Source organism: Eschscholzia californica, unplaced genomic scaffold, assembly GCF_041429995.1.
Source record: "Eschscholzia californica isolate CP2 unplaced genomic scaffold, dmEscCali1.0.p SCAF_1, whole genome shotgun sequence".
Classification (NCBI taxonomy): Eukaryota; Viridiplantae; Streptophyta; class Magnoliopsida; order Ranunculales; family Papaveraceae; genus Eschscholzia; species Eschscholzia californica.
In genome coordinates this window covers 41,641,708-41,692,357 of record NW_028238198.1, presented here as the reverse complement: position 1 = coordinate 41,692,357, position 50,650 = coordinate 41,641,708, and the positions used below count along the sequence as shown (strand labels likewise).

The following is a 50,650-nucleotide window of genomic DNA, read 5'->3' as shown; positions in this document are numbered from 1 at the left end:
CCAAGCAATAATTCAGGGCTCCACGTTTCCATCCTGTTCCTTTTAATGTTTTTAGTGGTTTAGGATATCCACACCAGGTCAGTAAGGAAAACATAAGACTCAACGAACAGAAACTTGGAAGGAAAAAGAGAGACTTACAAGAAGATAATCCATAACGATTACTAATGAATCATTACCTTCCCATTCTTTAGGGATGCTGAAGTACTTTCTGTAACAGCCAGTGGGGTTGTCCTCAGGAACATTTGGTGGATCAAGTGGAAATGGGTAAGTAACATTTGTGTAAATTGGCCGATCAAATCCATGCATTTGCCAATTTGAAGGAACTGTTTCAATAACAAAGAAAGAACCAAATACATGAGTAGCTTCTAGAAAGTATACATGCAACTATAAGAATTTGATACACCAGAACTTAAGCAAAAACGAGAATAAAGGAAAAGAGTACCCAAACCTAAAAATGAGTAAACCCCAAATCTCTGAGGGTCATTGAAAACTTAGGGCTTAGTTATATATGACTACAGACTAAACAAACAACATTTCATGCACACGAGGATGAAGATTTGATATAGATTTTCCAGCAAAAAAAGAGAGATTAAGGGAAGGAACCTGTTAAACCTGTCTCTCTTGATTCACTTTCTTGACTCATTGAGTCATTTCTTTATTACCAAAATTTATGTTAAAAACTATAATGTTAGTTGTGTGTGCCCCCACGTAACTTCCAAATTGAGATATTACATTCTGTACTAAAAGTCTGAAAAAGACTTCAAGGCAGTAACACGATATATGTTAACAGTTTTGCTTAAATTATTAAACAAATGTCCACATGACATCTTAGAAAATATATTTAAACAGAACAGCATTGAGAGGAGAACCCAATTTATGAGTGAACCATCACTACTGTTCTTCTTAAAGGAACACAAATGAACTTATAGCTTCTCATATTTCAAGAATCAATCCACTTCAGAGAGTTCAGGGTGATTATGATTCAGTAGACTGTGGGAGTGCAGATTGCATTCTTAACATCACAACAAAGATTTGTATTCGGTTCAAGTAACCAAATAGCTTCAAAGCACAAAAACATTCCCAAAAGTCTTAACTTCACGAATACAAGCTGGTTATTTTTAAAACGTCAATGCCCCATATGTTTGCCTCTGAACTCAACAGTTTCTCCTTGATGTGATTATTTTTAAAACGGTGAATAAATGATGTTATTGAGAAAGCCAAAAGGTACGAATGATACAAAGTGGTACAGGAGAGCTAAGTTAAAACAGTTTCAAATTGCGAATATAGCCTCCAAACTGTAGATAAAGTTTTTATAAGAAGTATTTACAGCCCAATAGCTCCAGTTGTACAATGTTTTCTTGACTGAGAGTATGATGAAGGAAGAGTCTTCTGTTTCATCCTTAATGTGAAACTTAGGTAACAAAATATTCTAAAACGGCTGCCTCTAGATGTGCAGTTTTCACTTTTCAGGGCCACATATATCAACTACCTCCAAGGCTTAGGGCCTTACTCAAATATATAAATGACAAAGAGACCAACTTTTTCACCAACAGATAGAATTGCCATGCATCATTTTAAGCTCTTAATGTTTCTTGTTTTAGGGGTCTAAGCCCTAACCAACATATTACTTAGAGACTTTGGTCTTTTGATGAGGATCCAAGTTGTAAATCAAATTACAGATAATATTTTCTTCTAAACCGAGCTACCTCAATTCTGTGAAAGTACTTTAAACTCCTATGTAGTTCTAAAACAACTTTCTTAATTTGAGGCTTTCATCGTATCATACACATCAGTAGAAATGTAGAATTGTATCTATTCCAGTCATTACCTTGATTGCTATATTGTACTAAAGCAAGTTTTTTTTCTAGAAGTGAGGACATTTATCTATAAAAAGCTCTTTTTCTTTCATCAGAAAGATTTTGAGTGCATGCTATGGAAACTTGAATACTATCTTCACATGCTAGTCAAAAGTAAATCTTAAAAAGTCTTTGAAATTATAGAACAAAATAAGAGAGCGGGATGTATAAATATTTTTGTCTTTGTTGCTTTCAAATGGCGTCAATTCTGTGATGGAAATGCCAACAACTGGTAGGTAGTTGGTTAGTGCATCTATTCTGCAATGCGGAGGTCTCAGGTTCGATCTAATGCAAGTGCAAATCCAGGAATATTGGACTTGGGTATAAAGAAAGTAGTTTCTGTAGGCTTTAGGCCATTTAATTTCGTCGGGCTTTAGGCCAATAGTAATTCGGCAGTTATCGTGCTTACCACATCGTATCGATGTATTAATGCCTTCGTAATGACCATTGTAGTCAATATTCAAAAAAATAATAATCTGTGATGGAAATTTTACCTGGCAAAGCTTCCCAAGAAGAATCCTTGAAATCACTATCATGAAAGTTCGTAGGAACCTTTGTGGGACTTGAGGCAAGGAAAAACTTCCAATAGCCAGACAAGGACTTAACAAAAGGCAAGCCCCTCACCCAAAAGTTGGCACAATCTAGGGCTTCAGAAACAGCATCATCATTCCAAACAGCTGAATTAGCTACCAGGAAGTTTACTTTGTTGCGATCATACCAATATTTGAGGGATCCTGCCCATATAACAAAGCTTTAGTTCTTAATGGTCCGGTCAACAGAAATTGCAACTAAGAAAGAGTATAAGCACCTGTGGGAATTGATAAAGCATCATAGCTCACCTATAATTAAGCTCCTAGGTAACTTACTATAGGAATAGTTCATAAAATTAACAATAAGCGCGACGGCAAAAGTTTTCAACTCCTTCACGATCTACAAATTTGAATAGTAACAAAATCCCAACTAGCCAGATAATGCCGTCACAATTAATTATGTTTTCTTACAAGAAAATAAGCACGCAAAAGAGGCGCGGCAAAAAGACCAAAATGAATGTCTGATGCCTCAAAGGCGATGACAGAAAAATGCTACAAAGTACAAACAGATCTTCCTGTAACTTTTCAAGTGCACTAAGCACATAACTTAGTGCACTTGCATTTGTTTGATGTGATTTGAGCAGTAAAAATGGCCAAAGCACACCCTGGACTCACTTAGAAGCGAAATGAAACTGAGGGCATTCGCCTTGTGTCGAACACTTCTCTCCATTGAAACAGTATCCGTTCACGTGTTTTGAGGAGAGTCGGTCCGGGAAGATCCTATGACAAGCCACATTAGACCAGGGCTAACATGTCTGTTTTACAATTGTCACCACGATCTCCTCATCATTTCACTCTAACATGAAACATGTTCCCATGTCAATTGGTCCACATATCACATTGCGACAGTTTTTTTAGAAGAATCTCTTACATGTACCGAGTACCAAGTAGGGGCCTTCCCCAAAGGAAAGATCGTATTCATTTACTAAGATACGCTCCGAAACAATACAAGTAAGGAAATAGATTAAATAGTCCACCCAGCTAGCACTAACAGAAGCCAAAACAGTTAAACTAGAGAACAACAACTAAAAACACACATCTATTGCACAAGAGAGATAATAAAGATACAATAAAAATGGGACTAAAAAGGAAGAGTGTTGGGGGATTAGGGTTCACCTTCAACTGTATCATGGCAATGCAATGGAACATGAGCATCTCTCTTTCTCCATTTAATGAAAGATGGATCAGCCCACACTTTATGAGTAGGATCTATTGAACAAACAATTTGCCCAACCAAAGAAGCCATACTTAAAGATGTTAATTTTAAACTTCAGACCTGATTGATCAAGAAGACAAATAAAATTCATGAACATCAATCAAGTAAATGAGAATTTAGTTTGCACAGTTAAAATAAGTCTTGATTAATTGAACTAAATTTTTACATTACTTGATTATGATGATGATTACTATCTTAAGGTGGATAAGGGGTTTTATGTCCTGAATTTGGATGGGAATTTAAGATTGGGTCTGCGAGTGAGATTGGAATTGGATCTGAAACTAGGGTTTGGACGAATGAAGGAAGATAGTGTCTGATTCCTTCAACAGCATACCTGTAAGCGCGCCTGGATAATCTCGGAGTGGAGCAGAGAGTTATTAGTTTCCTCTGCATCAACGTTCTTTTTTTAGTAGAGTTGGACACCTGTATTCTCGGGCCTCATTTTGCCAAATGTAGTGGCAGGGAACAACAAACTTTGGGCAGAAATCCTATCTCGTTTCCTTTCACTGGAGCTATAGTGATATATGAATTTGGCGGAATTTGGCAACCAGTGCGTGGACAACCAATTCTTTTATGTGGACAACTATTTTATGCGGACAACTAAGAAAATTAAAAATTTATACGTACAACAATTTTTAAGAGGATAACAATTTATTATTTTTCACTTAAGTCTTTCAAGAATTAGAACTTTTAATTTAACTTCTCTCTTTTTTTCCCATAAACCCTAAACATTAATCTTCTACTACTTCTTCATCACCAACAAATTTCTAGAGAGAGAAAAAATTTAGAGAGACATTGTTGATGAATCTATTGAGGGTTTTGATAATTGGTTTTTCTAACACCCTAAATTTGATAACGAAGTAATTACCAATAATCTGAAAAAGTTTTTCATGGATATTTTAACTGAAGTTTTTTAGAGAGAGAGGGTGATTTTTTTTCTAGAGAGAGAAAGTTGAAGAAAAAAAGGATGTGTGCAATCTTCTAAGCCTTACAAATAGACGAAACCAAAGAAATTTAATCATGTTGATTTAAGGATATGTTAGAATCTTCAAAGCCTTACAAATAGATGAAACCAAAGAAGTTTAATCACTTTTTTCTCTTTTTCTCCTGTCATCTTTTTTAGGGCTTTGGTTTTCTGGCTTTGGTTTTATTGGAGACAGAGTCAAGGAAGAAGACTTGGTGTTTTAGTATAACCTAGACTCAATCAAGCATGCAAAAGAAGAGATGGGGAAGAACTATTTTTATAGGTCTTTAGACTTTAATGGCTTTTCAAGGGATTCTTTGTTTTTGGGTTTTTCTTCTAGAGAGAGAAAAAGAAAAGGATGAAGAACGAAGTTGATAAGCTTCGGCAAGCTTCCTTGTTCGGATATATATATATAGAGAGAAAGTTGGTGAAGGAGACACTCTTTGTTTATCTCTCTTCATTTTTTCTAGGGTTTCTAATTTTAACTAGTCCTCAGATTAAGTTGTGTTAGTATTGAGTTCTTATTGGAGTTGTCCCCCTATTAAGTTAAAGTCAATTAAGTCAAACATAATTGACTCGCGATGGACCCAAAAATAGTTGTCCGTATAAGAAAATTGGTTGTCCGCGTATTGACCACCATGAATTTTTTTGGCCAGCGCTTTGTGGAAAGCAAAATAGTTTTCGGGGTGTCAAGACTTGGTCAAAAATTGGTCAATATTGTTTGACAATTTTATTTTGTAAGTTGTTAGAAGGAAAAATAAAAAAAACCCCACCTCACCTCCCTCTCTTTCCACCTCATCTTCTCTCTCCCTTCTCCGATTAGGTCGCCGACTGAAAAAAAATTCCGGCCGGCAACCATGAAAAAAAAAAATTCACTCACTCTCTCTCTCTGGAAACTCCGGCGAAGGGAACCCTTCGCCGGAGTTTCTAGAGAGAGGGACCGAGTGATTTTTTTTTCATGGTCGCCGGCGGGCGACCTAGTCGGAGAAGAAAGAGGTGAGGTGGAGAGAGAGAGAGGTGAGGTGGAGGGAGGTGAGGTGAGGTGGAGGGTTTTTTTTATTTTGAACCATATTTCCCATAAAATATGTTTCCCCGGAAACTTTTCAAAATTTTGCATATTCCTTTCAAAACACCCCGGAAACTATTTAGCTTTCCCCAAAGCGCTGACCATTTTCTTTTTTTTTGGAAGTTAACTTCATTAATAGGCCAAAACGGCTAATGAAAGTACAAGGAAGTTAAGGACTAAACGAACAACTCCGTTAAAACCCGGAGTAAACACAAAACCAACATCAAGAGGATAGGTAAGAGGCAGCCACGTCATGCGCAAGCCTGTTAGCTTCTCTCGGGATATAGTTGACTGTCCAGGATTGGAATATCGCCAGCTGTTGAAGAACTTCATGACCGTTGATCTGATCCGCCACAGAATGTTATCCCCATCGTCCATCACTGCTTTAACAACTAGGGTCGAGTCTCCTTCTATATATACTTTAGAAAACCCTAGAGTTGCCGCTCTATTACATGAAAACATGAGAGCTTCTGCCTCACTTTGTAGAGCAGACCTAGGGTTTACTTTGGCTCCATCTTGATGAAGAACCTCACATTGTTCATTTCTAATCACCATACCCACCGAAGCCTATTGTTGTGCGTAAGCTCCATCAAACGTTACTTTAACCATATCTTCAGGTGGTTGGATCCACAGATCTGTGCTCCTATCTGTTGACTCTTGAGTGATCTCCAGTTGCATGACTTTCTTTCGAGCTTGGAGGATGATATTACTGATTCTCGGTCTGGTCTGATTGAATCTGTTATTATTTATCTCTTTCCAAAAAAACCAAAGTAAGTATGTAAAGTAAACCACAAGTTCCTGATTAGTTTTTCTTTGAGTAATTAGTTTCTTTACTAACTCTTCTGGATCTGTTTCTTTTCTACATATGTGAAACTCCTGAGCCTTCTTTCACAGTTCTTTGAATATCACACAGTCACTGAATAAATGCCTTGTCGTTTCTGCTTCCTGAAGACACAGTCCACACAATGTGAAAATATGGATTTTCCCCTTAGCTATGTTTGATAACACAAGTAAGCCATCATTCAATAATTTCCATATGAATAGAAGTACATTAGGCTCAATATAACTCATGATCCAGAATTTTGACCAAGAAAAGTCCATGGATACCCTAGGGTTTCTGTGTGAGGGAGGAATCTCTTTAACATAAGATTTTGCCTTAAAATCACCATTGACTGTTGGAAGCCACATAAGTCTATCTAAAATTATAGTATTAGATAATGGTATTGTTGTATAGCTTGAACAGTACCTGAGCTAAAGTATTGATTATGATATCCATTTTCCAGCCTCTATTCTCCTGATTTATTAGTTCTGAGACCCAAATCATGTTTGCAGGTAACTGAGTAATACAATGAGGTCTGAATCCTTGAAGATTTGGGATCCATGGGTCTTTAGTGATTTTGAGAGACGAGCCATCCCCAACTTGCCAACAACATTGATTTTGCATGATTTCTTTTACCTCCATAAGCGAGTTCCACAGTGGTGTGGCTTTACTTTTTTTATTTGGTTCCAGAAGGAGTCTGTACTGTAATACTCCCCTTTGATGATTCTAGACCAAGTAGCATTAGGATGGATAAGTAGTCTCCAGGCTAGTTTAGCCACAAGAGACTCATTAACTCTACCAAGAGACCTGACACCCAACCCTCCTAGCTCTTTAGGCTTTTGAATTAAGTCTCATTGGAGGAAATGCATTTTATTCTCACCTTCCTCATGATCCCACCTGAAGTTTCTCTCCAGTCTCTCTAGTCGCTTACTGGTACCTTGAGGCAGGAGAGCAAGACCCATAAAATAGGTACATACGGGGCTAAGAGCAGCCTTGATCAATGTAGTACGACCAGCCTGAGAGATAAGTTTTCTCTTCCACCCTACTAGTGTGGAGTTGAATTTATGTATAAGAAAATCATGCGACTGTATTCTTGATGTTGGTTTGAGTATCAGTGCCCCTAGATATTTCTCTGAGTCTTCCATCAAAGGGGTCTGAAATGTGTTGATAAAGCTGTTTTTTTATGTCTGAATCAACCCCTGAACTGAAGTAGAGTGAAGACTTGGAGAAATTCACATTTGGCTCGAAAAACCAGTGTATATCTCCATGATCATACTAACAGCATGTATGTTTTTCGAAGTAGCCTCCCTCATAATAATAAGATCGTCTGCAAACAAAAGTTGAGAGACCCGAGGGGCTCTTCGGTTAACACGATAGCCATCAAGCAGAGCCTCTCTTTCAAACCGAGAGATAAGTATCGACAGTGCCTGAGAGACAAATATGAACTTGTATGGTGTTAGAGGGCATCCTTGTCGCAGTCCCCTAGTAGAAGAAAAATACCCATATTTTTTTCCCATTAATCAGAACACTGAACTTCGGGGAGGTGACACAACTCATTATAAGATTGAGGAAAACCCCTGATAAGCCCACTGCATAGAACCTGTTTAAGAAAACCCCAATCGACTCGGTCGAAGCCTTGGCCATATCACATTTGAGTATAAAGGCTCCCGATCTGGCCTTAGATAATTTCATAGAGTGAATAGATTCTTGGACTATGACTATATTGTCAACAATTTATCTGTTCGGAATAAAAGCATTTTGATGCCAGCTAATAGTTTCGTCCAAAAAGGGTCTCAGTCTATTCGCTATGATCTTGGTGATGGACTTGTAAATGGTGTTGCAGAGAGCTATCGGTCTATAATCGGTTGCTTTCGATGGGTTCTAGATTTTGGGGATCAGGACAAGATTGGTGTTGTTGCATTCTTGGAGAAAATGGCCAAGTCTGAAAGCATCTTGAATAAACTTAATGATGTCTTATCCTGCGACCTCCCACCCAGACTGGTGAATAAAACAGGGAGGTCGTCCGGGCGTGGACTTTTAAGAGGTCCCATATTGAATATACCTATCTTGATCTCTTCATCCGTTGGTATCCCGAAATGGCTAGTAGATTGTCTGGTGAGGATTGGTTATACTCTGATCTCCCTGGAACAAGTTCTGGAAGTGATTGACCAAGGCTTCTGCAATGGCTGACTCATCTGTAATTCTGTCTCCATGATCTGACTGTATAAACTGAATTTTATTTTTTCTCCTTCTGGTAGAGATAGCTACATGGAACGCCTTAGTGTTTCTGTCTCCATTTAAAGCCCAAAAAAGTTTGGTTCTTTGTTCCAGTCTCGTCCAATGGAATTCTTCGAGGTGTGTCAAATCCTCCTGAATTTTTTATTCCATCTGAATAGACATTTCTGTGATTGGCTGCTTTTGAGTCTCACTAAGTCGAATTCTTAAATTGGATATTCTCCTGTCCAGATCACCAAAACATTTGCGTCCCCACTGCCTTAATTTACCTTTGACAGATTATAGTTTAGAAGAGATGTGACTCTCTGTCTCCTACCAATGATGCTGAAGTTGAGTGTCATAATCTAGATGCTTCGTCCAATACGCCTCAAACTTATCGAAAGGCTCGGGGGTAGTTCCCAACACTTCTGTCTTTGGTAAAATAGGACAATGGTCACTGTTATATCTTGGTAAATGAAAGGCCCTTGCATTTGGGTTGCCAATGCTCTGTCCAATCTCTCTCGAGTTAGGTTTGTACTTCCCCTGTTATTAGACCACGTATAAGCCGACCCATTGAACCCTAGATAATAAGATTGGAGTTCACAATGAACTCATTGAAGTGTTGAGTGAAAGGGATGTAAGAACTACCACCAAACTTTTCAGACCTAGAGGTAATCGCGTTAAGGTCACCACGACAGCAATAAGAAGTACTCAAAGAGATCACAGTATCATCTACTTGAGACCAAAAGGAAAGCCTGTCTGTTACTCTGGGTGGACCGTATATACAAAATAGGTCCCAATGGTGCTGACCCTCATCGTTGCATATAACCATATGAATCAAATTTTGATTTTGAGTGACCATATGAGCATGGACATCTGGGGACCAGAACAAGGCCAAGCCCCGACCCAATTCTTCCTATAGCCGACACAATGAATTTATGTGGTAAATTAAAATGATCCAAATTAAATTTAGGAGCATTGGATTGTAGATGGGTTTAAGATAAAAATAACATACTCGGTCTCATTGACCAGAGGAACTGATGAAGAGTGTGGCTAGTCGAGGGGTTTCTCAACCCTCCGCGATAACACTAACATCGACCTTGCGGCTCTTTGGGAGCAGCCGCCACGTCCCTTTCTGTATACTTAGAAACATTGGATAGACCACGAGATAGTTTTGTAATCTGGGATTCCATACTGCTTTGTAATCTGGGATTCCATACTGCTTGTGTTCTAGCAATTCTTTGATCGTTCTGAGAAGATTCACTTTGAGGGGGATTGGTTGATGATTCCTGTTGATGTCAAAAATTGGCCTTCCGTTAGATCAGCATGAAAAAGGGGGTTGATGCATGAAAGCCTCCGTTGTGTATGATTCCTCCGTTATGTTGGGGGGTGTTCAGCTTAGTGTTCCTACTTCCAGCTTTGCTTCTTGTTCTGCTTCCTTCTCTGCTTCTCTTTATTCCAGCTCCTTGCTCTTAATTCTTGCTCCTGCTCCAACTCCTTATTCTTGCTATTGTTCGCCTATTCCCGAGGGGGAAAACCTGCAAAGGGTTCGAAAACCGCTTCGACGCTCAAGCTAGTCACGATGTTGTTTGCAGTACAAGAATGAATATTGATTGATCCTTTTGAGGGGCGAGTTATGAGAACTCTGAGTTTCTTGTGATCTTTTTGGGGTAAAGAGATCGTGTCCTATGAAGGACGATGTGGGGGGCCTTTTATAGGCGATGTTAGACCGATTGTGATTAGTGGCGGTGGTGAGGCGGTTGCCGTCAAGCCGAAGGGGAAGTTTCTTCTCTTGAGTATCTAGGATTTCTCTCAGAGTCTATCCCGGATCTTTGATAAGTGGAAGTTCCCAAGTTCAAGGATTCTCCGTAGATATCTTGCCGGTGTGATAGACTCTAAAGGAGAAGTTTCCTCCTTTAGATACGGGGAGTCCAAACTGGCTTAAACACTTCGAGATGTGTAGCCGACTGAGATCTTTCTAGAAGTTTCGGGATTAAGTCGGTAGGTCGCTTGGCGTTGCTGCCTCCACAGTTCTGGGCGTAAGACACTGGCCGAACCTATGCGGACCCCCCTTTACTCCTTTGAAGATCCCAGGGCTGATCTGTCCATGCCAAGGGCGTTTTGCAGGGCTGGTTTCTTCTGGCCAACCTCCCAGTTAGGGGAATATTCGGTGTAGACCATCAGGGGCTCAGTTGTCCTGCTACCTTAAGCCGGGTTGACCCAGTAGACTTCAGGTTTGATCTTGACTCTTCAAACTTTAGTCAACGTCTGGACATTTTATGCATCATCAATTCCAATATAACTTCTTCCACCTGGTTCTTAGAAGAGTCTACCGCAACTTTAAATTGACGCACTTTAGTTGGTATAACCCGTTGGCTAGATTCATCAGTCCTCTTTTCTGTTGTATGTATGTCCGGTTGTAGTCGTAGTCAGCAAAATCAAAGAGTTGGTTAACCTTTTCGAAACTATTAGCCTGGTTCCCTTCCTGACCTCCTTGAGCAGTTCGTATATCTGACGTATTGCCTTCGTTATACACCGATTTTGGGTTTTCTTTGGTAGTTGAGTCCTCCAGATTAATGAATTCAGACACACCTTGACGAAGTTTGGCTAATTTTTGTTCCCAAACCCGAAGAACTTTGAAATCATCAGGATACTTAGGTTGTGCTTTAGTAAGTACTTGATTTTTTTGCTCCATGGAGGTACACCTTTCTAATAAGTCCAGTAGTTTGAGACGTTTTGGGCAGAAATCCATTGAAAGGCCTAGAAAGCCACAATAGAAGCAGAATCTCCCTATTTTTTCAAACTTGAGTTCAATTTGTTTCACCCCTATCCCTAGAATATTGAGATTAACACATCTTGGCAGGGGTTCTGTAAGAGATATCTCAACGTTGGTACGACCATAGTTTGTCCACTTAGTCGCATCTTCAGTGGTGGCCGGAACAAACTCACTGAGACCCTTGGCGCCCAAAAGATTAACCGTTTTAGCATTGAGAAGGTTGTAAGGGAGATGATGAAACTGGACATGAAACCAAACTTTAGAGAAAGTATGGTCCAATGGGGCTTTGTCCGAACAAAATTTCTCAACAAGGAATATATCATCTCTGATAATCCAAGGGGTCTTTAAAACCACCATGTCTACTTCTCCAATTGTGCCCATCTTCGCAAGAAAGACATTACTAGTTACATCGCTTAGACTATATGGATATGGAAGATTCCACACTCCTTTCAACTTCCTGTTTAGTAATTCAAGTGAGTATGATTTGTACGATAATACCTTGATAACACAATGGTGTTTGTAGTCGAATGTTTCGACTTTCTCCGTCGTTCCAAGTACAGCCTGAATAGTCAGGTCTTCCGATGATAAGGTTGCAAGTTGGGCTATAAATTCTTCGTCACTTGCATTGATAGGTTTTTTTTCTTCAACCATGATTCAAATGTGTGTAGTGCTTAAGATAACTTGTTAAACAGATAACCAGATCCTAAAGATCAAATAGAGAGGCCTTAAAGGCCAACAGAGAGGTCCAGACAGGGCCGGCCCTGGCCCAAAGCGAGCAAAGCCTCGCTTTGGGCCACAAAAATCTAGGGGCCACATTTCTGAAAGAGTGCTTGTAGAGATGTTACCAAACAAAACTCAAAATACAGGCCCAACAGATTATAGAGGAATGAGAGGTGGGCCAAAGCTTAAACTAAACAACGAAACAACTTTTACGTTTCTACTTGCAAGTAGGCCCACTAAATTTTTTATTTTATTTTATTTTGAGTGACTAAATTAAAAGCCTCCATATCCACTTTTTATATTTCTCTCTCTAATCTGTCCGACTCACGTGACACGTGACTCATCCCTCTATTTTTTTTTTGGCGGAAAGCATCTCTCTCCAGCTTCAATCATCTCTTTAATTTCTCAGTTCAACAAAAAAAAAATCTCTTTAATTTCTCAAAAAAACATTAGTTTTTTTATAAATCTCAGAAAACATTAGTAGCATCTCTCTAATTATTAAATCTTGAAAAATATTATTTTTTTGTTGAAAAAAATCTCAGAAAACATTAGTAGCATGTATATAGTATTCATTTGTATGTTTAAAGTGTTCAAATCGTCCACCACTCTTTGGTGTAGCGGTTGAGCACTCCTTTTAACCCCATGATCGATCGTGAGATCGAGTCTCCGTGGTAGAAGTTTGTCATCAAAATTTATCCTATGTAATTTAGGCAATACATAAAATCTGTTATATAAAACAGAAGGGAAAACGATGACTGGGACAAACATCCTTTTTTAATAAAGGATATTGTCTAGAAGCCCTTCTCAAAATTTAAAATATAGTCCTCCGTAGAAATAAAGTTACCTATTTAAAAAACAATAATCATTTCCTTCTTAGAAATAAAGTAACCAATTTACGAAAAAAAAAGAACAAAATAAATTTCAAGGGTTAAAAAAAGAAATTAAAATCTCTATCTCAATATATTAATAACTAATTTAAGAGAAAAGAAACAAAAAAACAATACAAAAAAGTAATAACTAATAAAAATCTCTCTCTCTTACTCTCAATAAAATATGATAATAAATTTTGTAACATTTGATTGATACAAGTGTCCGTGTCCTAGGTCACGGGATATACCCTAGTAAATAATATAATAAATTGCGATTACGGTGTTCATCACATATTTATGATGTATCAATACCTTATAAATCGTAGTCGATTTCTTAAAAAAAAAGTGTCCAAATCAAACCAAAGGTATACCGAGAACTATTGTTCAGTGTATACAGTATATGTAGTACTTTTGTCACATACATTAGGAAGTTTGACGAAACGTATTCACGCTCCAAAAATTTTACTTTTTTCTATTTCTACTATCATCGTTGTTTGACTTGAATTACTCTTTAAAACTTTTCCTCCTCGTTTCTTTCACACTCTTCAACTTCATCTCCCTCTTTCTTCTACCTCATATCTTCTTTTTTATTTGTCCACCGATAGAGGGTCGGCGACCTTCACTAAATTTTTTTAAAATCTCTTCTTCTCCCTTTTTCTTTCACTACCACCACCACTACCACCACCATCACGACCACGATCATCTCTTCTCTTTCTTTTAACACAATGAGAATGATAATTGGTCACAAATTGGGAATCAAACACGACACTAACTCTTTGGTAAACAACATGAACATATACGAAGAATACACCTTAACTCTTACTTTCGCAAAATAAATTATTATTCGTAATTATATTTTGAGTAAAAGATAAAAAAGGTGGCTAGTCAATTTCACAATTTTTGATGTCTTACAAGATTCATTATGAGGTGACATATGAAAAGATAATTTAAGTGTCTATTTTTTTTTGGAAGACGACTACGAGCTACGTACGTCGTGATATTTGGCATCACCAGGAAACCGCATTTTTCTTTTCATAAATTGATAGTTTTATATGTTGTATGAATATCACGAAAAATGTATAAGGGCCACATTATAACCACTCGCTTCGGGCCACCAAATCGTCAGGGCCGACCCTAGGTCCAGATGACCAAAAAAGGTGAAACACCACCGTACTTCTGGTGGTTTCCGGCTAGGAACTGCCAATGGTTTAGAAATAACCGCCTATAACTGAAATAGCCACCCGGGAAGTTATATCGTAGATACGAATTATTAGAATCTTCGATCGTAAGAGCAAGTCCAACTTTATCTGCCACCCTTTGGTGTAACCATTAGATACTCCTCTAAAGTCCATGAGGTCGTGGGATCGAATCTCGGTGGAAGCAGTTTGCTATCAAAATTTATCCTATGTAATTTAGGCTATAAATAATGTAATAATTTGTCGGGCTTTAGGCCTCTTTCATTATGGTTTAAATTAGGCGTTTATGGTGTTCATCACATCTTCATAATGTATCAATGCCTTGTAACGACTAACGTAGATCATAGTCGATTTCTAAAAAAAAACAAAAAACAACTCCAACTTTGGAGGGACTTACGCCCAAAATTCACTCTTTTTTTATTATAATTAAATGTAAGGGTTTTACTTCAAAAATTAACTCCAACCTTAAAGGAGTTTCGGCTAAACAATTGTGTATGTTAATGTGCCGTGAAAATGCCACATTTGGATCACTTAACTTCGATGAGTTAGTTCCGTTCGGGTTTTATTTCTAACTATTTATGTGTTTTTCTTGGTAGGTACCTTATTTGGAGTTTGATGTTTGATTCGGAATAAAACAAAACGATTCATCACATTTTCATCTCATGCGGACGAAGTCGGAAGAAAATAGCACCAGGAGTATTTTAGTCAAATTAGAGGTTTAATGGAAAGTGGAGTCAATGGTGAGTCCGGCGGCGAAGACGGAAGTCAAATTGGAGTTCGGACGGAAAAGTTATGATAGAAAGAAATTGAGGGGTATTTTGGTCTTTTCGGAAAATTAGGTTTCTAAATCAAGGCCTAGGCCCAAATCCCACAAGTCTAAGGAAGAAGGACAAGTAAAGATAAGTTTTATGAGCACCCCTCCTTAATGTCTAAGTCAAAATAAGTCAGGGTTGACTAGGACTTTAGTTGTGAAATAACAAAAGGGGATCATCTTCTACATTGGGAAAACTAGGGTTTGAAGGTTGGAAGTTTGGGAGCTACAGAAGGAAAGAGAGATGAAGAAGCCGGCCAAAGCTTGGTCGGGCAACACACTAGGCCGACCATATGTCAAAATACGTGTGTGGGTTTTTTTGTGAGTGTACGAAAACGTGTATGATCTTGTGAATGTGCCAAACACGTGTGAACTTTTTTCAATTTTTCTTTTAATTCGAGTTTTTATTACATCTACCTAACCACTTTCATCACAAGTTTCATCGAATCATAAGCATCATCACAAGTTTCATCGAATCATAAGCATCATCACAAGTTTCATCGTGAGTTTCAAACATGTGTGGTGATGTTTGGTCGGTATCATCATTCTCTAATGAAACATAGGGGAAATTAGGAGACATCATATCCAAAAATCTTTCGGCGAACATTTGTCGAACATCTTGAGGATCCATTATATAAAGAAAATGAGAGAATGAAAAAATTATGTAAGAGATCGAAACAAAATGAGGGATTAATTATGAGAGAAAATAAGAAAGAAAATGAGTGTGGGAGTTGTGTATGGGTTAAATGAGCCCCAACGGTCCAAATCTGCTACATCTAGCCTTAGGGCTCATCCCCTCCATATGACCGTTGGGGCCCCAACGGTCATTGGACACCGACCCGAAATGGGCCCAGTAGTCGACTCTACAAGTAGAGTCGATTGAGCTCCTCTTTGGGTCGGAGTCGGGTGAACCTGGGGGTTGAGGCTGGAATTTTGAATTTTCAGCCTAAACCACTATAGATTGGAGTTTATCTAAGAAACTACATCAACTTTTTGCTCAGAATCAATTCGAATTTTTTTGTAAAAACTCGAAATAATTATTTAAATATCATTTTCAGATGAGTAGTTTTGTATTTAATATGGACTGGACATTTAAATCCTCAAGAGAAATCTCAATTATTAAATTATTTTTTTAAGTGATCTTATAATTAAATGTGATCACATCATCAAGATCCAAGATAAGTTTTGCAATGAAGAGAATTTTTCTTTGTAAAAAACTCAAAACATCTTAAATGACACTTAAATTTTTTTTCAACTAAAACCTTGCATTAGAGATTGTTGATTTCGAAATAGAGAGTAAAACAATCCATCAGACTTGACTCGAAATAGAGATTGTTGATTTCGTGCAAATCTGAATAAGGGTGGGAAACAAGCCCGAGAGCCATCTACTTGGCCTGGAACACCAGAGTCTGATGGGCTAATGAACTAGCCCGAAGCGTAACATATGCACTACCCGTCCGACATATTATATTTTTATAGGCGGGCTTGGGCACCCTTTAAAATCTGCTTAACCAAGCAATAGGCTCGAGCACTGAGTCGATGTACTGGGCTCGATACATTAGACCCATAGTTCTAGGGTTTCCTTTAATTGTAAATACAATCTATCCTCCTCACCTTATTCGTTTCATCCAACATGAACCCTAGATTTTGTTTCAAGGTTGGGATACAAGAAAATGGAGAAAAGTAAAAGGAGATGGTACATGGATCTCCCAAAATATGTTCATCTTCTCTCTCATTAATTCTACATTTTTTTTTTATTGTTTTGTGATGTATCTTCATTTAGATTTGAAGAACAAGCCAAATCCTTTAATATGTATAGTTCGTTGGATCTCTATCATATGTATAGTCGTCCTCCCTCGCGGTCATCCAAAATCAATATAATATATTAGATTTGCCTTAAAAGGAATTAAAGGTCATATTCTACAAACTCTCTGGATTATTTCTTCAAAACTGCAAAAACATCCCACTGATTTGGGAGTCAGAGCGTTTTCCTCGAATTTTTTGAAGTTCTCTTCCACTTAAGTTAGACCTACAGAAAAAATTAACTCATTAGTGAGGTAGAGAAGATCAACTTCCACAAAAGCATTTTCTGGCATCGGCAAATTGACTTTTGCTTTTATGCCTGATTCCCTATAAGCATAATCTGTAATTGCTTAATCTTGGATAATGGTTGTGGTGGATGCATTTTCTAGCCTCTTTTTGTGATTGTTTGGTCTTCAATCAACGCAAAATTATTTTCATGCTCCATTGAATATGTGAGTGAAAGTTACAAATATGAGTAGTGTTTTCGTCGTGTAACTTCAATAACCAAACTATTGAGCTTATTTTTTTTTCATAAATCTCATATTTGATAAAAATGTTGGAACCAGAGTCGATTCCGGATGGATTCAAATTGTCAAACTCGGAAACAGAATATGTCATTGTGTTCGTCTTGTCGAGCTCTTAAGTTTAGAGCCAGGAATCAGTCAAATCCGATTCCGCTTGAATGAGATATTCAAGTCTTAAGTTTAGACGAGAAATGGTTAAGTTAGGGACCAAATGAAAATAAGGAAAAGTTGGTATGTGGACCATTTACGCAAAGCAAACATGTCCAGATCGGACGGCTCGCGTTCTGTTAGTGCAAAAGGCCAGATCCAGCGGATAAGCCCGCGTTGGGCCCGAAGCGGGATCGTCCCGAAACTCCATCTAACAACCATCGAGCTTCATCTATTAGGCTACTCTCAGGCATGATCAGTTTCATCCAAGAGAGGCCGTTTCCTCCGCCTGTTTGAGTGCAATCAAACGATCCAACACAACCGACAATGATCTGTTGCTAAATGAGTGAACCATCACTTTTCCTTTCTCAAACAGATGTGTGCCTAACCCAACAGACACGTCCCTAGCGAATGTGTTTATCGAAACCTATTTATAGGACCCAAATGAACTCCAAATCCGAATCCGTTTTTTCAGAGCATCAAGCATTGTTAGAAGATCATATTAGAGTGTCTAAGAGGAAAATTTATTAGAGTTTTCAAAGAGTTTCATAAGAAAGAAGTTTAGTTCATTTGCATTAAGTCAGAGGTTAGTATAATTTCAAGTTCAACTGCTTTCTGATTCGAAGTACCATTGAATCAAAAGGTTAATTGTTGTATCTTGGGAGACAAACGCCAATAACTGTGTGGTACCATACAGGGCGTCAATTGTCTTAAGGAAATAGAATACATCGCCTCGATTAAAAATATTCTTCTTCTTATCCTCCAATTTTTCTTTTCTTTATAGTTTATCTGATTTCTTAATCAAAGACATTCTGATTTTTCAAATTAGAAGTGTGTCGATTTTAAACTAATAAATCAGAAAGCGCAGAAGGGATACAATTTCTCTTTCTGATCTTAAATCGATAGTGAGATTCGACTACGAATCATCTGTTCTGGATAACAGACATTATCGGTCAGAAATACGAAAGATATTGAGTTGTTCTCTTCCTTAGTCTTTCTCCATTAATTTAGAAAGAGTGGTTTTGATTGATTTACAAATAAAATCAAAGTAGTAACCAATTTCACCAGTGACTCGGTTAAGAGACTCGTTAAATCGATACACGAAAACCAACAGAAAAAGTGTGTGATTATATAAGGTGATTCTTTACGGATCTCAACCTCAAGATAATTACCCACAGATTATTATTTGGTGGTTTAGATTTTTGTATAGGCTAAGGCTTTTTCAAAGAGCCCATGGGTATAGGCCCCATAATGTTCAAAAAAGGTTTATGGTCAAATCTTTCCACAAAATGGGTTTTTAGTCCTTTTGCACTTGGGACATAATAACCTTTACTACATAAAAGAAAATACTGTCCATGTCCCCTTCAGAATTCAACAAATTTTTTAATTGGAGCCGGACAAAATTTGAAACGACCTGTCTATAGCGTGATTTAGGGTATTAATAAGGAAAAATAAATATTTTCTCAAATCAGATTTTCTCTCTCATCATTTCTTATTTGGAAACCAAATCAAAACAACCTGTTACCGAATTAGATCAAGGACCGAATTTTTCTGGCATCAATTGAAGGTGATTTGGGGGTTAATATACAAAACTTATATATCATTTTCGCTCACTTAACTTTCAGATTTGGAAAGAGTATATTTTTCTAGAATCAATTTAGCGTGATTTGGGGGTTAATATACATAACGTATATATCACTTTCTCTCATTTAATTTTCGTTTTTACTTATACATAACCAAACATCCCTTACAAATTATGAAACATGCTCATAAATTATGTACAATTTACGAACATTACAACAACATTTGTTTTCGTTCTACTCGTACATAACCACACATCAAAATACAAATTATGAAACAAGTTCGTAAATTATGTGTTACTTATGACGATGAACCCATCATTTGTCATGTATACAACGTAACTTATCGAATGGTTCACATTATTTATACCAGAACTTAATGTTTTTTGCACAGGTACACTGCAGTATCTTCTCAACTATCTGAGTCATTCAACAAACAGCAGTTACACGCTTTAAATCATTCTTGACAAACTTGAAATCATTTCATGTGTTTAAACTATACTGTTGAAGGGCGAATCGAAATTCTTTAGTTTTATCTTCTTCCCTACGTTGGATGATTCTGTAGGAATTTTCCTCAATAACAGCTAAACTACAAAATAAAAATGTAAATAATTGCCAACAATACGTATCATTTATGAAAAACTATAATGTAAAATGTTATAAAGTATATGTATTGTTAATAAATTTCACAGTACTGTTTAATAAAGTATATATACTGTTTACATTCTGTTACAATAAAATTGTACGGAATCTTCACTGGTTCAAATATGTAAAGCGCAATAAAATACATATAATTATTTGAACAATACACATTGTTTACATTCTGTTACAATAACATTGTACGGAATCTCCTCTAGTTCAAATATGTCATGTTCAATAAATTACACATAATTTCTTTTAAATTAATCATACTTTCATGTAAATTACACATCGTTTACATTCTGTTACAAAAAAACGTACGGAATCTTCTCTGGTTCAGGAATGGTACGGTTACCGGATCTGATATGAAGAAGTGTTCTAAAAATCAACACCTGTAACCTAAATCCAATGAAAAATAAATTAATACATGGAGACAAACATAACATAATTGAAGATAATGAATTAGTAAACAACGATTTAACATTAATATCATAAATTGATTATGAAGATCTTAGAGAGAGAAAATCATGAATAATGATGAATATTTGAAAAGAGGATACAGAGATGAAACAAATTATAATGAAAATCATAAATATTTTTAAAGATGATGATGAAAAACATTATAAAGAAATATTAAACTTGTTACTTTAACCTCAAAAGAAGCTTTTGGTGGTTACAATGGTACGAACTGAGTCTTTGATGATTGAAATCCAAATAAACGATGGAGGTTTCAGCTGGTGTAATGAAGATGAAGCAGATTTCGAGACTCCAAAATGGAGGTTGAACAGAGGTTTCAGTTTTAGAGAGAGAGAAGTAATTGTTTCCGTTTTGAAGAAGAATAAAGATAATGGTTTCTGTTAATAGGATCGTGATTGGAGAGAGAATGTGAGAGATAAAAATAAAAATCTGATATTTGGAGATTTCGAAAGAAATCGAATTTTTGTTTATATAGAAGGTTAGTTTAGGTATTATGATTTAATATGAAATCTAGGGATTTGTGTTTTGTCTTGAGATGGATACAAATCGACTAGATCTCTATTTATGTTAATATTTTGGTTTATAAACTCATCTTAAGATTAGAAAGGATTAAAAGTGTTTAAGGGTCATTTTTTTGGACTATAAGCCCTAAAATTATTTTTCAAATTTCTTTTTATTTTTGTGGCATTTGATGACGGTGTGATAAATGTGTTTAAGCTCGAGTTGATTTATAGGTTGTAAGTTTGGTTGTTGTTTAATGGTTGTTCATTGGTCTATCTCAAGATTTATAATTTATGTAGTTGCAGCAACACAATCCTATGGCGGTAATTATAAGGCCCAAAATGAGGAAGTTAAAGAGAATCAGGCCCAATCCTAAATAATAATGAGGAAAAAACCCAGTAGATAAAAATACAATTATATCCTCCAAAATGAAATTTTCTGCCCAAATCAACGTCAAAAACAATTTTGAACATTTCTTAACAATTCTTGGTTTGCTCTCAACAATTTTGTAAATTTCTGACCAAATCTTAGTTTGTCTCAACAATTTGTAAGTTTCTAAAAAAATTCATTTTTGCTTAGACATTGTTTTGCCAAAATATTTCGTATTTTTTCTTTTGCATCTCACATAGACAAACTGATACAAACATTTTGGCTACAACATTTTTCGATTTGTTTTGTGAAAAAATAAATGGTTTCCGCATTTTTTGTTTTGCTTTCGACATAAATAATAAGACTAAAGCATTTTTTATTTGTCCTTTACAAAAATTAAAATGTTATGCATATTATCCTTTGTATTTAACAAATCCGTCAACGAACAAATAATATTTTGACTAATACATTATATATGTTGTTAAGAACATAATTATATATGTCGACAACAGTTTATAATAAGTCGGGACATTATTATAGATATTGTCAACATTTTATAACAACACAATGATATATGTTGTCAACATATAAGGGTAAAAACGGAATTATGAAAAAATATGTTGTCAACAATTTGAAAAATGTTCAAAAAATGAATTTTTTTGACATTATTATTTTTAAGTGGGTTTTTTTCCTATTAGGGTCTAGAATTTTAGGTTTTTCACTCCTTCTTTCTTGGGCTAATTAATACTAAGATGGGTTTGAGTTTGTATTAAATGTCTTTGTGAACATTTATGTGGTTGGTTGAGAATAATTAATGGAATTTTTGTAATTTGTCGACGGAAATCTGAAATTTCATTATTGGTAGATTTTTTCATGGTTGATTACTATAGAACTTAATCCCCCTCTGGATCGAAAAGAGCTAGAGGTCAAAGTCAGTAGCTCAATGAAACTAAGTATACGTTTTGAAAAGATTATAATCATAAGGAATATTCTAATCATATGCTAATGACAATAAAAATTTCAAACATTTATTTATATGAACCAAGTTGGGTATTAATATATACACATTTGTAGTGTTTCCATATCAGACAAGAAATAGAAACTAAAAAATTAAAGGAAAACCACACAATTATATATAATCAAGTTGGTGAAGTATTTTAGGTAAAAATGATAAGAATGGGGCGTGTGCTTTGCACAACTGGACGCCCGATTCCCTTGTGGAGAGAATGCATGGCTTGTGAATTTAAGACGCACACACTCAAATGTAAAACTATTTTATATGGGTCAGGGGTGTTATGTAATGAGTGTTGTGTTCTGTTACTCAGTTGTGCAACCTCCTCTATGATGAACAATGACGTGGAAGGTCAGGTGTGAAATTTTAATCGGAACCCGATATATCACAACAAAAAATAAAAGCCGAAAGATTTGTTCAAAATTAACTAATTTTAAAAAGGTAGATAAATAGACTTTTATTATATAAAAAACTTATTTATACTTTCACTATTTGTATAACTAATTTAATTTATAAATATTCATAATATATTAGATGTATTTAATGTAAGTAATGAATCTAAAAAACAAAAATCATAATTTTTATTATTATAAATTATATATACAACAAAATAAACATAAGATTCTAGAATTTTCATTAACAATAAATATTAATTATTTTTATTTAAAAATAGAAAAACAAAAAAACAATCTAACTTTTTTTGTTGTCGAGAGAATCATATTAAAAACTAAACAAATTGAAGGCTTAAAAAAATTTAACTTGCTAGAGGAACAACAAAACCTGTCAGATTAAAGGAGAAGTGGAAGAAAAAGAAATCATATTAGAGGAAAGAGATGAAGAAAAAAGTGAAACTTCAAATGTTTAGTTTTGTTTTTTGTTGTCGTGTCACACGTCTAAATAAATCTCTTTAATAGTTCATGAAATAGTCTACCTAGAAGCAGGGGCGGATCCATGGGGGTGCGGCCGCACCCCTTGGATCCTCCCGAAAAAAATAGTAGTAGTTATTTTTATTTTATTTATATATATTTGTATATATATATATATATATATATATATATATATATAATTATGTATCTAATGTCGTATACCAAAAACATGAAGAAGGCCTTAGTTTAGTAAGGCTCAGGTTGCAATTTATCATGAGTGTAAGGTCATGAGTTTGAGTCCCTCTCTACACATTTTGATATATATATATATATATATATATATATATATATGTATTTTTAACTGTATATCAAGCTGTACATGTGTCAAGATAATGAAAGTTAGAATGTGGCTCAATCGTCTGACATTGTGTTCTTGTGGACAACTGATTTTGATGTCGTGGGTTTGAATCGGCAGTCATACATTTTTAATTTTAGTTTTGAAATTATTAAATTACACTAATTAGGCATTTTAATTTATTTTTTATATATATAATTTTAACTGTATATCAAACTGTGCATGTGTCAAGATAATAAAAGTTAGAACCTGGCTCAATTGTTTGACATTGTGTTTGTGTGGACAACTGATTTTGATGTCGTGGGGTTGAATGCGCATTCATACATTTTAATTTTATTTTTGAAATTATTAAATTACACTAAATCCCTACAAACTTCAATTCATCTACCATAAACTCTATAAAATCCAATTCATCTACCATAAACCCCTACAAACTTCAATTCATCTACCCCCTAAGTGAAAATGGGTCGATTATGAAAACATTTCAAAATATAAACTTTCGTAAAGGTCAATTGCGTTTGTAATCGTTGATGTATTAACATAACTAGGTTTCCACGGGGTCGTACGGCTGTGACAGATCCCTCTTGACTAACGCCGTAACATTATGAAATAATTTCCTGCAAATATCAACTTCAATTATATTAGTAATCTTCATACATCACATTCCAAATTAATAGGACATGTTGCAGAGAAAAGGAGAGAGAGAAATAAAATCATATTTAGTTGAAAAAATATTTGTGACGGTGAGGGAAAGTGATTTATGTAGTTTAGGGATATTGTAGCCGATTTTCTTCCCACTAATTTCTCTTCCTCCCACGATCTCCTCCCATAATTATTGGGTATCTAGTAAATGGCAACAATAGCCTTGCAGTTAATTTGTTAGAAGCTGACATATCTGATAATATCTAATACAGATAAGGGTATAAAAGTCTAATGGTAGTTTCGAGAAGTTAGAACTTTATTATTGACACTAATACCCTTTTGTTTTGGCTCGAAATACAAAAAAAAGGTTTTATATCGGTCGTCGGATGCGATCTCTAACAAAATCCGAAAAAAAAATGAACGATCACACTTATACCTCACATAACCGATTGAGCTGTTTTAATATATAGGATTTATGAATATATGTATTTTTATTAATCATTGTTTTTGAAAAAACAAAAAAATTATTTAAGTATATAAATCCGCACCCCCTAAGTGAAAATCCTGGATCCATCCCTGCCTAGAAGGGCATGTAACCTACTATGTGAATCAGACCCATGAACTTTATAATGCAAGGTAAGACACAAACTAACTGAGCTAACACAACCTTTCATATAAAATTGGCTTTCATGTAATTAAGTTCTTTGAGATTTATCATGTAAGTTAATGATAAATTAGTTATTGTCTTTGAAAACTTTAATAATTAAGTTCTTACTTGTAACAAATAAAACACATTTAGGTTCTAATTATGTTACATTTAAAACCACAAAAATCTTCAACTAAAAGATTTTGTTACCGAATATTCGTACATTGTGTTGACATACTTAGCTTTGTTCATTCTTAAATTTTTATTTATTATTTTAGGTGTTGGTGAGACAAATAATGTAGCTACCAACAAAATCTTTGAAAAAAATGATCCAAGGGTTTGACAATCCTCCTTAAATAATTTCATAGAAAAATTCAAATGTGATATTGTTGTACCAAAGAAAAGGGTTGGAGGAGGGAGCAAGTAGAGGTATGAATAGAACATTTGAAGGCGAAATGAGGCCAAGATCAGCTATAGACGGCCTAATTTGCTAAGTGTCTTAGATGGATATGAAAAAGAAAAACGCAGATAGATATAAACGGTTAGGGGCTTTGGCTGAGGATAGGTACTTATTTTTTTGGGTTTGACATAGAAATGCATTTTGAAAGCCAACTAGAATACATAGAACCAAGTCACCAACATATTCAAGTCAACCACAGGATGTCAACTGAAGTTACTCAACCCTCTTAATTATAAAGATTCGCTTGAAACCAAACTCTCAAGGAGGGTTCGGGAGAAATGCTCGAGGTTTCGTGGATGGTCAACTACGAAACTAGCCACAAAAATCTCGTGGTTGATCACCACGAAATGTGTCGTGGTCGACCGATCACAAAATATAACTTATACATATCGTAGTCGGGTGGCCACAAAATAGTTGTGTGCGGTCTCGTGATCGACCGAACATGTAATCCTCGATCTCGATTGAGAGTTTCACTTAAAACTGTTTCTCTTCGTCTAAGACGAAATTTGTGTTGGAGATGAGGAAGAAAAAAAATTGTTGACTCAGTGTTTGTTATAAGATTACATTTTTCTTCTTGTTGATAGAAATTTTACTAGAGGTCTGAGATACCGCTAAGTAAGTGTCCAACTACTATAAGTTTAAGAACGACTTATTTCAAAAAAACCAAAGAGATTGCGGCATTTGTTTTGTCTGAATCTAATTTACTTGGTCTAACTTGTTTGCATTTGGATCTTCTGAGTTTAACTTTTAATTTTAAATTATTGAGACTTTCAAACATGAGTGGATAAGAGTATGTGGCCAGGAACTGTCTATGAGATAAAACCACACGATGGTTTACAAAATCATAGTAACCCTATTTGATTTCGACACCTCCTTGTCCTCCATTACTAAATCTTTCGTGTCTCTGACCTACATTTATGTAAATTGTATGTGTAATTCTACTCGGATTGTATAGCTAAGGCTCACGGCTACGACAACTAGTATGTTTGATTTTCTCTAGACTCAAAAACAAGAAAGAATTTCAACTGATTGGAAAGCACACGATTTGTATGTAGTACCTTGTACTACAGGAAAAATTTATAATTAATATTACTTTTGCGGTTTACCTTATTAACCGATATAATACGAAAGCAGATAGGTATATACCAAGATCAGACCCACACTTAATTCTTAATTTAGTATTTGAAATCTATTTTTTGGACTGCCGGATATTCTTTTGTACCTAGGCATAAGAATTAAATATTATGTACATTATAGGTTCTACATATTTTTTTATTGAAATAATATTAATTTTGTAATCGCTGAAGTGAACGTAATTATTTGAATAAAAAAATTATTAAGATTTTGGGTGTTATGTTCTCTCTCTCATGATATGTCACAGATCGAGTGGGGGAGAGTAGTTAATTCTGTTTTAACTGTCAATTTGTTACTAATTACCGATTTGGTTTCTATAAGTGTCTGACAGTTCTTTTTAGCTCTCAGAAAAAAAAAAACTTCAATTTTTTTTTTCAGAAATATCCATCAGGGTCAAAATAGACTTAATTTCCGAAAAAAATTGAAAATATTAAAAGTCGTCTGCCGATGACTTTCGTCCGATAAGAAAAGTGAGGTGAAGAGAGGGAGGGATGAGATAGAGGAGAGATGGGATGAAATGGCTCGGAGATTAAGAGATGATGTGGTTTCTAATGTTTTCAATTTTTTTTGTATTAAATCAAATTTGGACTTTAGGGGTATTTTCAAAAAAAAAAATTGAATTTGTTTTATCTTGGGGGCTACACTTATTAGACTAAAACAGTGAGTTGGTCACAAATTGAAGATCAAAACAAAATTAATCATCAATCTTTTACATATTTTGATTACACAAGTTGACTTTCTACATAATAAAGTCCCTAATTGATTTTCTCGTATATTTCATACAGTATTACTTTCTTTATGTGCAGGGACGGATCCATTGGGGTGTGAGGGGTAGGGGTGTACTCGAGTCGAGTCGAGCCGAGTAGTAAGATATTCAAGTTCGGTTCGTGTATTTGACTGTTTGCTCGAGAGCGAGCTCATTCGAGTAATTGTCCACTTGTTCAAGCTCAACTCGTATAAGTTTAAAAGAGCTCGAGCTCTCATTGTTTTAAGCTCGTTTATCAAAATACTTCAAACTAAAACAACTTCCTAAATTATCAAAATACTTCAATGATCATTTGTCACATACAATAATAATGATTAGTGATTCATATTCCAATAATCTTTTAATGGTTGATATTTCATGTACAAGTTTCAATCCTAATACGTAATTATGTACTACACTATTATAATAGTATGTTAAACGAGTTGTTCACGAGTAACTCGCGGTACACTAAAGAATGATCAAGCTCGGCTCATTTACGTAACCGAGTATGATTTTGGGCTCGTGTTAAGCTCGTATTCGTTAATCTCCGAGTCGAACACGAGCAATAGTCGAGCCAAGCTCGAGAAACTCGTTAAAAGATCGGTTCATATACACCCCTAGCGAGGGGGTGCGGTCGCACCCCCTGGATTCTCCCGAAGAAAAATATAGTAGTAGTAATTGTTGAAATATCTTTCTATATATTAAGATATCCCATATAATAGATATTAGGAAATATCAAATATTAGAAACTAGTAAGATTTAGGAACTAGTAAATATATTAGTATAAACTATTAAGAAACTAGTAAAATATTAGAAACTAGTAAAGTTAGAAACTAGTAGTATTGTAACTCTATAAATAGAGTCTTATATTTCTTTTGTAATCATCAAGGAATAAAACAATTTCTTTGATCAATTTCAACTTGGTACCAGAGCCAAAAGTCTTAAATTTTTGTTTGGGAATTTATATTGATTGAAAGAGAAGAACCTTTCATCTTCATCTTGTTTTTTGGTTTAGCTAAAGTGAAGGGCAACTGATGCTTCCGCAATAATGACTCTCAATAAGGCAAATTCAAATTTTGCTAAAGTTGTTGGTCAATCTGACAAAATTACTTATAAGTGTACACACTGCAACAAAATTGGTCATACCAAAAGTCATTGTTATGAACTATTAGGCTATCCAGAATGGTGGGATCATAATCGAAAGAAAAACTCTAAGAAGACCCTTGTAGATCCAACTGTTAAGCAAGCTTCATCGACAATAGCCACTACAGGTAATGTAGGCAAGACTTTAAATATGTCTACACAATTTTCGAATAGTACTTGGATAATTGATTCTGGTGCTACAGATCATATGACTTTTGATTCTAGACAGGTCTCAACCATAAACGAGTCTTCACATAAATATGTCTCTACTGCCAATGGCACCTCAGCCCCTGTTGTAGGGGAAGGACCTATAACTCTAACGAACACATTGAACTTAGACTCTGTTTTGGTTGTCCCATCTTTAGATCATAATTTATTATCAGTGTCTCAAATAACCACCACTCTATTTTGTGTTGTCATCTTTTGGCCTGAATTTTGTGTCTTTAAGGACATCCGGACAAGGCAAACAATTGGTTATGGTGTTAGGCGAGGAAAGTTGTATTACTTGGATTTAGTATCTGAAAGCTCTAATAAATTGCGTCAGGCATTAGTAGTGAACAATTCTGAAATAAAAAATAAAGATGAAATATGGTTATGGCATCGCCGTCTGGGGCATGCCTCCTTTGGTTACCTTAAGAAGTTATTTCCATCGCTATTTATTAAATGCGATGTTTCAAGTTTTCAATGTGATGTTTGTGCACTTGCAAAAAGTCATCGTGCATCGTTTCCGTTAAATTTAAATAAAAGTCCAACTCCTTTTATGATCTTACATTCCGATGTCTGGGGTCCATCTAAGGTTCCTACTTTGGGTGGGGCTCGGTGGTTTGTTACCTTTATTGATGATTGTACTAGGATGACTTGGGTGTGTTTGATGAAATCTAAAAGTGAGGTAAAGTTATTGTTTCAGAAGGTTCATAAACAGTTTAGTACTCAGTACAACGCAAATGTTCAGATACTTCGTAGTGACAACGGAGGAGAGTATATGGATCATGAACTTCAAACTTATTTGGTTTCTCATGGTATTGTTCATCAAACTACTTGCCCAAATACCCCTCAACAAAATGGGGTCGCTGAAAGAAAGAATCGTCACTTGTTAGAAGTTATCAGGGCTATGTTGATCGAAGCACATATGCCATTATCTTATTGGGGAGAAGCACTTCTTGCTGCAACCTATTTAATTAATAGAGTACCATCTAGTACTATTGATTTTAAGACTCCTTTTCAAGCTCTATCGGATGCTACAACTTCTCCGACAGTTTCAAATTTACCTCCCCGTGTCTTTGGGTGTGTAGCATTTGTTCATCTTCATGAGCACCAACGTACAAAATTAACTCCAAGGGCATTAAGATGTGTATTTGTAGGGTACGGTGCAAATCAGAAAGGGTACAGATGTTATCATCCTCCAACTAAACGAATGTTTGTTACATCGGATGTTATCTTTCATGAAGATTCTAAGTATTTTTCACCTGAGTCTGAACTTCAGGGGGAGAAAACTAAGCAGGAAGTTCTGACTCTTGATTATGAAGAAACGGATAATCATGTAGAAGAGAACAAAATTGGGTCTAATATTGAAGTAAATTTGATTCCTGAAGAAATAAGTAGAGCTGAAATTGAAATTCCAGAATTACCAACACCTGAATCGGTAATGGAAGAAAGTGTTAATGAAATCGTTGAACAAATTGTGGATTCACCTCCAACTGAAGCCGTTGAACCAAGGGTTAGTAATACACCAAACCAATCAGTTGTCGAGGATGTTCCTGAAGCACCTTCCGAACCACCTAGGAAAATATTACCGTCGCGTGAAACCAGAGGTATTCCTAAACCGACATATGAACCTGAGCTGACTAGTAGAGTCAAATATCCTATGAGTCAGTATGTGTCAGATCATCGGTTGTCAGAATCAAATAAGTCGTTTGTAAATCAATTATCTACTGTATATATTCCTAACAATGTACAGGAAGCCTTATCTGATTCAAAATGGAAAGCAGCTATGAATGAGGAGATGAAATCCTTACAAAAGAATGACACTTGGGAGCTAGTTGATCGTCCAGAAGATAAAAATCCAGTGGGATGTCGGTGGATTTATTCAGTGAAGTATAAAGCAGATGGTACAATTGAACGTTACAAAGCGAGACTAGTGGCAAAAGGCTACACTCAAACTTATGGAGTCGATTACACAGAGACATTCGCTCCAATTGCAAAAATCAACACTGTTCGCGTCTTGTTATCGTTAGCAGCAAATTTAGATTGGCCACTACAACAATTTGATGTAAAGAATGCTTTTTTGCATGGGGAACTATTAGAAGAAGTCTATATGGACCTTCCACCGGGATGCAAGATACCACAAATACATAGCCAGAAGGTATGTAGATTGAAAAAGTCATTGTATGGATTAAAACAATCACCAAGAGCGTGGTTTGGAAGGTTTACAAAGGCTATGAAGGAATTCGGTTATCACCAAAGCAATTCTGACCATACCTTATTTACAAAAAGGCAGAAAGGAAAACTCACAGCACTTATTGTATATGTTGATGACATGGTGGTTACTGGGGATGATCCTGAAGAACGAAAGGCTTTACAGAATTACTTATCTAAAGAGTTTGAGATGAAAGACCTTGGTCCATTGAAATACTTTCTTGGAATTGAAGTATCTCGATCTAGTAATGGAATTTTCTTATACCAAAGAAAGTATACTTTAGATTTGTTACATGAGGTGGGTATGTCAGCATGTGAGCCGATTGATACACCTGTCGAAGAAGGATTAAAGTTGTCAGTGGAGCCTAATCAGATACCGGTTGATAAAGCAAGATATCAACGACTGGTTGGAAGGTTGATGTACTTGGCGCACACGAGACCAGATCTTGCATATGCGTTAAGTATTGTTAGTCAATTTATGCACAATCCCGGTGAAAAACACATGAATGCTGTTTTACGCATTTTGAGATATTTGAAGGCGGCTCCTGGAAAAGGTATTTTGTTTACTAAAAATTCGAGTTGTCGAACTATTGATGTATATACTGATGCAGATTGGGCCGGTGAAGTAAATGGTAGGCGATCAACTGCAAGATATTTTACCTTTGTTGGTGGAAATCTTGTTACATGGAGAAGTAAAAAACAGAATGTTGTTGCACGTTCAAGTGCAGAGTCTGAATTTAGAGGAATGGCTGATGGCATATGTGAAGCGTTATGGTTAAGACTCCTGTTGGATGATTTAGGATATCCTTCTGAAAGACCAATTCAATTATATTGTGACAATAAAGCAGCATGTGATATTGCTCACAATCCAGTCCAGCACGACCGCACAAAGCATGTTGAGGTGGATCGATGTTTTATTAAAGAAAAGTTGGAAGACAACATTGTAGAGTTACCAAAGGTCCGATCTGAAGATCAGTTGGCTGATGTTCTTACCAAAGCAGTTTCAAGTCGAATATTTTCGAAAATGGTAGACAAGTTGGGCATGTGCGATATCTATGCACCAACTTGAGGGGGAGTGTTGAAATATCTTTCTATATATTAAGATATCCCATATAATAGATATTAGGAAATATCAAATATTAGAAACTAGTAAGATTTAGGAACTAGTAAATATATTAGTATAAACTATTAAGAAACTAGTAAAATATTAGAAACTAGTAAAGTTAGAAACTAGTAGTATTGTAACTCTATAAATAGAGTCTTATATTTCTTTTGTAATCATCAAGGAATAAAACAATTTCTTTGATCAATTTCAACTGTAATTTTATTTTAAATATGTATAGGTATATTTAAATATATATACTGTATATAATCCGATGTTATAATATGACACAAAGAAGTGCCTTGGCTTAGTGGTTAAAGTGTGGGTTTGAATGATGGTGGGATTGTGAGGACGTGAGTTCGAGCCATTGACTTGGATCAATGGTTGAGGCGTTGAGTTCTGAGTGAGTTGGAGCTTGAGGGACGGGTTCAAGTCCTACAAAAGTATTTTTAACTTTTAATATTTTAAGTTTTTAACTATCCTAAATTCATAAGTGGGAAATCGATCTAGAAAGAAAATGGATTTTGGAGTGTTTGATTGGCCATTTGGATGTGAAAATCGAATTCGTACGGAAAAAAAAAGTGTGAAAATGATCCAGTTTTATTTTACCACCTTTTAGATGGTAAAAGTGATTTCTCACGTACTGTTCAATAACCCGCTCTCTCTCCTCTCTTCTGCTGACTCTTTCTCCTCTCTTCTATCGTATCTCTTTCCTCTCTTCTGTCGTCTCTCTCTCTAATCCAAATTAAAAACACAAACATTGGAAAACCTAAATTGAAGCTTGCCGAAATCGCTTAGAATCGATGAAATTGCTTGAAGATTGACGAAATCGCTTGAAGATCGACGAAATTGCTTGAAGATTTTGATGAAACCGTTTGAAGACTGATAAAACCAGGAAGCAAATCGAACCCTCTCTCACTGTATTTGCCTAATTTGTTCAAATCCTTATCCAAATCTGTAAGAATTGGAAGAAACCCTAATTCATATAACCCTAAAATAGAAACAGTACAGAGAGAGAGAACGAGAGAGGGAACTGGGAACGAGATGAAATTGACAACGAGCCTATTATGCAAATATTTTAAAATATGAACTCTAGTAGAGGTCAATTGTGTTTGTAATCCTTGATGCATTAATATAATTAATGAATATAAATATTTTGTTAATTACTCTGTTTACAAAAAAAAAAAATGATGTAATTATATAAATTCGCACCCCTGGGTCAAAATCGTGGATCCGTCGTCCCTGTTTATGTGGTTGTAATTTTTCAATTGGTCCATATCATTTTTTTTTTTAAAAATAAATTTGAAATAGAACAAAAAGTTATCCTCCTATTTTATTTAAAATGAACTACTATCACCTTAGGTATCCCATGCCCCAAGGCAAATTACAAGCCAAAGTAAGTTGAATTGTCCTCCCAAACTAGTTATTTTTTATTTGTTGAAAACCTCCCAAACTGGTTGACATGACTTTATGTCTTTGATGTCCGTTTATGACAAAGATGGAATGATGTAGTTGTTGATGTAAAAAAATCCAGTTAATAATAGGAATGTTATAATTTTTTGTTGTGACAAGGAACGACCAGTTAAAGAAAATTAATAAAGAAAGTAAACAATTACACTAAATACAAGAGGTTTACGTGATTCAGTAGGTGAGATCTACTCTACGACGAACAATGACGCGATGATTTCCACTATGAATGAAGAATAAGTTACATAAATATCTCTAGCGTCTCAGTTTATATAATTCATTGGAAACTCTAATTCTACCGTTCCACCGCCACTCTTTCTTATTCCGAAACATACTTGGATACCTATTACACACATAACCTAAACGGAGCCCTGCCTCGCAGATAATCACAAAGATTAGCGTTGCTTCGGTAGCACTGTTTCGGCAATCCTGAAGATAAACCCCGATTTATTGGGCAAACATAAGCTAAACGGGTCGACCGGCCAAAAGTTTTGTGTACCCTATGTGTTGAAGCTCTTCCTAATTAAACTACCCACAACTTAACTGCTTTTGCAATTGTAAGGGCAAAGGGTCATAGTTGCTTCCGAAACTTAAAATTAACTAATTCTAGCTACATGATAAACTCAATGGTCATAGGTGGTTCATATCTCCCAATAAAAGAATTAAGTACATGTATTAAACTAAAAATAAACCCACATGTGATAGGGTGTTTTTTTTTTGTTGAAAGATGTGATAGGGTGTTTGAGAATAAAGTACTCCAATACATGGAAAAATGTATTTTATTAACTTAAAACATATAAATTTAAGTTTTATCTATTTATTGTTAATCGATTTTGAGTTAAATGATCACATATTTAAAAATATCGTATAAAAACTTTTGTTTCACATGATATCGACAAAGAATGGTTTTTGAACTTTAATTAATGCATGTGTATCCACAACCATGAATGTTGGGCACCTTGAACCTATTCTATATCTTTCAACAACAAAAAGAAAAAAACCTATTCTATATGAAAAGAAGTATTTATTATAAAAACATTTCGGGGGAGACTATAAATATAGGTTGAGGAAGAAAATAAAGTTAAAGCCTTTAGAGGACCAAGGAGTTATTACAAGGGCCTTCATGTATATGAAGTATAACAAGACATATCATCTGTAGAAGCAAAACTTGAGAATCATCCTTTCATCTCCTTCTCCATTATCTCAATCACACGCTACTCAACTTTTGCTTGGCTGATTAAGAACAGATCGAGCTTAACGTCGGTTAGAGATGCCTTCGACGGGAGCCATGAGTAGTGATTTATCGCCGACCGTTAAGAAATTAAACCATAACGCCAGCGAACGTGATCGTCGGAAGAAGCTAAATAGTTTATACTCCTCTCTTCGATCGTTACTTCCCGGCACCGATCAAACGGTATTATTTTATTCTTCATTAAGAATATACTCTTCTAATACTCTATTATATTTAATAGTTAATACCTATTGGTTTATTGATTATTATATATACCTTATAATACCCTATGGGTAGGTCAGTACATCACTTTCGAGGCCTCCATCAATGTGACCGGCGGTGGCAAAACCGCCATGTTGCAAACCTATACCGGCACAACTCGTTTAAGAGACAACAGTTTAGGATGCAAAACATCCCGTTTAAGGAATACCCGTATGCCTAAGATACTGTGTTTTATCAAGTTAGATCAAAATTTGTTTCCAAGTCTGGATTAATTGGAATCAGATTTCGGACTCCTAATTTTTTTATTAAAACGAGTCATATTCAAATAATGAGAAAAAAGAACAGTATTTTAATTTGAGTTATGAATTGAGAGCTTAATTTGGTGAAATTGATCTAATTTTGCAGAAAAAATTAAGCATACCAGCAACAGTGTCTAGGGTGGTAAAATACATACCAGACCTACAAAAGCAAGTGGAGAAATTGGGACAAAAAAAGGAAGAGATGTTGAATAAAATTTCAACCAGCCAATCATCAGATGGTGGAGATGTACTTAAAGGTAATAATAACAAAATTAGTGGTGGTACTTCTAAGGTCCTTTTAAGGAATAAGAGTGGAGTTGGAGGAGGAGAGATGAATATGAGACATTCTTTACCAACAGTATCAACAAGTAGAGTGGATGAGAGAGAAGTTGTGATACAAATATGTACTTTGAAAGTGAAGAGGACTTTGTTATCTGAAGTATTACTAAATTTGGAGAATGAAGATCTTAGAATTCTTAATGCTTCTGCTTTTGATTCCAATGGTGATAGAGTCTTCTTCAACCTACATCTTCAGGTTAATTATTATTCCTTCTCTTTCCATATAAGTCGGTTTTGAGTTAGATTTCTACAAAACAGAAAACAACACACTACAAACATTCGGACTTTTTGTGACGGACAACTTTTCGACGAGATGTTGAAAATCCGTCGAAAATGTAACTTTTCGTGACGGGCTATGTGATAGATTCAGTTGTTGCACGTGTTGATCCTTTTGAGGTAAATGAGCATAATCCATAGCTGAGTTGTCTAATAAGACAAGGAGTATTTTGGTCTTTTCACCGACCGAAAAATATTTCTGTTCTATTAGGGGAGTACACCATGGAGTCCTCCTATCAGCGTTGAACTTAGTAAATCTTCACCAAAAATTTACAATTTTACACCTATCTAGTTGTGGTAACTATAGTAGCATAGAAATTATCTATGGTTAAAGTAGATTTCCAAGAGGTTGAAAATATACCTTATCTTTTTATTAGATCATTTTGCCTAAGAAAGAAATATTCGACCAAGATCACGAAAATTCAATTTTAAGTCCACTTGTTAATTAAATGGCCCAAATCATCACCTAGCTAGAAATGTTTTGAATTGCATAGTTGGTTTAAACTTTTGAAAATATGATTGCTAAAGAGAAGTTCATATACTAAATTTTATATGTTTTGTTATGTGATTTTGATCCAAACAGGTGAAAGAAAATCAAAGTTTAGAGTGTGAAGTGTTGAGTGAGAAGCTGCTTTCTTTATGTGAGAGGGAAACCCTTTTCCCATAACAATATATGTATAAATTAATCCTATGTATGAATTATATGTAATTGTAAGCCCTTGTATTAGAAAGCTCAACTATAGTAATAAATTTAGAAGATGTAGACTTGACCCTTCATAAAGTCTTTACTTTATGAGTTGCAAATACAACTACTCTTTCCTTTTTATGCAAATATAAAGAGATTCGATTTATAACTTTTATTAACACAAAGTCGGTAGCTCGCCACAAATAGCTGGCTTCTCCAAGCATCTCAGAGTTGAGATGCTGAGTCGGTAGCCCGCCACGAGTAGCCAACTCCTACGTCATCCCGGTTACCTATGGTCAATCTTTGACTCCTAGTGTTTTGAAATTGCCGTGTTAGTCTCACATTGGTTGTGGGAGGGGTGGTAGTCACTTTATAAGTGTGAAAGAATACCTCACCTCTTAAACTGTTTCTTAGAATAAGATATGTCCCGTACCACTTTGGAGCAAGTGAGCTTCATGACACATACAAGAATCTAGGTTTACCAATCTTAGGTCCCATGTGGAGGAAGAGGATAGTCTTCCAGGCCAATGTGTGAAGGAAAATATTGTGGTATTAGTCCACATTGGTCGTGGGAGGAGGTGGTAGTCACTTTATAAGTGTGAGGAAAAATCTCACCTCTTGACCTAGCTTCTGAGTGTGATATGCCCAAGACTAAACTGAAGTCCCATGGACGGCACCTACAGAGATGTCAAGCATCTCAAAATCGGTAGGTTTTCACAAGTAGGCGACTTTGGCATCATCTCTAAGATCTCAAGGTCATCCTTGACCAAGGTTACCAGATTCGCTGGTCATAGTGGTGTACCTCGCGCGCGATCTGGTTCGCACGTACCCTTTTAGGGGTGCGTTTGCGTACCAGATCGCTAGTAGGAACAAACCCTAATCATGAAAAGAGAGAAAAACCTGTGTTTTCTTTTGGACGGTGTATCTTCTAGAGTCTCACAGTGTTCTCTTCACAGGTCTAACAATGTTCCCACATAGTATGTCAGTGTAACAATGTCCTAGTGCACAAATTTGGAGAGATCATGTATTTCCATTCTGTTTATACATGATTTTAGGACTGTTTAGACTTGGGTTTCATCCATTTGTAAAGATTGAATGACATTTTTGAAGAATAAAAAAGAAATACAATAGTACTAGGAAGAGGGGAGAGAATGAAAAGAGAACATCTTGGTGTAAAATCATGGGAAGCGACGGTACGTAAAACACAAGCTGCTGCAAAGAACCGTGTTTGTGGGTTCTTTGCAAGCTCACCAATGTCATCTGCTCAAATAGCAGACGACAATGACAGTGGCTTTGGTGGAACCACCACCTTCACCTCCTCCACCAATAACAATGGCAATGGAATATACCATGCCGAATGTTTCCTCTCTGGTGGTGACTTCTACACTGGTCAATTATTCGATAGCTACCCACACTGTACTAGAAAGTATCTCTAGAGAGATGGTTGTATGTAAATTTTCATGGCCTTCTGGTGCTACTTATGAATGTGACTTCAAAACTGGTTATATGGATCACTAAGGCCAACGTTTGTCCCTGCTCGATGAGTGGGTCTTGCATCAAGCTCCCTTCTGCCTTTGACTCGAGGGCCAATTTCAGTCCGGCGGTAGAGGTACTCATACAAGTCCTAGTGGTGATACTTATCGTGGATTTTGGGTCATGAATCTCAAACATGGTAATGGTGTTAAACATTACTCTAACGGTGACGTTTATGAAGGTGAATGGAGACGTGGTACCCAAGATGGCAACCGAGCATACCAATAGAAAAAATGGGAATCATTATGAAGGTCAATGGAGAAATGGTTCTAATTTGAGTGATGATTCTTTCATTTGGAATGGGAATCAGCTATTCAGACGACCCAGGCTAAACCAAACAACCTAAATCTGATTCGAGGGACCCTGAATCTTAAATCGGATTTCAGATCTGACTTGAAAAAAGCTACCAATCTATTGGAAAGATCCTGAGTTTCGAATGTACAAATTAAAACACTAGCTTATTTAATTGATTAATTGTAGTTGTTTTTTTATCCCAATTGAGTAAGATTTGGGTTAATGTTTCTTCTCAGAAGTTAAACCACTTGGATGACCAAACATGTCCAAAATTTGAAAAATCAGTTAATATTTCAACCAAGTTAGTTCAACCTCCCATCTTCCAATTTCAACTTTTTCATTCTCTCAACTAAGTTTCTCATAAATATCTCTTTTTCTTACACTTCTCATTATCCTTCACAATATCAAGCTTTAAAAATGGCAGATTTTCTACAACAAACATGTCAAGAAGATGATTCAACATTCCTCTTCTCGATGACGAATTCACCTCAAGAATCAACCACCCCTTCCTCTTCTTCCTTCCATCATTCACCGCCTCCAATAAATCAGTTCCAAACAACATTCAAACTCACTGCCAAAAACCTCTCATATACAATTCATCAAAGAAACTCCAACTCCTCTATTTTGAATTCATTTTATACCCCAAAACAAAAGATTAAGCTACTCAAATCTATTTCTTTCGTCGCTAGAAGCTCTGAGATTCTAGGAGTAGTTGGTCCAAGTGGTGCAGGAAAATCTACCCTTCTCCGCATAATCTCAGGACGGATAAAAAACAAAGATTTCGATCCGAAAAGTTTGTTTTTGAATGAGTTCCCTATAACTAGTCCTACTCAATTGAAAACCATATGTGGATTTGTACCACAAGATGATAATCTTCTTCCTCTGCTAACTGTGAAAGAAACTTTAATGTTTAGTGCAAAGTTTAGACTTTCGTGGATGAGTTCGAAGGAAAAAGAAGAAAGAGTTGAGAGTCTAATGAAAGAGATGAATCTTCATCATATTGCGAATAGTTTTGTTGGAGATGAAGAAACTAGAGGAATATCGGGTGGCGAAAGAAAACGGGTATCGATAGGAATAGAAGTGATTCATGATCCACCTATTCTACTTCTTGATGAACCCACTACTGGTTTAGATAGTAGATCCGCGCTTCAAGTTATCGAATTACTATCTTCCATGGCAAGAGAGAAACAAAGAACTATAGTTTTAACCATTCATCAACCGAGTTACCGAATTCTTCAATATATTTCTAACTTCTTGATTCTTTCCCGGGGTTCCGTTATTCATAATGGAAGTCTAGATTTACTTGAAGAATCTATAAACCAAATAGGATTTAGAACTCCTACACAACTAAACTCTTTAGAATTCGCTATGGAGATTCTAAAACCATTAGAAGAATCAAACCACAAACATTATCTACTTGAAACAAATGAAATAGAAGAGTCCTTTACCTCAATCTGGCGAGGCGAACTCGCAACTCAACAATATATAGATCCAGATAAAAATAGCAGTAGTTACTGTGCTAGAGTTTTTGAGGTAATATATCTCTGTTTAAGATTTTGGAAGATAATTTATAGAACAAAACAACTATTCTTGGCAAGAACAATGCAAGCACTTGTTGGTGGATTTGGATTAGGTAGTGTTTTCTTAAAACTAAAGATGGATCAAAACGGAGTTGCCGAAAGATTGGGTCTATTTGCTTTTAGTCTAAGTTTTCTTCTTTCTTCTACTGTCGAAGCACTTCCAATATACCTTCAAGAAAGAAATGTCTTAATGAAAGAAGTTTCAAGGGGATCGTACAAGATTTCTTCGTATATGATAGCTAACACAATAATCTTTATACCCTTTTTGTTAGCAGTTGCTATTCTTTTCGCCGTCCCTGTTTATTGGCTTGTCGGGCTGAATCCTTCTTTCTCTGCTTTTTCATTCTTCATATTCATAGTTTGGTTGATCGTGTTAATGGCTAGTTCACTAGTACTCTTTCTAAGTGCTATCTCTCCGGATTTCATTTCTGGGAATTCACTCATTTGCACAGTTTTAGCCGCTTTTTTCCTCTTTTCGGGTTATTTCATACCGAAAGACATTATCCCCAAGTATTGGATCTTCATGTATTATGTTTCTCTTTACAAGTATCCCTTAGATTCTCTACTCATCAACGAATACTGGAGTTTGAAAGAAGAGTGTTTTTCTTGGATGGATAAAGAACATTCTAAGTGTTTGCTTACTGGTTTAGATGTTCTAAGGAATAGAGGTTTAGAACATGATAGTAGGTGGATGAATGTAGGAATCATGTTTGGGTTCTTTCTGTTTTATAGGGTTCTATGTTGGATAATTCTTGCCCGAAGAGCTTCAAAAACTCTGTTATAACTCTGAACAAGAACTTTAACTATGATGATAGTGGATTTGGTTGTTATTTTGGTATTTTCTCATTATGATTTTTTCACAACAATCGGCTTGTGCATATATGTGATTATGTAATGATGGTTTATCTCTTTGTTTCGTGATCACATCTAAGTGTTTCTTTACAAACTCGGTCTAGGTTGTGATAATAGTCCTACATAGACAGTTACTAGTACAAGATCAAGAAGAGGACGGCCCTATTAACCTTTCCTTACAAAAGTTGATATCTCTTTGTCAATGAATATCTAGTTACTAGTACAAGATCAACAGAGGATTAGTGGTACACAAAGGGCCTGAGTATGGGACTCATGAATTACACACTCATGTATCAATAAAAGGTTGTAGTTGGCTGGCCGCCACAAAACGGTCACGGTGTCATAACTATGGGGCAGGCCATGGCTAGATGGTTAGACCTTCAGAGTCCCGCCACGGCACAACCAGTTTATGGGCTGTGCCAGACGGGTCGTGGCGTGTCACAACATTACATGGTTTCGAACAACTTCATATGACAGAATCCGAAATAAAAAAGCAAACAACTTTTATTGATGCATAAATAAAACTGCAGAATTGAATAGCATACGTAAGAATTCTCACAATGTTATAGCACAACCATGTCTGATATAGATTTCAATATCTCAATGAAATGAGTTCATTCATCCATTCATTCACTTACCGTCTTGGAGTCTATGAGTGAATTTCTTCAATGACAAAAGAACTTCCTTTAGCCTTTGTTTGCTCACAGGGTCGATTAAATTTCCATCATTATCGAATATATTTGGTTCGAAGGCGTTTATGTAAAACTCAGGTTTGTTGATGAAGTGAAGATCGATATAAATACCAATTTGGCGAAGATGGTATTGGGAACGCCCACCTCCCCAACCACCACCAGCGCTTACGATAGCCGCTGGCTTATCACCCCATACATTTGGAGGTCTAGATCCCCAGTCTATCGCGTTCTTGAGTGGAGCTACAATCACCAAACCCACAAACAAAACAAATTACTAAAATTTAAGAAATTGACCACAAGATATCAGAAGAGGAAAAGGTGGAGCTAACGTCAGGTGGTATTAGTTTTACCCCTCATGTTTAAATTTGACTCCGTTGGGATAATCTCACGTTGGTTGTGAAAGAGGAAGGGTGTGAGTTTATAAGTACCGGACTCAAATGGACAAAAAATCTGCCTAATTCAGCATTACATCCAAATCAGAGAAAAACAAATATTATGAAATCTGACTCTGAGTTATTTAAGACCGAGTCAGATTTCAAACATGGCTTAAGAAAGAAAGTGATATACAGATATATGTTGGAAAATTGGAATTGATATATAATGGGGATTTCTAAGATTTTGACTGGGACTCTACTTATTCAATGTATAACCTTTAGGTCACATTTCTCATGTCAGATTTCTTGAATTTAGAGTTAAAATTTGCTCAATTTTGATTCAGGTGAATGACAAGAGAAAGTACACATTGGTGGGCAGTGAACCCACCATAGTTTTTAAATGATCTTATGATCCTATCCATCTCTCTTTGACACCCACCCCTCCCCCACCCAAAAAGGAACACAACTCAAGTAGTTTTCTTAATTTCTCAACAACAAAAAAAAAAGTAGTATTATTAACGTCACCCACCCAAATAATGTATATTCATATATATTGTTATTATTGAAACACCCAAATATTATATAATATATATATATTTATATATATAAGTCCTCCAAATATTGACCAGATTTGGTTGTTTGTTTATTTATATAACCTCTTTAAGAAAAGTATGTCTACAAAATCAAATAAGCCCATTGGGAATATAATGATTTATCAACCCTTTAACATGGTACACATGGACACCACCCTCTCACTAAAGACATTCCAAATAAAGTTGTAGTTTTACTCTTTTGCATTTTTTTTTTACGGATACTCGGTTATACGTTTATTTAGTGATTAAATTACTTAGTCTCTGAATAGCAATCTTAATCCTCTTGATTTAGCTCAAAGCAGGATTTAAAAGATATTATGGTTAATTTTGTTTTGGCCCCAAATTATTATTTAGTTTTGGGCCCCATTTTGTGACCTATTCAGAACAGGTTTTCATTGTCATGAATTATTTTCATGTTATTTCTTTATATTAATTAAATTGCCACTAATTTTTTGTTAATACATACATAAGCTGATAAAATAAATAAATTAAATTATAACTTTAAAAGTTAAATATTTTAATTCATTGGATTTAAACTAAAATACTCAAAATAAACTACCATAAACATTCTTATTTTTACCCTTGTTAATAACTCATAATTATTATATAAAGAATAATCAATAATTTTATTGTAAAAATAAGAGCTGAAATTGGTGAGATTTCTAAAAAAATTTCTTGAGAACTAAAAACTTCGTAACACCAAAAAATTTGGCGAAGATTTCTTTTCGGTGTTCTCTAAAGATGCTCTTAACCCAATTTCCTTTTGTTCTCTCAGTTTGTTAAAATTCATTTATTCAAGGTTAGGTATTTTTATTGGACAATTTAAAAAATTTAAGAGTTAGTTTTGGTCATTTCACAGATTTAAAATCATAGACTTGGTCAACTAATATGAACCCAAAGTATAAAAACAGTACTCCATAATTTATAATTCCAAAATAAGAAACCAGTAAAATAATCTTTTATTTTTATGGGGGTAAGAAAGTAAGAAAAATGAAGTAAGAAGAAAACTTCAACTTTGAGCGTCCATAGGCAACCTTCAAATTTAATCTAGGGCCGTTTCCCTTTTCGCTCTCCCACGGACTGGGACAGTCCGAGGTCACTCTAATCAGGTCTAGTTTGTACTGGACTTGAACAATTCGGACTCAGGCCGCTAAGACTGCCTGGAAGAGTCCGAAGTCCACAAAGAGTGCCAAGAGTAAAAACGGTCTGTGCAAAAAAAAAAAAAAAAGCAGATAGGGTTTTTACCAGTGACAGAGAAATTGTATTCAGGAGAAGCAAATAAGATGCTATCTGCTTCCTCTATCTTCTTCCTGAACGCCTCAACAGCAGCTGGATATCTACCTGATTTTTCCAGATCTTCATTTACAAATGGAAGACTATCTATGTCTATCAACTCCACTTTCATTCCATTTATCGATTCATTACAAATCTCACTCGCTGCTCAAATCCAATCTAATCAATTCAAACCCTAAAAATCCCAACAAAGATAATACTATACAAATTTCATTGTTGATTACTAATTTTTTTACCTGATCGGATTAGACCCAGATTGAAAGAAGCTTTGCGAAGAGAACCACAAATCGCTGCTACCTTAATCACTGGTTTAACTGCTGCTATCGTTGCTGCCTCCATATTTTTTCTTTCTCTCTCTAAATTCTCGCTGCTCTGTCTTCGTATATATATATAGGAAGCAGCAATTCATTGACTATTTTGATTCTACCAAGAACAAGAATTAAGGAGAATAGATTTCCGGGTCGGTTTATTGGGTTCATTAATTGGGTCGGGTAAGTGTCTACGTAAGTGATATCGTCATGTTTTTTTTTTTTGAGCAAACATTTAAATTAAACTAAATAAAGTTACAAAGTTTAGTACTTGTCAGTACTCACTTCCAACCGGAATACTTTAAAAGGACTAAAATGAAAAGAGGTTGTGAATATTAGAGGAGTTCCATTCTCCATACATATTCTCATGCAAAACTAGAGCAGGCAATTCATGAGCGACCCTATTTCAAGTTCGGGGGAAAAAAGAAATTGAATTGATTCAAAATAGCTTTCATAACGTTCGATATCCGAGAGGATAGGTTGTAATTGCCAAGGAGGATCAATGGATGCAGGTGAGATGCTATTGATGAAATTCTCTGAATCGCTTTCAATTATAACTTTCGAAAAGTTATGCTTTAAAGATAGTTCTATTCCAAGTAAATCGCATGGGCTTCAGCAATATCAGATGTAGAGCAACAAAGTCGACGTGAAAGGCTGGCAAAAAATTCTCTATTCGAAGAACGAGCAACTACAGCAGAACTTGCTCCTTGATTGAAACATGCTCCATCCACATTTATCTTAACAAAAGAATCAGGTGGAGCAATCCAATGTGGTTGTACTATTGGCTTTTGTAGCAGTGTTGTGCTTCCCGATTCATAAGGTTGAACTGGTTGTACTATTGGCTTTTGTGGCAGTGTTGTGTTTCCCGATTCATAAGGTTGAACTCCGAATTGTCTAAGATCAGTGTTGATATGGACCATAACCCTTTGAATGTTGTATTCTAAGCTTTCAAAAGTAACTCTGTTGCGTTTTTCCAATGATTCCAGAAGACAATATAGACTTTATTGAACATGTAGTAGTTATTACTTTGGTCGAGCCACAATTGGAGCGAAAGTAAGATCGTTTCCTGATTACCTGAAGACGGAGTTGAAAGTTCAAATGAGTCCTAAAGTTGTCTTACCTTTGCACAAGAGAGAAAAAGATGGTCTATAGTTTCCTCAGATTGATGACAACAAGGGCAAAAAGTGTCGTGAATGTTGACAAATCGGTGAATATTCATTTTAACAGCAATCCCTGAATGAATTAATTTCCATATGTAACACCGGATCTTTGGTAAAAGGCCCGAGTATTTGTAAATCGTGACTAATTGAAAGATTGTGATGCTGTTTCATCAGAATTTGGATTGAGGAGTTCTTGATAACACGATTTAGTACAGAATATTCTCTTTTTTGTCGGTTTCCAAATAAAGTTATCTTCCTTTTCAAAATGTGGTAGCCTGATGCCCAAAATTTTATTTGAAATATCTAGAGGAAATAATGATTGAATAACTTGTACCCTCCATTGTCTTGTTACTGGATCAATTAAGTCTCTCACCAAACTTATATTAGTTGGCCAGGTTGGGGGCTTTATAAGAAGACCTTCGTCACGACTTCGAATCCAGGGTTCAGTAAAGATGTTAACTGAACTACCATTGCCAATTTTCCATTGACAATTCCTTGAAAATAATGGACGTGTCTGAAGTATTGTTTTCCACAAAGAAGATGAAGTCGATGTTGGAACTGCAGTCCAGATAGTATTTTGTTTCAAGTACTTTGCAGTGAGAAGTTCGGGCCATTTTGATGATGGGTTGGTGATAAAACGGCAAGTAATTTTTGCCAATAATGCTTTGTTCACCAACTCTAAACGTCGAAATCCCAAGCCGCCTACTCGTTTCGGGAGGCAGATGTCCTTCCAATCGATAAAGTGTAACTTCCGAGAATCTTCCGAATGTCCCCACCAAAAGTTGCGTTCAATCTTCTCCATCTGTCTGATTACTCCAATAGGAATCTTATCCGTACTCATAAAGAAAATGAATAAAGAAGAAAGTACGGATTTAACAATAACACTCCTTCCTTCTTGAGAGATCAGTTTTTGTTTCCACCCGGCCATCTTGCTTCGAACTTTTTCGAGTAAAAACTGATAAGAATTAATTCTTGTATCAAGTTTAAGGATCTTATTTCCCAAATACCTTTCATCAGTAGTCATTTGTCCCACTCCCAAGAATGAGGCAGTTTCTATTTTTAATTCATCAGAAACGCCTTTGCTAAAGTATATGACGATTTGTGAAAATTTATCTGTTGTCCTGAAAAACTTGTATAAAGGTGTAAAACTTGATGAAGTCCATAAAGATTCGTAATATTGCATCCACCAAAAATGAATAGATCATCCACAAAGAGCAGATGTGAAATTGGAGGAGCTAAGCCATTAATCTTATACCCTTGGAAGAGACCTGATATTTGTGCCTGAGACATCATAATAGAAAACTAATTTGTCACAAGGATGAAGAGATACGGAGATAATGGACATCCTTGTCGAAGTCCCCTGCTACTACCAAATTTTTCTTGAGGAATTCCATTACATAGAATCTGAAATGTTGGTGTAGTAACACAATTCATTATCAAATTTTGTATCGACCCAGTTATACCAAAACAATGTAGAGTGAATTTTAGAAAATTCTAATCCACCCTATCATATGCCTTTTCCATATCCATCTTAAGAGCGAAAGTACCCTTTTTTGCGGTGGAGAGTTTCATTGAGTGGATGAGTTCCTTTGCTATAATTAAACTATTTGTAATTTGTCGTTTCGGTACAAAAGCATTTTGAAATTCAGATATTCTATCATTTAAAAAGGGCCGAATACGATTAGATAATATTTTGGTTCACTTCTGGAGGTAATGTACAAGAATTGAAATGTTACATATGAGAGAATGCATTTCAGAGCCTATAATAGACCAACATTTTTTTTTATAAAATAACACCGAAAATCCATCTGGTCCTGGAGACTTTAAGGAACCCATATTTCTAATAACTTCAAATATTTCCTCCTGAGTGGGAGGGGCTTCCAATATAGGAATGTCAGAAGGAGGAATACTCGAGAAAAGATGGTGGAGAGAACTCGGTACTGGTTCAACTGGTTCAGCAGTGAAGCGAGATCTAAAGTGATCAGTCAACTTTTGGCCGATTTGGACAGAATTGGTAATCCAGGTGCCGTCCTTGTAATAAGATTTTTTTTCTGTGAATCTGTCTATTGGGGTTGGTTTCAAATAAATTTGTCTCTCTGATTATACTGAGGTATAGGGATATTATAAATCGCCTATTTGGTTGGTTCATCAAAGTAAGTGGAGATGATGTTGTCATTCCAGCTTTTAGTTTCCTGCACTATTAAATCAGAGATCCAAAAATATTCGGTGGAAGATCACCAGTTATGTTAGGAACATGATTAGAAATATTTGGTATCCATGGATCAGACTTAATCTTAACTGAAGTCCCGCCCCTATAATCCATAAAACATTTTGTGTCATCGTTTGCTTGGTATGATTTATAGCTTGCCAAAAAGAGGACTTGGTTGGTATTGTTTCAAAGGACCAAAAGTCATCACATGTTTAATATATTTTGCTTTTAGAAGCTTCAGCCAAATAGATTGAGGTTATGTGATAATCTCCAAGTCATTTTAGTTATTAGAGACTCATTTACCTGTCGGATAATTCTAATGCCCAGCTCTCCCTTATGCTTTGGGCTAGTAATCATGTCCCATTTAATAAAATGTAATTTTTGATCGTCTTGGCCATGTTTCCACCAGGAATCTCTTTCTATTCTCTTCAATTGGTTACAAACATGTATAGGAAGCATTTGGTAACTGCACAGGTAGGTACAGAAAGATGCAAGCATATGTCATGTTACAATTTGAATTTGTAAATTTACTCAAGCTTAATTCCATTTTGACCCCCTAAAGATGATCAACCCAACAAATGGCCCCCTAAGCATGACCATATTCATCCCCATTTTATTTTTTCTGTTAGTCCACTTAACAGACATATTTTTTAGTTCTTTACTCTTGATTCTAGAAAACATTCATTTTTCGTACAATTTCCTTATTGCTTCATAAAAAATGAGGTCGACAACGACCCCATCAATTTAAAAAAAATTCTTCTTCTTGGTTCCCTTACACCACCCCAACAACCACCACACCATCATGGAACCAACTCGTGAAACTAGACTAACATGGGACGTCGTGTATTAGGGCTGTATTTTTAAGCAAAACAAGACTAGGAGGCTTGGTCTCTACTTGTGATAATTGATCAAGAAGATGACCCAATCCTGATCCCATTAAAAAATCAGATTTGCTTGCAGTTAATGGTCGAAGACTTGAACTAGCACCATCATCGTAGTAAAGTTCGAAACTTCCTCTTTCTGCACCACCAGATTTAACACCGTCGATCAATTACACGATTAAATGAAGATAAATCATCGTCATTCCTTTTACTACTATGACGAACCTTTGTGTTTATATTTTCCTCTGAATTTGGGCGAGTTACTAACATGTAAATGGCTGAATTTGGGTGATCACGGTCGTTTCAAATTTGGCAGAAAACCAAATCAAAGAAAAACACCTAAGATTTCCATCCAAATGAGCACAAAACAAGATATTCTCCTATCATCTTTTACCCCAAATCAGATCTATAAACTTTTCTGTCTTTAGAAACACCATTTACCCTTGAAAATCATACTCAAATAACTTAATGTAGTATTTGCGTAGCAGGTAATACATAAAGGTTTGCCAAATACTCCACTTTATGTAAATCTCATATTTTTTTTCACGAAAATCTCTGTCATCTCTCTCTAGTATGCCTTTACCTCCCCCCTCCCTACAAATTTCTATCTAATTTATTTCCACTCATTGTTAAATTTAATTCTCCACACTTTAGTTTTGGAACGTATGAGAAGGCAAAGTCGAAATGCTAATTTTGGGTAAGAGCCTATATAAATTAGGGAATTTTTATTTCGAAAGTTGTTAGGCCAATCAAAGAACACAACAATTCCTTGAGTTTGGATTCATAATGATCTAATATAATTTTCTACAGGTAAAGTATTTCAAATTTGGGTTTATTACTTTGCCCGTAACGTAATTTTTTTACTGCATTTTTTTTATGTTTACAGTGTCTTGAATATGGGCCGATGTCGAACCAGGTTGGCTATCGCATCCGAAATTTTGGCACGACCCGTTAACTTATGTTTGCCTTAATCTTATGAAGGGTTGTTATCAATGTAAAGTGAGAACCTTGAAGTCAGTTTTAGGGTGAGGGTTAAGAGGCGGTCGAGTGGTAGGGTGTTAGTTAGCTACAAATACTAAAATCTTACAGAAATTTTTGTGATCTTGTTTTACTTTCATAGTGAAAATTATCGCGTCATTGGTCATATTGAAGTAGGTCTCACCAACCAAACTACATACAACTCTTGTGTTTGTGTGACTGTTTACTTCCAACATTGTCTTTTTGTTTCCGCTTGTTCTTAATAACAACATTGTGTAATAGAGTTCTGGTGAGATTTTGAGATCAGATTCTTAAATTGTCAGGCAGGGCGTGTATAAAATAAATTTTTGTGATCCTATGAAAAATGAGAGACCCTTTCATTACATTCATATATATGAATAAAGAATACAAATGTATTAGCCACTAATTTTCTTATTATTTTGGGAACCCCACTTTAATAAAGAAACAGCTACCAATACGTAATCAACAGAAATTGCTTGTTTTAAATTGCCTTAGGTACAGTTTGATCATAACACAATTTATTTATTAATCACTACGAATATCAAAAGTAGCAGCCGAATTTGGTGGACTTGACCAAAAAGGTAAAGTAAAAGGCCCTTGCCATTCACAAATATATTTAGTGAAGAACACCAACACGACCCGAACCACATTGTCCGACCCGAAGATTTAATTTCCCAAAATTTTGGTGGAATCAAGTAGTCAATGAGTTTCTTCCTCTGTATCTCCCAAATACAGAAATGTCGGTTGCATGGTGCAGACCACACCATGTGCACACGCGTGGCATGATCGTATAGGGCGCATTGGGTGCTTTAGAGGCGCCCACACTGTGCACGTGTGCATAGTCGCTAGGAGCGATTGGAGCCATTTATTTTTAAGATCAGAGATTTGATCTGACGGCCGAGATGCTGGGAGCCTGCTATGATAGATTCGTTGGGGATCTAACGGTAGGCGTTCGTGGTGCTGGATCTAGATTGATCCGTTGAGATTTGATGGTCGAAATTAAACCTGAAACCAACAATCAAATGTGATTGTTGGAAATATTCATTCGTCTATAGGCACCCATAGGAAGTGTTGCCAATACCCCTATAAGTTAAATACCATGAGAATTCACCAAACTAAAAAATATTAATTTTTAGCATTTTCTGAGCATTCATTTTCAAGCATTAGAGTTTAAAGATCATTATTTAAAAGTTCATATTGAAGGAGTTGAAGGAGATGTTCTTCGACCAAGATTGCAATGCGAGCAATTTATCGGCTAGGACAATTGATGAAGAAGATCATCAAGTCCGATTGATTTAGGGGTCGTAGAGTTTATGCTAGAAACCAACTACGATCGTCGAATTACGAAGTAACTCGCGGCTAACTTCGATCGGATCCTACATCGGGTTACACATAAGAATGGTATTTAATCGGATGATATGACTAGTGGGAGTGTGATATAACCATGGGAGTGTCCCATAAACATATCCCACAGGCCTAAAGAGAAATTAGGCAAAAGATAGCAAAAAGTTTCAAAAACAAGGTTTTTGGGCTAAACCGATTAGGGCACTTCTAGGGCTCGAATGGGGCTGATTTTTGGAGGGTCGGTTCCTTATGTTAGGAACATTAAATCTGCCAATTTTAGCTTGGTTTGGACGTCACCTACTCAAGGAATTGAGAAAATATCAACTAGTTGCTATTTTCGGCAATTTCCTTAATCTTATTC

General features: G+C 35.8%; 4 protein-coding genes across 7 annotated transcripts in view; 2 read left to right on the top strand and 2 right to left on the bottom strand.

The window, feature by feature from the left end:
• Positions 1-5,899, bottom strand: part of LOC147566910 (glycoside hydrolase family 2 protein) — a 16,301-nt gene extending 10,402 nt beyond the window's left edge. Inside the window, exons 1-5 of one of the 4 annotated variants that reach the window (XM_086653484.1) lie at positions 5,795-5,899; positions 3,997-4,174; positions 3,563-3,722; positions 2,351-2,590; positions 177-323 (exon numbers count right to left, since the gene is read on the bottom strand). In XM_086653484.1, coding sequence (XP_086509610.1) covers positions 177-323; positions 2,351-2,590; positions 3,563-3,692 — 517 coding nt within the window. In that variant the 5' untranslated portion in view covers positions 3,693-3,722; positions 3,997-4,174; positions 5,795-5,899. Of the gene's footprint in view, positions 1-176; positions 324-2,350; positions 2,591-3,562; positions 3,723-3,833; positions 4,783-5,794 lie in introns of those variants that run through there. The other 3 variants (XM_086653486.1, XM_086653483.1, XM_086653485.1) reach the window with 3 other exon arrangements.
• Positions 5,900-34,208: 28,309 nt separating this feature from the next.
• On the top strand, positions 34,209-36,273 carry LOC147566909 (transcription factor ORG3-like). The gene is made up of 3 exons (XM_086668782.1): positions 34,209-34,539; positions 34,984-35,412; positions 36,076-36,273. Exons 1-3 carry the CDS (start codon positions 34,396-34,398, stop codon positions 36,157-36,159), a joined length of 657 nt encoding a protein of 218 aa, XP_086524908.1. The 5' UTR covers positions 34,209-34,395; the 3' UTR covers positions 36,160-36,273.
• A 2,050-nt stretch (positions 36,274-38,323) lies between these two features.
• On the top strand, positions 38,324-40,997 carry ABCG23 (ABC-2 type transporter family protein). Its single transcript, XM_086653476.1, has one exon. The coding sequence runs from the start codon at positions 38,422-38,424 to the stop codon at positions 40,366-40,368; it is 1,947 nt and encodes a 648-aa protein (XP_086509602.1). The 5' UTR covers positions 38,324-38,421; the 3' UTR covers positions 40,369-40,997.
• LOC147566907 (NADPH:quinone oxidoreductase) lies at positions 40,923-43,906 on the bottom strand. The gene is made up of 3 exons (XM_086653477.1): positions 43,625-43,906; positions 43,341-43,532; positions 40,923-41,368 (listed from the first exon to the last, which is right to left on the bottom strand). Exons 1-3 carry the CDS (start codon positions 43,725-43,727, stop codon positions 41,067-41,069), a joined length of 597 nt encoding a protein of 198 aa, XP_086509603.1. The 5' UTR covers positions 43,728-43,906; the 3' UTR covers positions 40,923-41,066.
• Between the last annotated feature and the right edge of the window lie 6,744 nt (positions 43,907-50,650).

Bases quoted from the DNA above. Each gene is read 5' to 3' on its own strand.
- LOC147566909 (XM_086668782.1), top strand. From the start codon at position 34,396: ATGCCTTCGACGGGAGCCATGAGTAGTGATTTATCGCCGACCGTTAAG. The intron at 34,540-34,983 runs GTATTATTTTAT...CTAATTTTGCAG, and splicing joins TTCCCGGCACCGATCAAACG to AAAAAATTAAGCATACCAGC. The intron at 35,413-36,075 runs GTTAATTATTAT...TGATCCAAACAG, and splicing joins TCTTCAACCTACATCTTCAG to GTGAAAGAAAATCAAAGTTT.
- ABCG23 (XM_086653476.1), top strand. From the start codon at position 38,422: ATGGCAGATTTTCTACAACAAACATGTCAAGAAGATGATTCAACATTC.
- LOC147566907 (XM_086653477.1), bottom strand. From the start codon at position 43,727: ATGGAGGCAGCAACGATAGCAGCAGTTAAACCAGTGATTAAGGTAGCA. The intron at 43,533-43,624 runs GTAAAAAAATTA...GGATTTGAGCAG, and splicing joins TCTGGGTCTAATCCGATCAG to CGAGTGAGATTTGTAATGAA. The intron at 41,369-43,340 runs GTAAAAACCCTA...TGGTGATTGTAG, and splicing joins ATACAATTTCTCTGTCACTG to CTCCACTCAAGAACGCGATA.